The sequence below is a fragment of the Salvelinus namaycush genome, chromosome 8 (genome assembly GCF_016432855.1).
Source record: "Salvelinus namaycush isolate Seneca chromosome 8, SaNama_1.0, whole genome shotgun sequence".
Classification (NCBI taxonomy): domain Eukaryota; kingdom Metazoa; phylum Chordata; class Actinopteri; order Salmoniformes; family Salmonidae; genus Salvelinus; species Salvelinus namaycush.
This window is the reverse complement of record NC_052314.1, coordinates 66,008,677-66,080,765: the sequence shown is the minus strand read 5'-3', so window position 1 is coordinate 66,080,765 and position 72,089 is coordinate 66,008,677. Positions and strand designations below refer to the sequence as shown.

The 72,089-nt window shown below is 42.1% G+C and overlaps 1 protein-coding gene across 5 annotated transcripts; it reads left to right on the top strand.

The window, feature by feature from the left end:
* Positions 1–15,035: 15,035 nt before the first annotated feature.
* LOC120052006 (prostaglandin reductase 1-like) lies at positions 15,036–30,082 on the top strand. Of its 5 annotated transcripts, none has more exons than XR_005477346.1 (10): positions 15,036–15,148; positions 17,118–17,271; positions 18,009–18,112; positions 19,664–19,831; positions 19,956–20,073; positions 20,246–20,401; positions 20,530–20,635; positions 20,919–21,037; positions 28,449–28,637; positions 28,700–30,082. XR_005477346.1 is itself a non-coding variant. In XM_038998885.1 (9 exons), the coding sequence occupies exons 2-9, from the start codon at positions 17,164–17,166 to the stop codon at positions 28,557–28,559; spliced, it is 990 nt and encodes a 329-aa protein (XP_038854813.1). In that variant the 5' UTR covers positions 15,036–15,148; positions 17,118–17,163; the 3' UTR covers positions 28,560–30,082. The 5 variants fall into 5 exon arrangements, 1 of the variants encoding a protein (XP_038854813.1); XR_005477348.1 differs by having other exon boundaries at positions 28,449–28,811; positions 28,923–30,082; XR_005477347.1 differs by having other exon boundaries at positions 28,449–28,811; positions 28,886–30,082.
* The last annotated feature ends 42,007 nt before the right edge of the window (positions 30,083–72,089 follow it).

Sequence of the window (72,089 nt, the reverse complement as noted above, 5' to 3'; positions counted from 1 at the left end):
TCTCTATGCTACACGTACATAGACAGATACATTGACTGCCCGTGCTCTACGCTACACGTACAAACACAGATACATAGACTGCCCGTGCTCTCTACGCTACACGTACAAACACAGATACATAGACTGCCCGTGCTCTCTACGCTACGCGTACGTACACAGATGCATAGACGGTACCTCTGAACGGGACCAGTTGTTCGTCCACCGTCACTTCGGGCCCCGGGTTGTAGAGGGCCTGCAGCCGCTCCTCCCACAGGTCCCACACCTCTCTCACGGCCGCCAGTCTGTCGGTGGCGAGTCTCGCGGGTCTCGACTGGCGGTCGTCGAATCGCAGCAGCCTCGAGTACTTGTGAAACGCCTTGAGCGGCATGGTGGCGCGGAACACGGTCCTGCCGCTCTCGGCGTCCCACAGGCTGGCCGCGGCCTCGCCTCGGGACCTGTAGACGCCGGCTAGGATCAGCAGCCCTACGTAGGCGCGCAGGTCGGTGGAGTCCATGGGTCGCCAGCCGTCGCCGTATTTTCTCACCCCCTGCAGATTCGTCATGTCCACGATGATCCTTTCTATCGCCGGTGTGACAAACAGACGGAAGGCGGACGCGATGTCGAGCGCTCGCGACGCGGCGTAGGCCGTGGGGCCCGGCGTCACGGCGGGGCAGGGCCGGCGGATGGCGCGGGGCCGGTCCGGGCCGCGATAGGCCACGGAGGACCATTTGATTTTGCCGTTTTTTGACAGCAACGTCTCCCTTTCTGGCTCTGGCTCTCTGGCTCTGTCTCGCTCTCGCTCTCTGTCTCTGGCTCGCTCTCTGTCTGGCTCTCTGTCTCGCTCTCGGCCAGCGGCCGCGTCTCCCTCTCGCTCTCCCTCCGGCTCTTCCTCCGAAGAGGAGCACGACCGCGAGGCCGAGTCGTCTTCGTAGTCGTCTGCGTCGCGCTCGGGGTTGTATTCCTCACCGTCTTCATCTTCCGAAACGTCCTCCTCTTCGGAATCGCAGTAGTCTTCTTCGTCTTCTTGGTCGACGCTGGAGGATATCTGTTCCAGGACCTGAGCCGCGCTGAAACCGGGACTGCGAGGCGTCGTAGGCGGAGGCAACACGCTCGGCGGGGTCGTATTCCTCGTCGTCGTCCTCGTCGTCGTCCTCATCATCGTCCTCATCTTCTTCTTCTTCTTCTTCTTGTTCTTCTTGTTCTTCTTGTTCTTGTTCTTCTTCTTCTTCTTCTTCTTCTTGACAATATTAGTAGGCTCTCTACGCCCTGCTTACTGTCGTAGGCGGAGGGCTCACGCTCGGCGGGGTCTTATTCCTCCTCGTCGTCGTCCTCGTCCTCATCTTCTTCTTCTTCTTCTTCTTCTTCTTCTTCTTCTTCTTCTTCTTCTTCTTCTTCCTGACAATATTAGTAGCCTCTCTACGCCCTGCTTACGGTGGCCACGTGAATGGGACGAGGCACGCGAATGGACGAGGCGCGTGGTCGGCCCTGCCTGCTCCTTCGGGCCCTTCGGCCCCTTCGGTCCCATCCGGGACGCTCGGCTGGCCTCCCCGTGTTATAGCACCGAGGTCGTGCACTGAGTTGTTGGGGACAACTGGTCCCTGCCGGGGTCACTCAGACCCGGCCCAGACAGAGGGGAACAACTCCTAACACAGGCCCCGGGTCACTCCGACCCAGCTCAAGACAGGGGTAGGAGGGTTACAACATACACCTTGCTAACGCTGCCGGGGTCACTCTGACCCAAGCCCCCGGGACAGAGGGGAACAACTCATAACGCAGGGCCTACAACAGGGCCCGGGTCACTGTGACCCGGCCCAGACAGGGGTAGGAGGGTTACAACATACACCTTGCTAACGCTGCCAGAGTCTCTCTAACCCACACAGACACTGGGAATCGACTCGTAACGCTGGCCGGGGGTAACTCTGACCCGCCGAGGCAAGGGGAAGGTTGTGTAACAACAGCCATACCCGAAAGGCACAATTTCCACAACCAAGGGAAAGTAGTTTGTAGGGGGGCGTTTTTAGATTCGATATCCAAACTCACACGGGGCCCAAGGGCCCGATGGGGGGACAGAGGGCCGTATTCGACACAGGCCCTTGCCCGGAATGTTGAGCGTGTCAATTTTGGGGCAGGACCTTTTACTAGTATCCAGCAGGTGGTGGTGTTGGGTCACTGTGACCCGGCCTGCCAGGGTCTCTCTGACCCACACAGACACGGGGGAAGCGACTGGTAACGCTGCCGAGGGTCACTCTGACCCCTCTGACGTCACTATGACCCCGCCCACACAGGGGCAGGGGCAGGAGGGTTACAACATACACCTTGCTAACGCCGCCGGGGTCACTCTGACCCCTCTGACGTCACTATGACCCCGCCCACACAGGGGCAGGAGGGTTACAACATACACCTTGCTAACGCTGCCGGGGTCACTCCGACCCACACACAGACACGGGCAATCAACTCGGAACTGCCCGGGGTCGCTCTGACCCGCCGAGACAACGGGAGGGTTAAGACCAGTACATAGTGATAGCGCTGACGTCGTCCACTTATTTCTTATGGATAAGTTCCGATGGCGAATGAATCCGGAAGTATTTTAATTTGAAGCGTGCCATATTGCTGAATGGGGCTGAATGTCACCCAGAAAATCGCTAAGGATCATGTTGTAAGCAGCCGTCACTAGCAAAGCATCATGGTCGATGTAGTCGTTTTCATCCTACCTGATGTAGTCGTTTTCATCCTGCCTGAGAGCACGTGCATGAGGGCGTGAGCCTCCGCTAAGCCTGCCGGTTCGTGATTGGTCTGTGTCAGCACGTGGTCCTGTGTGACGACAATATAGTGATCAGATTTTATCACTATTTAATTAAATATCCCGATTTGAGGAGAATTTTAAAATAATTCACATAGGGGATCAAACTTGATCGTAGTAAACAAATTGTTGAGCCCAAAACAGTATCTTAAAAAAATGGGGCCGTTCTAGCGATCGTAATGGATTTAGGCTTTCTAACGCAGACCAGGTTTTTTTGGGGCACCGCTAGTTTGCTATGCAGTGGGCGACCAACAGAGCACTTGACTTCATGCTCCAAACCGGACACTGGGGGCCTGGCTTGATCCAAATAGTAGCCTAATTGTTTTCTAAAAAATATATATTTTAGGTGCACTTGATTTACTGTATTTATACAGATCAGGGTTGGACGGATTACAATACAAGTCATTTAATGTAATCAATTGGATTACCTCGAAATGAGTGTTATTTCATTTTTAACGTATGCTGTGCCCATCCAACACAATGGATTTTTAACCTAAACGGACATGTAACGGATACAAGATAAATCTGATAATTTCATTAGTTAGATGATCAATTGTGCAATACTCTGCATGTAGACAAGAGTTTCTTAAACTATGGGTCGGGACCGAAAGTGGGCCCTGAGCATGTGGGAGGTGGGTTGCAAGTTATGAGTACATCTACACACTGTTTCTTCATAATTTGGGCAATTGGAGGACAATATAGGTCACGGGAGTAAGGTCAAATTCTAATTTGGATCTTGAGCTGAAAAAGTTTAAGAACCCTTGATGTAGATTATTCAAAGAGTTGGCAAAAACAAGTAGATCTGTCAGCAAAGACAGATTTGTGTGTACTTAGATGGCTCTGGTCACTTATCAGTTGATACCAGGCTTCTGAGAAGGCAGCTGGCTGTGGATGCTTATCAGTTGATACCAGGCTGCTGAGTAGGCATCTGGTTTGTCATGTGTGTCTTCCCAGTGTTTGGAAATTAAACAGGATGGAGCTGTGTTGATTAATTAAAAATGACCTTTTGATGTGATGGTTCATTTCTCAGTAAGTATGGGTCAGACTTTTTTTGTAAAAAAAAAAGTTTCTGTGGAAAGCAACCAAGGAAAGCAACCAATGAAAGCATATTTTTGGAGTTTGGGAAATTGCAAATAGACTAGAGCAGATCAGTTCATGTTCAGTAAGGGGTATATTTAATCAGATCCGGGTTAGCCGACATCCACATAGCAGCTGTTTTGATGGTGTCAGAGGTGGAACTGCGTTAGAGCTGTCAAATCCACAAGCAGCTCCTGGCATTGTACACTGAGTGTACAAAATATTAGGAACACCTTCCTATTATTGACTTGCATCCCTTTTGCCCCCAGAACAGGTCTCAATTCCTCAGGGCATGGACTCTACAAGGTGTCAAAACACATGCTGACTACAATGCACAGTTGTGTCAAATTGGCTGGATGTCCTTTGGGTGGTGGACCATTCTTGATACACACAGGAAACTGTTGAGTGCGAAAAACCCAGCAGCTTTGCGGTTCTTGACACACACAAAACGGTGCGCCTGGCACCTACTACCATACCCTGTTCAAAGGCACTTAAATCTTTTGTCTTGCCCATACACCCTCTGAATGGCACACATACACAATCCATGTCTCAAGGCTTAAAAATATTTAACCTGTCTCCTCCCCTTCATCCACACTGATTGAAGTGGATTTAACAGGTGACATCAATAAGAGATCATAGCTTTCACCTGGATTCACCTGGTCAGTCTATGTCATGGAAAGAGCAAGTGTTCCTAATGTTTTGTACACTCAGTGTACCTAATGCAGACATTGCCATTGGCTGCACAGATTTGCATTAAGAGATCCCATGCAGCCTTGTTTACACGTCCGAACGCTGGAATGATTTGGATGATAGAATCCGCATTATTTATTTGAATGATTTTTCCATTTGAGCATCATTATTTCTATATAGCCTACACTTTCTCGTTCTGAACTTCTAACACAAGTGAGGTGGGTGTGGCTTCGTGACATTGATGGCAAGAGCAGCCACTCACGGATCTAACACAGTTCCACCTCCAACACCACCAAAACATCCCCTATGCAGCTGTCTGCTGTCGCCTTAACACTTGATCTGATTGAATCTAGGTCAAAACATTTTGGGGAACTGAAAGGACTTCCATTCCCACTGAAAGTCACCAAGGACGCTGTTGTTTCTAAACCACCATGCCATTTGGGTCCTGGTGGAAAGTAGTGCACTACGTAGGGAATAAGGTGCTATTTTGTCCCTGATGTGTACAAATGTGATCGCTATCATGGGTTTGTCATGAAATAACCTCTACGCTCCGGTCCCCAAGGATGGAGGAAGTTTAAGTCCAGTTGGTACTACCTCTCTACTGAGAAGAAATCCTGGACAGAGAGCAGGCAGGACTGTCTGGGACGAGGAGCACACCTGGTGATCATTAACAGCAAAGAGGAACAGGTGAGAGGGAGTTAGTCAATTATATTTTGGATCATTTCAACATTTTGTTTCTATTTCAACTCCTGTTTGTTTTTCACTTTATCATGTCACTCTCTTTAACCAATGTTTGCAAGCCCCCCCTCCAAAATAAAACGTGAATAATCCTGACACAAAAGCATGTTTGTATGTGATTCAAGATCTTTTCTTTGTGACTGGATATTTTCTTTGTGACAAAACAATAGGAATTTATCTATGAATGGAGTGGATGCCTGGACACCTATCTTGGTTTCCATGACACTAACACAGAGGGGGTTTGGGAGTGGATTAACGATGGCGCAATAGACCAATCATCAGCTCCTGTCACTACGTGAGTGGACCTGTTCTGGATGATATTTTACAGTCTAATTTGCAACAAATTCCTTTTTACCGTCTGATTATCTGTGTTGGTATTGGATGACTTTCTACTGTCTGTTTCTATGTGCTTCCTTCTATAGTTAGGACTCCTGAATTGAAGTGGGAGTGGCTTCACCTCTTTTCTGAGTGTACAGAACCAGTTTCTGAGGCTCCATCTCAGTGTGATTCATTTTATAGTTAGAGGACTCATGATGTCTCCAGGAGTGATAAATATAATTTGTCCTAATCTGTTGTTGTCTAGTACGGTCTTTTTGCTAGCTAGGGCCATCTACTTTAAGTGCTGCCTGTCTTCCCAGTTGCCTACTTGGTGTGTGAACGGCTGACTGCTATTAACTCCCAGAGGATTGTTGACACATCAACCAGCATTAAGGGGCAGGGCAATTTGGGACTGTTGTTGTTTTGGTAATCAGTGGCTGTATTGGAGGGGGAGTGGTTCCTCCTCTCCTAGGCAATCAGAAATGAGTACCGGGAGGTGAGGTCAAAAGAGGCAAGGAGGGAAAATTAATCGGAAATTAAGGAAAGAAATTAATCAAAGGCAGACGTCGGGAGGTGTAAGTCACCAAATACGAAGAGCGGTGACCCAATGTCAGTAAATTAGCTTTAAGGTGGCAAGCTCATTGAGTAACTCTCTAAGGGCACCTGGTGGGCGATAGATAACAACAATGTTAAGCTCGAGTGGACAATTGACAGTGACAACATGGAATTCAAATGAAGAGATGGACAGGTGAGAGAGGGAGAAAAGAGAACATCTCCACTTAAGAGAACTGAGTAGTCCTGTGCCATCACCACGACGACCAGATGCTCTCGAACTATGAGAGAACACGTAGTCAGATGATGAGAGAGCAGTTGGAGTAGCAGTGTTCTCTGGGGTGATCCATGTCTCCATCAGGGCCAACAAGTCAAGGGACTGAAAGCAGCATAGGCTGAGATGAACTCTGCGTACTTGACCACAGATCGGAAAACCGGGAATTCCACATGGGTTGTGCGTGCAGGGTACACTAAATTAGAAGGGTTGTAGTCAAAGGGTGGGGAGCGTCTGTAAAGCCCACAGGGAGAGGAGCAAACGGGTATAGAATACACAAATAGTTGCCAAATCTACAAAAGAGCAAAATGAGATCAAACTAAGATGGTCGTCGAAACAAAGGCGGTTCTGCCGAGTTGTTCTGCAGAGTTGTTCAAGGAAGGCTCCACACCACTCTCTCACACCTTTCCCCAGTCCCCTCCCACTCACAAGGCAGGCAATACACTAGACCTCATCTTTACTAGAGGCTGTTCGCCTCCTAATCTCACTGCAACCCCCTCCAGGTCTCTGATCACTACTTTGTTTCCTTTTCTGTCTCCCTTTCCTCCATCCTTAACCACTCAGCACCTATATAGATGGCCAGGCGCCGTCGCAATCTTCTCTCTCTCTCCCCCTACTCTCTCCTCTTCTATCCTATCATCTTTCCCTTCTGCTAAATCCTTCTCCCTCCTGTCTCCCGATTCTGCCTTTTTGACCCAACTCTCCTCCCTTTCCACATCCTATGACCCGCACTGTCCCCTTTCTTCCAGGCCGGCTCGGCCCTCCCCTCCTGCCCCTTGGCTGTGACTCATTGCGAGCTTACAGAACAGTGCTGTGGGCAGCTGAGTGAAAAAGGAGGAAAATGTAACTTCCACCCGACAACCTGCCCACCATCCCCTCCTCCTACAGACCATCTCTGGAGACCTTCTCTCCTCCCTCATCAACTCATCCCTGACCACTGGCTGCGTCCCCTCTGACTTCAAAATGTCCCGATCCGATCCCCTCCTCAAGAAACCAACACTCCTCAAGAAACCAACCAACTCCTCTGACATCAAAAACTACAACTACAAAGTAGCTAATAGCTACTTTACTGAGGAAAAATGTACTTACTATGACTGTGATATGTGGTTGTCCCACCTTGTCATCTTAAAACCTGTCTGGGAAAGGGGTTCCGCTAGCGAGTTAAATTACAGGGCGCCAAATTCAAACAACAGAAATCTCATAAATCAAATTTCTCAAACATACAAGTATTAGGCACCATTTTAAAGATAACATTCTCGTTAATCCAGCCACAGTGTCGGATTTCAAAAAGGCTTTACAGCGAAAGATCCACAAATGATTGTTAGGTCACCACCAAGTCACAGAAAAACACAGCAATTTTTCCAGCCAAACAGAGGAGTCACAAAAAGCACAAATAGAGATAAAATTAATCACTAACCTTTGATGATCTTCAGCAGATGACACTCATAGGACTTCATGTTACACAATACATGTATGTTTTGTTCGATAAAGTGCATATTTATATCCAAAAATTGAATTTTACATTGGCGTGTTATGTTCAGTAGTTCCAAAACATGGGGTGATTTTGCAGAGAGCCACATCAATTCACAGAAATACTCATTGATAATACTCATTGATAATAATAAACATTGATAATAGATACAACTATTATACATGGAACTTTAGATACACTTCTACTTAATGCAACCGCTGTGTCAGATTTCAAAAAAACTTTACGGAAAAAGCATAATCTGAGTACGGCGCTCAGAGGCCAAAACAGCCAAAGAAATATCCGCCATATTGTGTAGTCAACAGAAGTCAGAAATAGCATTATAAATATTCACTTAACTTTGATGATCTTCATCAGAATGCACTCCCAGGAATCCCAGTTCCACAATAAATGTTTGTTTTGTTCGATAATGTCCATCATTTATGTCCAAATAGCTTCTTTTGTTAGCGCGTTTGGTAAACAAATCGAAATTCACGAAGAGCGTTCAGTAGGAGCAGACGAAATGTCAAAAAGTTCCGTTACAGTCCGTAGAAACATGTCAAATGATGTATAGAATCAATCTTTAGGATGTGTTTAACTTCTACTTGGTACTCATCCCGGATCCGGGAGCACCCTCATCAGTAAAAAAGCTGACTAGCATAGCCTAGCATAGCGCCACAAGTAAATACTAGCATCTAAATATCATGAAATCACAAGTCCAAGACACCAGATGAAAGATACACATCTTGTGAATCCAGCCATCATTTCCGATTTTTAAAATGTTTTACAGGGAAAACACAATATGTATTTCTATTAGCTAACCACGATAGCAAAAGACCCAACCGCATATTTTCACCATTTTTTTACTGCATAGGTAGCTATCACAAATTCGACCAAATAAAGATATAAATAGTCACTAACCAAGAAACAACTTCATCAGATGACAGTCTGATAACATATTTATTGTATAGCATATGTTTTGTTTGAAAAATGTGCATATTTCAGGTATAAATCATAGTTTTACATTGCAGCCACCATCACAAGTCTCACCAAAGCAGCTAGAATAACTACAGAAACCAACGTGAAATACCTAAATACTCATCATAAAACATTTATGAAAAATACACGGTGTACAGCAAATGAAAGACAAACATCTTGTGAATCCAGCCAATATTTCAGATTTTTTAAGTGTTTTACAGCGAAAACACAATATAGCATTATATTAGCTTACTACAATAGCCTACCACACAACCGCATTCATTCAAGGCACGTTAGCGATAGCGAATAAACCAGCAAAAGATATACATTTTTTCACTAACCTTCTCAAACTTCATCAGATGACAGTCCTATAACATCATATTACACAATACATATATGGTTTGTTCGAAAATGTGCATATTTAGCGGTACAATTCGTGGTTGAACAATGTGAATACTAGCCAAACTGCACAAAATAATCCAGATATATTTCTGACACACATCATCTAATCAAATAACTAATCATAAACTTTACTAAAAAATACAGGTTGGACAGCAAATGAAAGATACACTAGTTCTTAATGCAACCGCTGTGTTAGATTTTTAAAAATAACCTTAGTACGACATAAGGCTTACGTTATAGCGAGACAGCGCCCGAAATCTGGGCGGAATATAGTCTAAACATTTTCGACAGAAATACGAAATAATATCATAAATGGTTCCTACTATTTGATGAGCTTCCATCAGAATCTTGTACAAGGTGTCCTTTTTCCAGAATGATCGTTGTTCGGTTGTAGAATGTCGTCTTCATCTGTCGATTTAGCTAACAAAGCTGGCCATGCGGCATGGAAGTGCCCAACTCACCAGAACGCATAACAAACAAAATACAGAAAATCGCAATCAACTGATATAAACTGATATAACTCGGTTTAATATAACTAGTTTATGATGTTTTTAACACATATATCAAATAAAATCAGAGCCGGAGATATCTAACGTCGATAACGACAGCTTTTCAGAACGCAATCCAGGTGACTCTTTCGCGCCATGGTGAAGAAAGGAAAGAGTGGTCGCGTCATTCCAACAGGTCTTATTTGGCCTCAGATAGAGCTATACACCCCATTCCAATTCTCACTGCCTACTGACATCTAGGGGAAGGCGTATGCAGTGCATGTAGACCCATAGATTCCATGCAAATTAATAAACTGACCCTGGAACAGAGCCCTCGATTTCAGATTTCTCACTTCCTGACAGGAAGTTTGCTGCAAAATGAGTTCTGTTTTACTCACAGATATAATTCAAACGGTTTTAGAAACTAGAGAGTGTTTTCTATCCAATAGTAATAATAATATGCATATTGTACGAGCAAGAATTGAGTACGAGGCAGTTTAATTTGTGAACGATTTTTTACAAAGTGGAAATAGTGCCCCCCCTATTGAGAAAATTAACATAAATCTTCAATAATGTTCCAACCGTAGAATTCCTTTGTCTGTAGAAAAGCAATGGAACAGAGCTCGCTCTCACATAACCGCGCGTCACGAGCCCAAGGCACTCTGCCAGACACCTGACTCATTCCCCTCTCATTCAGCCCCCCTTCATAGTAGAAGAATCAAACAACGTTCTAAAGACTGTTGACATCTAGTGGAAGCCTTAGGAAGTGCAACATGACCAATATCCCACTGAATCTTCAATAGGGGCTGAGTTGAAAAACCACAAACCTCAGATTTCCCACTTCCTGGTTGGATTTTTTTCTCAGGTTTTTGCCTGCCATATGAGTTCTGTTATACTCACAGACATCATTCAAATAGTTTTAGAAACAGAGTGTTTTCTATCCAATACTACTAATAATATGCATATATTAGCATCTGGGACTGAGTAGCAGGCAGTTTACTCTGGGCACGCTTTTCATCCAAAAGTGAAAATGCTGCCCCCTAGCCCAAACAGGTTATTAAGATTAATGCACCAACTGTAAGTCTCTCTGGGTAAGAGTGCCTGCTAAATGACTAACATGTAAATGTCATATGTATGCGTTTGATGTCTTTTTACCTTCTGTTTCACTGTGGTGTTCCATGTGACTTTTTACCTACTATCTGTGCTGTAGCCTGTTTGATTGCTTTTTTGACAACTTTTTGTTGTCTGTGTTGTTGTCTTGTTTATAGGTATTGGAGGGATGGGGAACCAAACGATGCAAATCAGGGTGAAGACTGCGCTCATCTCTCAAAGATGGTATCAGACCCACTAAAGAGTTGGAACGACGTACCATGCACAACGAATATCCACTGGATGTGCGAGAAGACAACGTCCACATTGTAACTATGTGTTTAGAGTTTTGAAACATGAGACATTTTGATGATCTGTTTTAGATTTTTGTGTTAAGCTCATTCTTGTGAAAATTTGGCAAAGTGATTGGGGGAAAAAAACATAGGTAATTTGACCCTTATCTTAGCATGGTGGGCTAACACAGTCTGTTCTTGCACATATGACCCGGGTTCAAAACCCAGCCGGCGACATAAACAGCCTAAAGTTCTCATTTGGATATCCAATGTGACTAAATTATGTTTTATTTTGTAATGAAATCCCAACATTATATTATCAGAAACTGTTATGGAGTTAAGTGGACTGGCGAAGCAGCTTAAGTAATAGAAATCCTGATGTATTAGCAAAGAAACGTAACCGCTTATTATTTAACAGTACAAAGCCAGTATAGACCATGTATGCTGTACTGGTAATATAATAGGTCAGTATAGACCATGTATGTTGTACTGGTAATATAATAGGTCACTATAGACCATGTATGCTGTAGTGGTAATATAATAGGTCCCTATAGACCATGTATGCTGTACTGGTAATATAATAGGTCAGTATAGACCATGTATGCTGTAGTGGTAATATAATAGGTCAGTATAGACCATGTATGTTGTACTGGTAATATAATAGGTCACTATAGACCATGTATGCTGTAGTGGTAATATAATAGGTCAGTATAGACCATGTATGCTGTAGTGGTAATATAATAGGTCCCTATAGACCATGTATGCTGTACTGGTAATATAATAGGTCAGTATAGACCATGTATGCTGTAGTGGTAATATAATAGGTCAGTATAGACCATGTATGCTGTACTGGTAATATAATAGGTCAGTATAGACCATGTATGCTGTAGTGGTAATATAATAGGTCAGTATAGACCATGTATGCTGTACTGGTAATATAATAGGTCACTATAGACCATGTATGCTGTACTGGTAATATAATAGGTCAGTATAGACCATGTATGCTGTACTGGTAATATAATAGGTCACTATAGACCATGTATGCTGTACTGGTAATATAATAGGTCAGTATAGACCATGTATGCTGTACTGGTAATATAATAGGTCAGTAGACCATGTATGCTGTACTGGTAATATAATAGGTCAGTAGACCATGTATGCTGTACTGGTAATATAATAGGTCACTATAGACCATGTATGCTGTAGTGGTAATATAATAGGTCAGTTTAGATCATGTATGCTGTACTGGTAATATAATAGGTCACTATAGACCATGTATGCTGTAGTGGTAATATAATAGGTCAGTTTAGATCATGTATGCTGTATTGGTAATAATAGTGCAAAAGCCTTGTTGTATGGGTGTGTAGAAAATCCTTGATACTTTGTCTGGACTATTGTCGCCACCTGGCGAAATAGATTGGAGCTTGCACTTCAGTTCCTCCTTCCATAGCTATGGCCCAGAGCGTTAGTGCGCTTTCTCTTATATCTTACGCGTTGAACACACTGACAGTGATATAGCGTTTTGGGACACCAGAAGTACATTAATTTCCAATGGAACGCTGCGTTGCCCTGCACAATTGCGTTGCAGAGGCTGTTGCAGTACGTTTTGTGTGGTTTATACGTTGGATTTATCGAACGTATACGTCAAACTGTATGCGTAAACGGGTTGACAGAAATGGTAACATAAGGTGAATGTTGAACTTTTGTTGCACACATATCTAGATGACGCAGCATACTATTTTGCGCAAAGTACAGTCGGTGTGTTCAAAGCGTTATCTTTGAAGTGAAACGCGCACTAACGCCCTGGACCAGAGCTAGGCCTGTGACTATCAGCTACTAAGAAAAAAAAGTGATTAATCGATTCATGTTGGAAGAATAAAATGAAACATTTCCTACAATATGCTGCCAATATCCCTATAAATAGTATGCCTTAATGTGTGATATTAATAATAAACATTTAAATAAAAAATACAATATCCAAATGTAAATCAATATCATGAATTTGGCATACTATTTCTAGGGCACACTAATGTTGTTTAATGTTATGCTGCCTTCATAACCAAGTGGGAAGGTGATATTGACCACATACGACTGGGAAAAATCCACTTTAATTACCCTTCAACTCGTAATTACTAGTGGGAAATCCCTGAGCTCCAACTTCTCCCACATGTTGACCTCTGCACCTACTAAGGAAATGATCTCGATAAGAGCATTTTAGGCAGTTAAATTTAACAACAAAACATTATTTATAAAAAACAATCTATTAATATGTTTTATGAACACTATTGGTATACTCTTGGACTTCCAAGTTGGCGCAGTGGTCTAAGGCACAGTGCTAGAGGCCTCACTACAGACACCCTGGTTCGAATCCAGGCTGTATCACAACCGGCTGTGATTGGGTGTCCCATAGGGCGGCGCACAATTAGCCTAGCGTCGTCTGAGTTTGGCCGGTGTAGGCAGTCATTGTAAATAAGAATTTGTTCTAAACTGACTTCCCTAGTTAAATATTACCTAGCAGCTTGTTGGCCATTAACCTATCGTATCTTTCTCAATGAGGTCAAAGCATGTGAATGCATTCAAATGGTATTTACAACTTCACAACTGGTAATTACTAGGGGTGTGCCGACATGGTCATACTCGTATTCGTAATCATATCTGTACATTGACAGTTGATAGTTGGATCGGATGATACTCGTGCTTGTTAAAAACTTAAATGTTTTAACATGTAGATGTTGGCAAATACCTATCTCCCTGCACGTTTATAGACCAAACAACCTGCAGAGTAGGAGCCGCGGAGGGGTGTGTGTGTTCGACCTGTGTCTGTGTCCTCAACTTGCAGTGGGCAGACAATTTTGCTATCAGTCAGAATGCGAGTTGGCGTTTTATCTTTTTTTCCCTACCCTCACTCGTTTGTTAGCTCTGAAGCACATTGATGCTTGATAGCAAACGTCCTTGCCATGTGATTTATCATAGCAGCAGGCTAACGTGAAACAGAAGTGAAAGTGATCGGGTGAAATTATGAAGCGAGTGGACAGAGACACACAGCTTTACTCTGTCCAATCAGTGCAGCAGGATCAATATACAGCCCAGCCTTCTCTTTACAGACAGGCAAACTAGCCAGTTGAGCTATTTAGATGATGTAGCAGCACCTCACTTGACTGACTGACATGAGAAAGATGCGTTTCCGATCACGGATAATAAAAAGAATACTCGGATCATAATCGTATCAAGAGAATTGCTCATTTCCTTCACTATACTTGTTTGTCCGACTACCCGGCACACCTCTAGTAATAACCACATTCCCACTTGTTTATGAATGCAGCATAAATTGACGGAGTAATGCTGCATTCCAAAAAAGTGGCAAGGTGGTAAGTACCAGTTGTGAAGTCATAATACCAGTTACATGCTTCACACTCTTTGAGAAACTGCAACTGGCTAAAAGCCAATAAGCTGCATCAACCATGGACATCATGCTTGTAAACAAATTATAATGTTACAAAACCATATTAATAGATTACTTTTTATAAATAAGGTTTTGTTGCACTTAACTGCAGAAAATGCTGTTCTGGAAGTAATTTTCTTAGTAGATGACGACAAAGGTCAGCATGTGAGAGAAGTCTGAGCTCCGGGATGATAGACGTGTTTTCCTCTAGTAATTACCAGTTGGAGGGGACGTTCAAGAGGCTTTCCCCCCCAGTCGTACATGGCAAATACTACCTTTCCACTTGGTTATGAACGTAGCATTAGGCTAGAACTTCTGTCACTGCAGAGCGTGCCACTGTTCAATGATTCCGCATTTTCGGTCGGTGAGGAAATATTAGGGTGAAAGGTTAGGCAACGTTATAACTCCAATGCCAGTAACTAAGCCCACAGTTCCCTTCCGGAGACTGCGACAGATCGGTTACTATTCCCAATCCTGGGATCCACCGACAAGCCAACTTTCTCCAGCAGACGTGGGCGAGCCTGAACTGAAATAGCAGACGCGCACGCACGGACCAAACGGTAAAGTAAACAGACATATCCACACTTTCTACCTTAATATTCAGTGTTTGTCTAGTACAAATGTTTATCGAATTTACAAGTTCCGCGTTTAGGAGACGTTGGCCTGCACTCATTCAGTCGATTTCGCGTTGGCGTAAATACGCGTTTACTAACGGATATCGTACGAGTGAGGATTCGCTTTAGCTAAAAGTAGGACTAGTCCCATTCCGTTATCTGGCTGCTTGGATGAGATGCTTACCAGCACGCATGTAGCCCACGGGCGGGTTCCTCCGCTCCTCGCCTTTTTGTTGTTGTTGCCGAAGTAGGTCTATTCCGCATGTTGACGCCTGAGAAACGTTGAATTAACAACACATATTGATCAGTTTAACATTAAGCATAACGGCTAGCATAGAATAGCTTGGTCGTCTGTTTCAAACCAAGAATTAAACTTCAACCACAGACAACGACTATAGGAATAGGAGTTGGTTGCATGTTGGCTACAGTTGGCATACAAACAGATCTGGGACCAACCTTGGGTTGAGTTGTCTTGTCTGAACACGTGCATATATTGCATTCCATAAAAGCTCATTCATCACAACTACATTTAATTCTGAACGGCTGCTTTATTTTTTTATTTATAATTTGATTTATTTCACCTTTATTTAACCAGGTAGGCTAGTTGAGAACAAGTTCTCATTTGCAACTGCGACCTGGCCAAGATAAAGCAAAGCTGGGGTGTTCATTGCTGGGGTGTCATTTCTCTGTATGAAGTGGACATTCGAGATCAAAGTCGTTACAGCCACCTATAAAGTAACCCATAGCAACACTGTTGCAAAGTAGCAGAAATGAAGCTTTCTGAAATCCACAGTGCTCAGATGTCTATTCCATTCAATTAGCAAATACTTGAATGGAAAACGTAGATATATTTAATCATCTTTACACAGTGACATATAGCTAGGTAAGAAATGTACTCGATGTACATGGGCTACCGAGTGGTGCAGCAGTCTGAGGCACTGCATCTCAGTGCAAGAGGTGTCACTACAGTCTCTGGTTCGAATCCAGGCTGTATCACATCAGGCTGTGATTGGGAGCCCCATAGGGCGCCGCACAATTGGCCCAGCGTTGTCCGGGGTAGGCTGTCATTGTAAATAAGAATTTGTTCTTAACGGACTTGTCTAGTTAAATAAAGGTTCAATCAGAAAATAAAATGTAGAGTGTGAAGACTAGGATAGCTGGACATACTTCAGTTTTATCAGGGGTGCAACTTTCACCGGGGACGTGGGACGGACGGGGGGGCATGCAGAAATGTCTATTTTGTCCACCCCAGTTTTATCATTGGAATGTGATACAAAACGAGGCAAATGTGTGCTTTAGGACCATGTGCACGTCTCCGAGCGGTCGGGTAGGCTGTTAATAATATATTTATTGTTATCCCCCCACTTCTAAAACCAAAAGTTGCGCCCCTGAGTTTGATGCTGCAGTAATCAGTATATTCAGATAAAGAAGTAGAATCATTTGAATTACAAGAATAATCTTTTATTGTCCCTTATCTTGCAGTAGAGAATGAAAATGCATTTTTGCTCCCAACCCAAAGTAGCTTAATCTGTTTTTATGTCATAACAATAGTTTGCATGACCTGCCCTGAGTAAACATGGCTAAACAATAGTTTCCATGACTTGCCCTGAGAAAACATTGGGACAAAGTCGTTTTCATGACCTGCCCTGAGTAAACATAGCTGTGACAGGATTTATTAGCATATGCACAAAGGAATGCAAATATTTACACTGTGATTTCAACCCAAGACACACAACACATGTTCTATATCTCCCTCTGTCTCTCTCATACACTCATACCTCTGTCTCTCTCATACCTCTGTCTCTCTCATACCTCTGTCTCTCTCATACACTCATAACTCTGTCTCTCTCATACACTCATACCTCTGTCTCTCTCATACACTCATACCGCTGTCTCCTCCTCCTCTTCCCTCCAGCCCGTCTCTACAGATCTACTGTTTTAGACCAGAGGAGCAGAGCACCATGGTTGTGTCCAAGGCCTGGACGTTACACCAGCACTTCCAGGGTTTCCCCAAGGCTAGTGACTTCCATCTGAGGGAGGAGACGCTGCCACAGCCCAAGAATGGACAGGTGAGGATAGGATAGACTTTGAAGGGCAATTCCACCCTTTTCCAACCGTATCTTCATCATATGCAGCACAATACCAGTGTCCACATATGTGGAAATGTTGCATTTCTATGTTTTGTAGAAAAAATATATAACTTTAAAAAGGTTCTACTTGTTGACATCATCAAAAGTTTTTTTTTTTTTTTAAAACAGTGTTTATCCAACACTGAGATTTTGCGGTGACGTGGGGAGCAAGAAGTCACTGTTTTAATTCTACCCTGTGACGTCACAGAGAATACTTTTTAAAGACCTTCTTCTCTTTTTAACCAAGGATCACAGAAACACACTGTTTTCACATGTAGACACTGGATTGGGGCTGGAGATAAAGAATATGAAGTTGAAAAGTGGCGGAATTGCCCTTTAATGTCCCAGAGGGGAAAATTGTCTTGGACACGTACTGAAGCCCTACCAGGAACTTCACACAAAATGAACACGTTCCTTTTGCAATTCTAACATGTTCCATGGCATGTGAAATGACTTGATAACCTGTGGTTAATACATTTGTACTAGAAACAGGTTATCTGGGCCGAAACGGGGTGGGACTAATCAGAAATTTTCCAACAAAAAACACGTGTTTTCTTTGCAAAACGGTGTCCACTAATGAATATACCCCTTAACAAATTATACATTTTTGTAGCAAAATATTTTCAGTTGCAAAATGTTTTGCTACGGTGTGTACTAATGAATAGACCACTGTTCAGGTGCTGTTGGAGGCTGTGTTCCTCAGTGTGGATCCTTACATGAGACCCTACAGCCAGACGATGATGAAGGAGGGAGACGTGATGATTGGATCCCAAGTTGCCAAGTAAGGGTACATTATGGGGGAGGGAGGCGGGCATGTGGATGCAAACACATTATAGACTGACTGACACTCGTGTTGACACACTATAGACTGACTGAGACTCATGTTGACACATTATAGACTGACTGACACTCGTGTTGACACACTATAGACTGACTGAGACTCATGTTGACACACTATAGACTGACTGAGACTCATGTTGACACACTATAGACTGACTGAGACTCATGTTGACACACTATAGACTGACTGAGACTCATGTTGACACACTATAGACTGACTGACACTCATGTTGACACACTATAGACTGACTGAGACTCGTGTTGACACACTATAGACTGACTGACACTCATGTTGACACACTATAGACTGACTGAGACGCATGTTGACACACTATAGACTGACTGAGACGCATGTTGACACACTATAGACTGACTGAGACGCATGTTGACACACTATAGACTGACAGACTCATGTTGACACACTATAGACTGACAGACTCATGTTGACACACTATAGACTGACTGAGACGCATGTTGACACACTATAGACTGACTGACACTCATGTTGACACACTATAGACTGACTGACACTCATGTTGACACACTATAGACTGACTGAGACTCATGTTGACACACTATAGACTGACTGAGACTTGTGTTGACACACTATAGACTGACTGACAGTCATGTTGACACACTATAGAGTGACTGACACTCGTGTTGACTGACACACTATAGACTGACTGACACTTGTGTTGACACACTATAGACTGACTGAGACTCATGTTGACACACTAGACTGACTGAGACTCATGTTGACACACTATAGACTGACTGAGACCCATGTTGACACACTATAGACTGACTGAGACTCATGTTGACACACTATAGACTGACTGAGACGCATGTTGACACACTATAGACTGACTGAGACGCATGTTGACACACTATAGACTGACTGAGACTTGTGTTGACACACTATAGACTGACTGACAGTCATGTTGACACACTATAGACTGACTGACACTCGTGTTGACTGACACACTATAGACTGACTGACACTTGTGATGACACACTATAGACTGACTGAGACTCGTGTTGACACACTATAGACTGACTGACACTTGTGTTGACACACTATAGACTGACTGAGACTCATGTTGACACACTATAGACTGACTGAGACTCATGTTGACACACTATAGACTGACTGAGACGCATGTTGACACTAGACTGACTGAGACTCATGTTGACACACTATAGACTGACTGAGACGCATGTTGACACACTATAGACTGACTGAGACGCATGTTGACACACTATAGACTGACTGAGACTCATGTTGACACACTATAGACTGACTGAGACTCATGTTGACACACTATAGACTGACTGACATTCATGTTGACACACTATAGACTGACTGACATTCATGTTGACACACTATAGACTGACTGACACTCGTGTTGACACACACTCACCTTTCTCTCTCTCTCTCTCTCTCCTCTCTCTCTCTCTCTCTCTCTCTCTCTCTCTCCCCCCCTCTCTCCAGGGTGATCCAGAGCTATAACCCCAGCTTCCCGGTTGGCTGCCATGTGGTCAGTGATTGTGGATGGAGGAGTCACTGGGTGTGTGATGGGGCAGAGCTGACCCCTGTGCTGCCCGACTGGCCCCAGGACATCCCCCTCTCCCTGGCCCTGGGGGCCATCGGCATGCCTGGGTAGGATGGATGGATGGATCTCTCTTGATAGATAGATAGATAGATAGATATGCAGACTGCCCTGTGTGGTTGAGGTGTGTGATATACAGTAGTGGTTATAATAGTGATAATGATATCTCTCTAGTCTGACAGCTCTGTATGGACTAGAGGAGGTGTGTGAGATAAAGAAGGGGGAGACTCTTCTGGTGAACGCTGCAGCAGGAGCCGTGGGCTCAGTGGTGGGACAGATCGCCAAGATCAAGGTACAACATTCCCTCAACTTTTCCAGAGCGTTCCCACAACGTCTCCACAGTGTTAGTTACTTCCTGAAGATGAGGACAAGTTGTGTTCTATATTCCATGTGTCTCTGTGTGTTACCAGTGACTTTCATAATGTATAGTGAGTCAGTGTGTGTGTCCGTCCGTCCGTCCTCAGGGCTGCAGAGTGGTGGGCTGTGCTGGGACAGATACCAAGGTGTCCTATCTAAAGGAGCTGGGTTTTGACCAGGTCTTCAACTACAAGACTGCCACCTCTCTGGAGGAATCACTCAGGGAGGCTGCGCCACACGGATACGACTGCTACTTTGAGAACGTGAGGTCACTGCACCACTCGCACACACGCACTCTTTGTGTGTGTGGACAGGCGTGTGTATGGACATTTGTGTGTGAGCGTGTGTGTGTCAAAGCTCAATCTCTCTCTCTCTCTCTCTCTCTGTCCAGGTTGGTGGGAAGTTCTCCAGTGTAGTGATGCCTCAGATGAGAGAGTATGGCAGAATAGCTGTGTGTGGAAGCATCTCCATGTACAACGACACCACACCACAGACAGGTATACTGTCCACACCACAGACAGGTATACTGTCCACACCACAGACAGGTATACTGTCCACACCACAGACAGGTATACTGTCCACACCACAGACAGGTATACTGTCCACACCACAGACAGGTATACTGTCCGCACCACAGACAGGTATATTGTCCACACCACAGACAGGTATACTGTCCACACCATAGACAGGTATACTGTGCGCACCACAGACAGTTATACTGTCCACACCATAGACAGGTATACTGTCCACACCACAGACAGGTATTTATTTATATTTCAGGGCCGTATGTACACACCCATATGATCTTCAAACAGCTGAGGATGGAGGGCTTCCTGTGTGCTCGCTGGAAACACAAACACCAGCAGTCACTGAGGAGGCTGATGGCCTGGATGACTGAGGTACAGAGAGAGGGTTCTACTAGCAGGGTTCTATTACTATTGTTCTACTACCAGGTTTCTATTACCAGTGTTCTACTACCAGTGTTCTACTAACAGTGTTTTATTACCAGTGTTTTATTACCAGTGTTTTATTACCAGTGTTTTATTACCAGTGTTTTATTACCAGTGTTTTATTACCAGTGTTTTATTACCAGTGTTTTATTACCAGTGTTTTATTACCAGTGTTCTATTACCAGTGTTTTATTACCAGTGTTTTATTACCAGTGTTCTATTACCAGTGTTTTATTACCAGTGTTCTATTACCAGTGTTCTATTACCAGTGTTCTACTAACAGTGTTTTATTACCAGTGTTCTATTACCAGTGTTCTACTAACAGTGTTTTATTACCAGTGTTCTATTACCAGTGTTCTATTACCAGTGTTCTATTACCAGTGTTCTATTACCAGTGTTCTACTAACAGTGTTTTATTACCAGTGTTTTATTACCAGTGTTCTATTACCAGTGTTCTACTAACAGTGTTTTATTACCAGTGTTTTATTACCAGTGTTCTATTACCAGTGTTCTACTAACAGTGTTTTATTACCAGTGTTCTATTACCAGTGTTCTACTAACAGTGTTTTATTACCAGTGTTGTATTACCAGTGTTGTATTACCAGTGTTGTATTACCAGTGTTGTATTACCAGTGTTCTATTACCAGTGTTGTATTACCAGTGTTGTATTACCAGTGTTGTATTACCAGTGTTCTATTACCAGTGTTGTATTACCAGTGTTTTATTACCAGTGTTTTATTACCAGTGTTCTATTACCAGTGTTTTATTACCAGTGTTTTATTACCAGTGTTTTATTACCAGTGTTCTATTACCAGTGTTTTATTACCAGTGTTTTATTACCAGTGTTTTATTACCAGTGTTTTATTACCAGTGTTCTATTACCAGTGTTTTATTACCAGTGTTCTATTACCAGTGTTCTATTACCAGTGTTTTATTACCAGTGTTTTATTACCAGTGTTTTATTACCAGTGTTTTATTACCAGTGTTCTATTACCAGTGTTTTATTACCAGTGTTCTATTACCAGTGTTTTATTACCAGTGTTCTATTACCAGTGTTCTATTTCCAGTGTTCTATTACCAGTGTTTTATTACCAGTGTTCTATTACCAGTGTTTTATTACCAGTGTTCTATTACCAGTGTTCTACTACCAGTGTTCTACTACCAGTGTTTTATTACCAGTGTTTTATTACCAGTGTTCTATTACCAGTGTTCTACTACCAGTGTTTTATTACCAGTGTTCTATTACCAGTGTTTTATTACCAGTGTTCTATTACCAGTGTTTTATTACCAGTGTTCTATTACCAGTGTTCTATTACCAGTGTTTTATTACCAGTGTTCTACTACCAGTGTTCTATTACCAGTGTTTTATTACCAGTGTTCTACTACCAGTGTTCTATTACCAGTGTTTTATTACCAGTGTTCTATTACCAGTGTTTTATTACCAGTGTTCTACTACCAGTGTTCTATTACCAGTGTTTTATTACCAGTGTTCTACTACCAGTGTTCTATTACCAGTGTTTTATTACCAGTGTTCTACTACCAGTGTTCTATTACCAGTGTTCTATTACCAGTGTTCTATTACCAGTGTTTTATTACCAGTATTCTACTACCAGTGTTCTATTACCAGTGTTTTATTACCAGTGTTCTATTACCAGTGTTTTATTACCAGTGTTCTACTACCAGTGTTCTATTACCAGTGTTTTATTACCAGTGTTCTATTACCAGTGTTTTATTACCAGTGTTCTATTACCAGTGTTTTATTACCAGTGTTCTATTACCAGTGTTTTATTACCAGTGTTCTATTACCAGTGTTCTATTACCAGTGTTCTATTACCAGTGTTCTATTACCAGTGTTCTATTACCAGTGTTCTACTACCAGTGTTCTACTACCAGTGTTCTACTACCAGTGTTCTACTACCAGTGTTCTACTACCAGTGTTTTATTACCAGTGTTTTATTACCAGTGTTCTATTACCAGTGTTTTATTACCAGTGTTGTATTAGCAGTGTTCTGCTACTAGTGTTCTACTACCAGTGTTCTACTACCAGTGTTCTACTACCAGTGCTCTACTACCAGTGTTCTATTACCAGTGTTCTATTACCAGTGTTTTATTACCAGTGTTTTATTACCAGTGTTCTATTACCAGTGTTCTATTACCAGTGTTCTATTACCAGTGTTTTATTACCAGTGTTCTATTACCAGTGTTGTATTAGCAGTGTTCTGCTACTAGTGTTCTACTACCAGTGTTCTACTACCAGTGCTCTACTACCAGTGTTCTATTACCAGTGTTCTATTACCAGTGTTCTATTACCAGTGTTCTATTACCAGTGTTTTATTACCAGTGTTGTATTAGCAGTGTTCTGCTACTAGTGTTCTACTACCAGTGTTCTATTACCAGTGTTCTACTGCCAGTGTTTTATTACCAGTGTTTTATTACCAGTGTTTTATTACCAGTGTTCTATTACCAGTGTTCTATTACCAGTGTTCTATTACCAGTGTTCTATTACCAGTGTTCTATTACCAGTGTTCTATTACCAGTGTTTTATTACCAGTGTTTTATTACCAGTGTTCTATTACCAGTGTTCTATTACCAGTGTTCTATTACCAGTGTTCTATTACCAGTGTTCTATTACCAGTGTTCTATTACCAGTGTTTTATTACCAGTGTTCTATTACCAGTGTTGTATTAGCAGTGTTCTGCTACCAGTGTTCTGCTACCAGTGTTCTATTACCAGTGTTCTATTACCAGTGTTTTATTACCAGTGTTCTGCTACCAGTGTTCTATTACCAGTGTTCTATTACCAGTGTTCTATTACCAGTGTTTTATTACCAGTGTTTTACTACCAGTGTTGTATTAGCAGTGTTCTGCTACTAGTGTTCTACTACCAGTGTTCTACTACCAGTGTTCTATTACCAGTGTACTATTACCAGTGTTTTACTACCAGTGTTCTATTACCAGTGTTTTATTACCAGTGTTTTATTACCAGTGTTGTATTAGCAGTGTTCTATTACCAGTGTTTTATTACCAGTGTTCTGCTACCAGTGTACTATTACCAGTGTTCTATTACCAGTGTTCTATTACCAGTGTTTTATTACCAGTGTTTTATTACCAGTGTTGTATTAGCAGTGTTCTGCTACTAGTGTTCTACTACCAGTGTTCTACTACCAGTGTTCTATTACCAGTGTACTATTACCAGTGTTTTACTACCAGTGTTTTATTACCAGTGTTGTATTAGCAGTGTTCTGCTACTAGTGTTCTATTACCAGTGTTGTTTTAGCAGTGTTCTTCTACCAGTGTTCTGCTACTAGTGTTGTATTAGCAGTGTTCTATTACTAGTGTTGTATTAGCAGTGTTCTGCTACTAGTGTTGTGTTAGCAGTGTTCTGCTACTAGTGTTGTGTTAGCAGTGTTCTGCTACTAGTGTTGTGTTAGCAGTGTTCTGCTACTAGTGTTGTATTAGCAGTGTTCTGCTACTAGTGTTGTATTAGCAGTGTTCTATTACTAGTGTTGTATTAGCAGTGTTCTGCTACTAGTGTTGTATTAGCAGTGTTCTGCTACTAGTGTTGTGTTAGCAGTGTTCTATTACTAGTGTTGTATTAGCAGTGTTCTATTACTAGTGTTGTATTAGCAGTGTTCTGCTACTAGTGTTGTGTTAGCAGTGTTCTATTACTAGTGTTGTATTAGCAGTGTTCTACTACTAGTGTTGTATTAGCAGTGTTCTGCTACTAGTGTTGTATTAGTGGTGTTCTACTACTAGTGTTGTATTACCAGTGTTCTATTACTAGTGTTGTGTTAGCAGTGTTCTATTACTAGTGTTGTTTTAGCAGTGTTCTGCTACTAGTGTTGTTTTAGCAGTGTTCTGCTACTAGTGTTGTGTTAGCAGTGTTCTGCTACTAGTGTTGTGTTAGCAGTGTTCTGCTACTAGTGTTGTATTAGCAGTGTTCTGCTACTAGTGTTGTATTAGCAGTGTTCTATTACTAGTGTTGTATTAGCAGTGTTCTGCTACTAGTGTTGTATTAGCAGTGTTCTGCTACTAGTGTTGTGTTAGCAGTGTTCTATTACTAGTGTTGTATTAGCAGTGTTCTATTACTAGTGTTGTATTAGCAGTGTTCTGCTACTAGTGTTGTGTTAGCAGTGTTCTATTACTAGTGTTGTATTAGCAGTGTTCTACTACTAGTGTTGTATTAGCAGTGTTCTGCTACTAGTGTTGTATTAGTGGTGTTCTACTACTAGTGTTGTATTACCAGTGTTCTATTACTAGTGTTGTGTTAGCAGTGTTCTATTACTAGTGTTGTTTTAGCAGTGTTCTGCTACTAGTGTTGTTTTAGCAGTGTTCTGCTACTAGTGTTGTATTAGCAGTGTTCTATTACTAGTGTTGTATTAGCAGTGTTCTATTACTAGTGTTGTATTAGCAGTGTTCTGCTACTAGTGTTGTATTAGCAGTGTTCTGCTACTAGTGTTGTATTAGCAGTGTTCTGCTACTAGTGTTGTATTAGCAGTGTTCTGCTACTAGTGTTGTATTAGCAGTGTTCTATTACTAGTGTTGTATTAGCAGTGTTCTATTACTAGTGTTGTATTAGCAGTGTTCTGCTACTAGTGTTGTATTAGCAGTGTTCTGCTACTAGTGTTGTGTTAGCAGTGTTCTATTACTAATGTTGTATTAGCAGTGTTCTGCTACTAGTGTTGTATTAGCAGTGTTCTGCTACTAGTGTTGTGTTAGCAGTGTTCTATTTCTAGTGTTGTATTACCAGTGTTCTGCTACTAGTGTTGTATTAGCAGTGTTCTATTACTAGTGTTGTATTAGCAGTGTTCTGCTACTAGTGTTGTGTTAGCAGTGTTCTGCTACTAGTGTTGTATTAGCAGTGTTCTGCTACTAGTGTTGTATTAGCAGTGTTCTATTACTAGTGTTGTATTAGCAGTGTTCTATTACTAGTGTTGTATTAGCAGTGTTCTGCTACTAGTGTTGTATTAGCAGTGTTCTGCTACTAGTGTTGTGTTAGCAGTGTTCTATTACTAATGTTGTATTAGCAGTGTTCTGCTACTAGTGTTGTATTAGCAGTGTTCTGCTACTAGTGTTGTGTTAGCAGTGTTCTATTTCTAGTGTTGTATTACCAGTGTTCTGCTACTAGTGTTGTATTAGCAGTGTTCTATTACTAGTGTTGTATTAGCAGTGTTCTGCTACTAGTGTTGTGTTAGCAGTGTTCTGCTACTAGTGTTGTATTAGCAGTGTTCTGCTACTAGTGTTGTATTAGCAGTGTTCTATTACTAGTGTTGTATTAGCAGTGTTCTGCTACTAGTGTTGTATTAGCAGTGTTCTGCTACTAGTGTTGTATTACCAGTGTTCTATTACTAGTGTTGTATTACCAGTGTTCTATTACTAGTGTTGTATTAGCAGTGTTCTGCTACTAGTGTTGTATTAGCAGTGTTCTATTACTAGTGTTGTATTAGCAGTGTTCTGCTACTAGTGTTGTATTAGCAGTGTTCTGCTACTAGTGTTGTATTAGCAGTGTTCTGCTACTAGTGTTGTATTAGCAGTGTTCTGCTACTAGTGTTGTATTAGCAGTGTTCTGCTACTAGTGTTGTATTAGCAGTGTTCTATTACTAGTGTTGTATTAGCAGTGTTCTGCTACTGGTGTTGTATTAGCAGTGTTCTGCTACTGGTGTTGTGTTAGCAGTGTTCTATTACTAGTGTTGTATTAGCAGTGTTCTATTACTAGTGTTGTATTAGCAGTGTTCTGCTACTAGTGTTGTATTACCGGTGTTCTATTACTAGTGTTGTATAAGCAGTGTTCTATTACTAGTGTTGTATTAGCAGTGTTCTGCTACTAGTGTTGTATTAGCAGTGTTCTATTACTAGTGTTGTATTAGCAGTGTTCTGCTACTAGTGTTGTATTAGCAGTGTTCTATTACTAGTGTTGTATTAGCAGTGTTCTTTTACCAGTGTTGTATTAGCAGTGTTCTGCTACTAGTGTTCTATTACCAGTGTTCTATTACCAGTGTTCTGCTACTAGTGTTGTATTAGCAGTGTTCTGCTACTAGTGTTGTATTAGCAGTGTTGTATTAGCAGTGTTCTGCTACTAGTGTTGTATTAGCAGTGTTCTATTACCAGTGTTGTATTAGCAGTGTTCTGCTACTAGTGTTCTATTACCAGTGTTCTATTACCAGTGTTCTGCTACTAGTGTTGTATTAGCAGTGTTCTGCTACTAGTGTTGTATTAGCAGTGTTCTGCTACTAGTGTTGTATTAGCAGTGTTCTGCTACTAGTGTTGTGTTAGCAGTGTTCTATTACTAGTGTTGTATAAGCAGTGTTCTATTACTAGTGTTGTATTAGCAGTGTTCTATTACTAGTGTTGTATTAGCAGTGTTCTATTACCAGTGTTGTATTACCAGTGTTCTGCTACTAGTGTTGTGTTAGCAGTGTTCTGCTACTAGTGTTGTATTAGCAGTGTTCTGCTACTAGGGACAATATTGGCCTGGATGACTGATGTACAGGGGCAGGGTTCCATTACCTGTGTTCCATTACCTGTTTTCCATTACCAGTGTTCTGTTACGAGTGTTCCATTACCAGTGTTCCGTTACCAGTGTTCCGTTACCAGTGTTCTATTACCAGTGTTCTACTACCAGTGTTCTATTACCAGTGTTCTACTACCAGTGTTCTATTACCAGTGTTCTACTACCGGTGTTCTACTACCAGTGTTCTACTACCAGTGTTCTTCTACCAGTGTTCTACTACCGGTGTTCCATTACCAGTGTTCCATTACCAGTGTTCCATTACCAGTGTTCCATTACCAGTGTTCTATTACCAGTGTTCTGTAGGCAGGGGTGGCAATTAGCCTAGTGGTTAGAGCGTTGGACTAGTAACCGGAAAGGTTGCAGGTTCAAATCCCTGAGCTGACAAGGTAAACATTTGTCGTTCTGCCCCTGAACAAGGTAGTTAACCCACTGTTCCTAGTCCGTCATTGTAAATAAGAATTTGTTCTTAACTGACTTGCCTAGTTAAATAAAGGTTTTTAAAAAAGTGTTATATTACCAGGATTATATTACCAGGTTTTCTATTACCAGTGTTCTACTACCAGTGTTTTACTACCAGTGTTTTACTACCAGTGTTACATTACCAGTGTTACATTACCAGTGTTCAGGACATTCAGGATACTATAGAAACCCATCCAGTAAAGATAGCTTCTGAAGGTAGTTTTATAGAGTCATGTGAATCCATGAAAACAGTTGTCAAACACTGTGTAAGCATGATGATGATGATGATGATGATGAATATGACGGTGGTGATGATGACGACGAGGATGATGGTGATGACAGTAGTGATGATGCTGGCGGGGAGAATGAAATGTTTGTGTTGATCTTTCAGGGCAAGCTGAGATGCAGTGAACACATCACCAGTGGTTTCAACAACATGCCTGCTGCCTTCATGGGCATGCTACAGGGAGACAACACTGGCAAGGCTGTGGTCAAGGTGTGATGACGTCACAATCAACATTACACTCCTCCAGAACATCTGGCTAAAGCATTCCAGAACACTCAACTTCATACACTCCAGGTTCTAGAACCAGAATCTGTTTGTACTCAACATTCCAGAACACTCAACTTCATACACTCCAGGTTCTAGAACCAGAATCTGTTTCTACTTAACATTCCAGAATCCTTCCTGTATGTCACACTAGTGTTCTGGTCCATGTTTATTCATAGACACGTTCAACACACAGCTAGACAGGTTTAGGTCCAGTGTAATTCAACATACAGCTAGACAGGTTTTGGTCCAGTGTAATTCAACATACAGCTAGACAGGTTTAGGTCCAGTGTAATTCAACATACAGCTAGACAGGTTTAGGTCCAGTGTAATTCAACATACAGCTAGACAGGTTTAGGTCCAGTGTAATTCAACAGACAGCTAGACAGGTTTTGGTGCAGTGTAATTCAACAGACAGCTAGACAGGTTTAGGTCCAGGGTAATTCAACAGACAGCTAGACAGGTTTTGGTCCAGTGTAATTCAACATACAGCTAGACAGGTTTTGGTGCAGTGTAATTCAACATACAGCTAGACAGGTTTTGGTACAGTGTAATTCAACAGACAGCTAGACAGGTTTAGGTTCAGGGTAATTCAACAGACAGCTAGACAGGTTTTGGTCCAGTGTAATTCAACAGACAGCTAGACAGGTTTTGGTCCAGTGTAATTCAACAGACAGCTAGACAGGTTTAGGTTCAGGGTAATTCAACAGACAGCTAGACAGGTTTAGGTCCAGTGTAATTCAACACACAGCTACACAGGTTTAGGTCCAGTGTAATTCAACACACAGCTACACAGGTTTTGGTGCAGTGTAATTCAACAGACAGCTAGACAGGTTTTGGTGCAGTGTAATTCAACAGACAGCTAGACAGGTTTTGGTGCAGTGTAATTCAACAGACAGCTAGACAGGTTTTGGTCCAGTGTAATTCAACAGACAGCTAGACAGGTTTTGGTCCAGTGTAATTCAACACACAGCTACACAGGTTTTGGTCCAGTGTAATGCTATTAACTAAATAAACATGTCTTCACAATATAATGTTTATAATACATCCTGCCTACTGATAATTTACTTTTTCTACACCAATAATGTCATATTTGACTAATTACCAGACAGTCCCCACAACCGTGTTTGTACTGACCTTATCCCAACACCTAGCAACCTCATAACCTGGTCTATACTGAGTTTATACTGTAGTGACCTTAACCCAACACCTAGCAACCTCATAACCTGGTCTATACTGAGTTTATACTGTAGTGACCTTAACCCAACACCTAGCAACCTCATAACCTGGTCTATACTGAGTTTATACTGTAGTGACCTTATTCCAACACCTAGCAACCTCATAACCTGGTCTATACTGAGTTTATACTGTAGTGACCTTAACCCAACACCTAGCAACCTCATAACCTGGTCTATACTGAGTTTATACTGTAGTGACCTTAACCCAACACCTAGCAATCTCGTCAAGGGTTTCATATCTCTTGGTGTAACGACTAAGGTGTTGGGTTGACAGTCACTGGATGAGGGGCTAGCCCCTAATTTCACTACAATACATTACACAATGGTATACATGTATTCTTCACTACTAATATAACACCTGCTAACTTCTATTGTATATTTAGTGCACTGGATTACATAATAATTTATGATATAATGTTATCAGTTTAATTACAAATAAAAACTAAAACTGTTTAAAACCTCACATGTATATCCAACACAACTCCATCAGATAGACGTAATAAAGGGTCAATCTGCGATTCAAACAGCAAAGCAACCAGCCACCCTGTCACTTGGAAAATCCCAGACTTCCCTTTCTTTAACCATGGACCCAACTAGTGTTCAACATGGACGAGTGTCTGGTTCTCACAGACCCAGTTGATTGTGTGTCTGGTTCTCACAGAACCAGTTTATTGTGCGTCTGGTTCTCACAGACCCAGTTGATTGTGCACCTGGTTCCCACAGACCCAGTTGATTGTGTGTCTGGTTCACACAGACCCAGTTGATTGTGCGTCTGGTTCTCACAGACCCAGTTGATTGTGCGTCTGGTTCTCACAGACCCAGTTGATTGTGTGTCTGGTTCACACAGACCCAGTTGATTGTGTGTCTGGTTCACACAGACCCAGTTGATTGTGCGTCTGGTTCTCACAGACCCAGTTGATTGTGCGTCTGGTTCTCACAGACCCAGTTGATATTCATAATACACCCTACACTGTTCCAGCTCGTCAATGGATCTGATGACCTTTGGGTGACAATAGCACAGTCCTCCAAGCCAAAGAAGATATTTGGTTTGTTGTTCTTCCTACACCCATTGTTAAAACAGAATCATCTGTAAAAATCATTCAGTATTAAAAATAATTGTTAGTATTTTATGATTACCCATGTATAAGCATTAATATTAATCAACGGTGAAGATGCTATTAATACATCATTATTTTCTTATTTGTTAACATTAACGAAGCACTTTTAAACAAAACATCCTAAGCATTTCTAACTAATTAATTTATAAACCATTTATAATGGCCTCTTCATCAGAGTTGTTGTAAAGTGTAAGCAAATCATGTGGTTCAACAACACAGAGAACCAGGTGTTCCACTCTCTGGGTAGTAAGGGGCTCATGCACGCCAGAATCTCCAACAGACCTGCATACAATCACCTCCACAACCAACACACACAATAAAACCAGTCATTCCAACCTCCAGCCCAGCTGAAGAGTAGGCTTGCTATGTGAATGTGCATACAGTTGTAACCGTTCGAGAGGAGTGCCAATTGTGCAGGGATGGGTGGATTCTGATTGGCCAATGTCTAGCCCTGGTTGATGGACCTCGGATTCCCCCACCCCACACACACACGCTGGTCCCTCGAGGAGACCCCTCTTCCCCAGTCAGACTCACGTTATGGCGCCAGAACAACACCATTATGCCCCCTCTCTGATATATTCGTAGTCAATAACCAAACGCTCATAGCAGAGCAGAGAATGCTGTGTGAAGACAGATTTAGACATTGCATATCATTTAACAGTATCATTTCACCTCACCTAATTTATTATCATTTACTAGTTTCTCGCAATTATTTATCCCGGGAATAGGGAGTGTCACGCCTGCTCCCGCTCTCCCTCTCTGACGCTCGAGGGTGCCAGACTGCCTTCACTATGCACACCTGTCACCATCGTTAGGCGCTTCATCACACCTGCGCTTCATCACCGGTCACATCACGTGCAGCAGCGCGTCATTGGACTCTCCTGGACTCCTTTAATTTGTTGAATGGCCCTCCTATATCTGTCTGTTTCTTTGGTTAGATCCCTTTGTCAGCATTGTCATTGTGTGTTCCTGTCCAGATGCTGACCCGTCCCATGTCTGTTGTCAATTAAACGTCCACTCCCTGTACCTGCTTCTCATCTCCAGCATCATCCTTACAGTGGGTTGGGCGGAAAACCCCGGTAAAACTCGGTAACCCGGCTCCTGCCATTAACCCCATCAGCACCACAGGCACAATGCTGATAGGTGCAGTATCTGTTTCGACTGTGAATTACAGTACAAGATGAAAGACAAGTGTAATATTAGCACATTGTTACAGTGCCTTCAGAAAGTATTCACACCCCTTGACTTTACCCACATTTTGTTGTGTTAGAACCTGAATTTAAATTGGATTACATTGAGATGTTTTTGTCACTGTCCTACACACAATACCCCATAATGTCAAAGTGGACTGTTATTTTACAAATTCATTTAAAATGAAACGCTGAAATGCCTTCAGTCAATAAGAATTCAACCCTTTTTAATGGCAAGCCTAAATAGGTTCAGGAGTAAAAAGGTGCTTAAAACAAGTCACATACTGTAATAAGTTGCATGGACTCACTGTGTGTAATAATAGTGGTTACCATAACATACACATGATCTGTAAGGGCCCTCAGTCAAGCAGTGAATTTCAAACCCAGATTCAAAGATCAGGGAGGTTTTCCAATGCTGTGTAAAGAGGGCACGTATTGGTAGATGGGTCAAAAGAAAAAAAGCAGACATTGAATATCCCTTTGAGCATGGTAAAGTTGTTAATTACACTTTGGATGGTGTATCAATACAGCCAGTCACTACAAATATACAGGTGTCCTTCCTAATTCAGTTGCCGGAGAGGAAGGAAATCGCTCAGGGATTTCACCATGAGGCCAATGGGGACTTTAAAACAGTTACAGAGTTCAATGGCTGTGATAGGAGAACACTGAGGATGGATCAACAACATTATATAGTTACCAAACAATACTAATCTAATAGAGAGGAAAGGAAGCCTGTACAGAATAAAACATATTTCAAAACATGCAGCCTTTTTGCAACAAGGCAATAAAGTAATACTGCAAAAATGTGACAATGTAATTAACTTTTTGTCCTGAATACAAATCCATGACAACACATTACTGAGTACCACTCTCCATATTTTCAAGCGTAGTGGTGGCTCCATAATGTTATGGGTATGCTTGTAATTGTTAAGGACTGGTAGTTTTTCAGGATAAAAAAGAAACAGAATTGAGCTAAGCACAGGCAAAATCCTGGAGGAAATCCTGGTTTAGTCTGCTTTCCACCAGACTCCAGACTCATCTTTTAGCAGAACAATAATATAAAACACAATGCCAAAGCTACACTGGAGTTGCTTTCCAAGAAGACAGTGAATGTTCCTGAGTGGCCGAGGTACAGTTATTACTTACATTTACTTGAAAATCTATGGCAAGAACTGAAAATGGTTGTCTAGCAATGATCAACAACCAATTTGACAGAGCTTGAGGAATTTTGAAAATAATAATGGGTAAATGTTGCACAATCCAGGTGCGGAAAGCTCTTAGAGACTTAACCAGAAAGACTTGTTGAGTAAAAACTGATTTGACAGAAATATCAGCCAGCTAGGATAGCCAGCTGCAGCTAACACCAAGCTATGCTAGCTAGCTGCTGTCAGCTTGGCTAAACACAAGGTCAGCGCAGGCTTAAGCCTGGTTTTCAAAATCTGTAGGCAGCATTCTGCCTTCTCCCTACAGTTCTCAGCCGTTAGCATAGCCAACGACTGCCTCATGTGAACTACAATACTGACTCAGTGTTTTAATATTTAGAAATAACAATAATCATTGCTTACGTCACAGCTTTCGAAACATATGGCCCTTATTTTTCATCAGCGAGAAAGAATTCTTCAAATAAAAAACATACACTTACTGTATCAGTTTAGTAGAGATTGATTCAGCTATGTGCGCCTCCATCTGACGAAACTACACTTCACGAGTTATGCTTACACACAGGTGTTCAGAGCATGCTACATAGCACAGGTGGTCGCTTCTTTTCTTCTGTCTGTTTTCCCTAAACAAGACCTGTAACATGGAGATGTGGCCGTGTGGGAACACTAACCCCAACCTTATCAAGGTGTGTATCAATGTTTTTTTCCCCTCTCTGATATGAAAGATAAGGTCCATATGCTTCCAAAACCGTACCACAGACAAAACCACAGACAATGCATGTTACTGTTCAGACCGAGTGTCAGGTATCTTAACAAAACTCCCCCCTACAGAAGACGCCTTCATCCAATGTCTCTTGTGTAATATAATGGAACTGAGAGTCATGATCAAGGACTAGCTTTTTCCTACACATTGAACTGAGAGTCATGATCAAGGACTAGCTTTTTCCTACACATTGAACTGAGAGTCATGATCAAGGACTAGCTTTAGCCTACACATGGAACTGAGAGTCATGATCAAGGACTAGCTTTAGCCTACACATAGAACTGAGAGTCATGATCAAGGACTAGCTTTAGCCTACACATAGAACTGAGAGTCATGATCAAGGACTAGCTTTTGCCTACACATTGAACTGAGAGTCATGATCAAGGACTAGCTTTAGCCTACACATAGAACTGAGAGTCATGATCAAGGACTAGCTTTTGCCTACACATTGAACTGAGAGTCATGATCAAGGACTAGCTTTTGCCTACACATGGAACTGAGAGTCATGATCAAGGACTAGCTTTTGCCTACACATTGAACTGAGAGTCATGATCAAGGACTAGCTTTAGCCTACACATGGAACTGAGAGTCATGATCAAGGACTAGCTTTTGCCTACACATGGAACTGAGAGTCATGATCAAGGACTAGCTTTTGCCTACACATTGAACTGAGAGTCATGATCAAGGACTAGCTTTAGCCTACACATTGAACTGAGAGTCATGATCAAGGACTAGCTTTTGCCTACACATTGAACTGAGAGTCATGATCAAGGACTAGCTTTTGCCTACACATTGAACTGAGAGTCATGATCAAGGACTAGCTTTTGCCTACACATTGAACTGAGAGTCATGATCAAGGACTAGCTTTAGCCTACACATGGAACTGAGAGTCATGATCAAGGACTAGCTTTAGCCTACACATAGAACTGAGAGTCATGATCAAGGACTAGCTTTAGCCTACACAGAACTGAGAGTCATGATCAAGGACTAGCTTTAGCCTACACATAGAACTGAACTTTGTTCTCTCCATAGCAAAGCTATCTTAACTTACCTCGCTGTACTCACTACCGCACTTGTTTGTTGTGATTGAATAGCAGACACACCCAAGAAACACCCACGTCTAACCACACCCCCGACACAACTCTCATTTACCTTCAGTCATGGCTGCTAGTAGTTCTTATTGAGCATTGATGGGAAAAAAAGCCAAAACAGGAAGTGCAATTGCCCTTTAAAAAAGGTCAGATTGAATAGATAGAAACTAGTCGTTCTCAGAAAAGTTATAGCAGTACAATAATTGACCACCAGATGGTGATCTTGGTATGCCATCTGTGTACATGTGACTAGAGCAAGGGGGCGTTCAGCAAGATGCAATGTTAAGGAACATTCAGATAGAAATGTGCTATGTAGAACAAACATGCCTCTCTGACATGTAGAAAATAAGGAATCATGTCCACTTTATTCATAGCATTTCTATCTGCAACAGAAGCTCTTTCTCAATTGTCTAAAAATCCGTCTTCTCCTTGACTCCTCGCCTGCATCTGCACTAGTTGGAAAAATGTTCACAGGTGAAAACAGTATGGCGGAAGAAAGCTCATCATTAGGCTGGCTTAACTTTCACCTGGTCAGTTCTTTCAGATCAGTGAAGGAGAGGACACGTTTTCGACGACTGAGAAAGAGCCCAAGTGTATGAAGTTAGTATTGAATTAAGAAGGTAGTCCTTTATTCTATAGTTTAAAGTGCATCTTAATCTATCCTACCTCCCCACCACCACCAATTGTTTTTCAGTCCGCTCATACTTTTCTTTTATTCTGTATATATTCACTTCCTTGTTTTTTCTCTCCAAGGTCTATTGCCACATTCAAGTCCTATCAGAGTTTAGAGTTATCAGAGGAACGACTTGTCAACTTGGAGTAAGAACTTGGGAATGTTAGCAAACAATTTATAGTGTTCAAAAACATATAGTAATGTTTATTTTGATAACTAAAGTTTTGTTGTTGCATTTAACTGCAGAAAATGCTGCCATCAAAGTCATTTCCGTGGTAGCTGATGTCAGATTTCAGCATGTGGGGAAAGTCAGGGTCCAAAGATGATAACTGAGTTTCCAACTTATGTTATTAAGGACTTGTTGTTATGAACATTTTTTCTGAGTCGGGATCTGATATTTCAAATATTATTTGTTTTTGTCACATGCACCGAATACAAATGAAATGCTTACTTACAAATCATTAACCAACAATGCAGTTCAAGAAATAGAGTTCAGAAAATATTTACTATATAAACGTAAGTAAAAAATAACATAAAAAGTCACAGTAAAATACCAATAACAAGGCTACAGTGCCTTGCAAAAGTATTCATCCCCCTTGGTGTTTTTCCTATTTTGTTGCATTACAACCTGTCATTTAAATAGATTTTTATTTGGATTTCATGTAATGGACATACACAAAATAGTCCAAATTGGTGTAGTGAAACTAAAAAGAAAAAACTCCGGAAAAGTGGTGTTTGCATATGTATTCACCCCTTTGCTATGAAGCCCCTAAATAAGATCTGGTGCAACCAATTACCTTCAGAAGTCACATAATTAGTTAAATAAAGTCCACCTGTGTGCAATCTAAGTGTCACATGATCTGTCACATGATCTCAGTATATATACACCTGTTTTGAAAGCCCCCAGAGTCTGCAACACCACTAATCAAGGGGCACCACCAAGCAAGTGGCACCATGAAGACCAAGGAGCTCTCCAAACAGGTCATGGACAAAGTTGTGGAGAAGTACAGATCAGGGTTTGGTTATAAAACAAATATCTGAAACTTTGAACATCCCACGGAGCACCATTAAATCCATTATTAAAAAATTGAAAGAATATGGCACCACAACAGACCTGCCAAGAGAGGGCCGCCCACCAAAACTCACAGACCAGGCACGGAGGGCATTAATCAGAGAGGCAACAAAGACACCAAAGATAACCGTGAAGGAGCTGCAGAGCTCCACAGCGGAGTTTGGAGTATCTGTCCATAGGACCACTTTAAGCTGTACACTCCACAGAGCTGGGCTTTACGGAAGAGTGGCCAGAAAAAAGCCATTGCTTAAAGAAAAAAATAGGCTTGTGGGAAATAGGCATCGCCAAAAGGCATGTGGGAGACTCCCCAAACATATGGAAGAAGGTACTCTGGTTAGATGAGGCTAAAATGTAACTTTTTGGCCATCAAGGAAATTCCTATGTCTGGCGCAAACCCAACACCTCTCATCACCCAAGAACACCATCCCCACAGTGAAGAATGGTGGTGGCAGCATCATACTATGGGAATGGTTTTCATCGGCAGGGACTGGGAAACTGGTCAGAATTGAAGGAATGATGGATGGCGTTAACTACAGGGACATTTTTGAGGGAAACCTGTTTCAGTCTTACAGAGATTTGAGACTGGGACGGAGGTTCACCTACCCAACAGGACAACTACCCTAAGCATACTGCTAAAGCAACACTCGAGTGGTGGGGAAACATTTTTGTGTCTCTGAATGCCCTAGTCAAACCCCAGACCTCAATCCAATTGAGAATATGTGGTATGACTTAAAGATTGCTGTACACCAGCGGAACCCATCCAACTTGAAGGAGCTTGAGCAGTTTTGCCTTGAAGAATGGGCAAAAATCCCAGTGGCTAGATGTGCCAAGCTTATAGAGACATACCCCAAGAACCTTGCAGCTGTAAGTGCTTGTCACGATCGTGTGGAGGAGAGACGGACCAAAACGCAGCATGTGGAAAATAAGCCATCTTCTTTTATTTTTTACTACGAAGATGAACATGAAACGAAACACTATTACAAACTATACAAAAACAACAAATGACCGTGAAGCTATAAACGTAGTGCACACACACAGGCTACAAACGTTCAACATAGACATACCTAGACACATACACTCAACACAAACCCATACACTACAACCAACACCCCCTATACCATATAATCACCCAAAACACACACATACCCCATGTCACACCCTGACCTAACTAAAATAATAAAGAAAACAAATAATACTAAGGCCAGGGCGTGACAGTACCCCCCCCAAAAGGTGCGGACTCCGGCCGCAAAACCTGACATATAAAGGGAGGGTCCGGGGTGGGCCCTAATATGGCGGCGACTCCAGCATTGTCAATATCCGCTTCGGTGTCTCTGGTAGATCCTGGCTGACTGGCGACTCTGGCTGCCCATGGCTGGCGGGCGACTCTGGCTGCCCATGGCTGGCGGGCGACTCTGGCCGCCCATGGCTGGCGGGCGACTCTGGCCGCCCATGGCTGGCGGGCGACTCTGGCCGCCCATGGCTGGCGGGCGACTCTGGCCGCCCATGGCTGGCGGGCGACTCTGGCCGCCCATGGCTGGCGGCTCATGGCTGGCTGACGGATCTGGCTGCTCATGGCTGGCTGACGGATCTGGCTGCTCATGGCTGGCTGACGGATCTGGCTGCTCATGGCTGGCTGACGGATCTGGCTGCTCATGGCTGGCTGACGGATCTGGCTGCTCATGGCTGGCTGACGGCTCTGGCTGCTCATGGCTGGCTGACGGATCTGGCTGCTCATGGCTGGCTGACGGCTCTGGCAGATCCTGTCTGGTTGGCGGCTCTGGCAGATCCTGTCTGGTTGGCGGCTCTGGCAGATCCTGTCTGGTTGGCGGCTCTGGCAGATCCTGTCTGGTTGGCGGCTCTGGCAGATCCTGTCTGGTTGGCGGCTCTGGCAGATCCTGTCTGGTTGGCGGCTCTGGCAGATCCTGTCTGGTTGGCGGCTCTGGCAGATCCTGTCTGGTTGGCGGCTCTGGCAGATCCTGTCTGACGAATGGCTCTAGCGGCTCCTGACTGACTAACGGCTCTGACGGCTCGGGACAGACGGGCGGCTCAGACGGCTCGGGGCAGACGGATGGCTCAGATGGCGCTGGGGAGACGGATGGCTCAGATGGCGCTGGGGAGACGGACGGCTCAGATGGCGCTGAGGAGACGGATGGCTCAGATGGCGCTGGGGAGACGGATGGCTCAGATGGCACTGGGCAGACGGATGACTCAGATGGCACTGGGCAGACGGATGACTCTGGCCGGATGAGGCGCACTGTAGGCCTGGTGCGTGGTGCCGGAACTGGAGGCACCGGGCTAAGGACACGCACCTTCAGGCTAGTGCGGGGAGAAGGAACAGGGCATACAGGACCCTGGAGACGCACATTAGGCCTAGTGCGTGGTGCCGGAACTGGTGGTACCGGGCTGGGGACACGCATCTCAGGGCTAGTGCGGGGAGAAGGAACAGGGCATACTGGACCCTGGGGACGCACATTAGGCCTAGTGCGTGGTGCCGGAACTGGTGGTACCGGGCTGGGGACACGCATCTCAGGGCTAGTGCGGGGAGCAGCAACAGGATGCACAGGACTCTGGGAACACACAGGAAGCTTGGTGCGTGGTACCGGACTGGAGACACGCACCATAGGGCTAGTACGTGGAGGAGGAACAGGGCACACTGGACTCTCGAGGCGCACTATAGGCCTGGTGCGTGGTACCGGTACTGGTGGTACCAGGCTGAGGGCACGCACCTCAGGAAGAGTGCGGGAAGAAGGAACAGTGCGTACAGGGCTCAGGAGACGCACAGGAGGCTTCCCAACCTTACCTGGTTGTATGCTCCCCCATATCAACATCTCTCTCTCTTCGCTCTCCTCCAATAACACCAACAACTCCTCAAATGTCTCATAATCTCCCATCCTTTCACTTTCCTCCAATCTGTCCAATAACTCCTCCACATTCTCCGACTCATACCTTCGTTTAGCCAACTGCTCCTGATGGTAAGCACGGGGAACTGGCTCAATTCTCCCACTTGACCCAGCCACACTCCCCGTGTGCCCTCCCCCAAGAAATGTTTGGGGTAGCCTCTCGGGCTTCCAGCCACTCTGCCTTGATTTACGCTGCTTGGTCCCATGTTGGTGGGGAATTCTGTCACGCTCGTGTGGAGAGACGGACCAAAACGCAGCATGTGGAAAATAAGCCATCTTCTTTTATTTTTTACTACGAAGATGAACATGAAACGAAACACTATTACAAACTATACAAAAACAACAAACGACCGTGAAGCTATAAACGTAGTGCACACACACAGGCTACAAACGTTCAACATAGACATACCTAGACACATACACTCAACACAAACCCATACACTACAACCAACACCCCCTATACCATATAATCACCCAAAACACACACATACCCCATGTCACACCCTGACCTAACTAAAATAATAAAGAAAACAAATAATACTAAGGCCAGGGCGTGACAGTGCTGCAAAAGGTGGCTCTACAAAGTATTAACTTCGGGGATCTCCTTCCAGAGAGACATCAGGGACTGTAACATACTGTTTCACAGAACCATGACTCTCTCCGGATATACTGTCCCCATCCATACAGCCAGCTGGGTTCTCAGTACATCGCGCAGACAGGAATAAAGGGAAGAAAAAAGGCAGTGGTGTATGTTTCATGATTAACTACTTATGGTATGATTGTGATAACTTACAGGAACTTAAGTCCTCTTGTTCACCCGACATAGAATACCTTACATTCAAATGCAGTCCATATTACCTCCCAAGATTATTATCTTCGGTTATAGTCACAGCTGTGTATATTCCCAATACCACAACGGCCCTCAAGGAACTACACTGACATTTATTGTAGCTGGGGATTTTAACAAAGCAAATTTGAGGAAAACGCTACGGAGGTTCTATCAACACATTGCCTGTAGTACTCGCACATCAAAAACTCTCGACCATTGTTACTTCCCCTTCCAGGATGGCTACAATGCCTTCCCCTGCTCTACCTTCTGCAAATCAGATCACGACTCCATCTTGCTCCTCCCTTCCTATAGGCATAAACTCAAACAGGAAGTACCTGTGCTAAGGTGTATTCAACGCTGGTCTGACAAATCGGAATCCATGCTTCAAAAATGTTTTGATCACGTGGACTAGGATAGGTTCTGGGTTTTCTCTGAAAATAACTTTGACGTATACACGGGCACAGTGACTGAGTTCATCAGGAAGTGTATAGGTGATTCTTGTTCCCACTGTGACTATTAAAAGCTACCCAAACCAAAAACTGTGGATAGATGGCAGCAATCGCGCAAAACTGAAAGTGTGAACACGGCAAGGTGACTGGGAATATGGTTGAATACAAACAGTGTAGTTATTCCCTCCGTGAGGCAATCACACAGGCAAAACGTCAGTACAGGGACAGAGTGGAGTCGCAATTCAATGGCTCAGACTCAAGACGTATGTGGCAGGAACTCCAGGCAATCACGGATTATAAAAGGATAACCAGCCACGTCGCTGACACCGACGTCTTGTTCCCGGACAAGCTAAACACATTTTTCGCCCGCTTTGAGGATAACAAAGTGCAACTGACATGACCCACTCCCAAGGACCGCGGGCTCTCGGTCTCCTTGGCCGATGTGAGTGCGACATTTCAGCGTGTTAATCCTCGCAAGGCTGCCGGCCCAGATGGCATCCCTAGCCGCGTCCTCAAAACAGCTGGCTGCAGTGTTTACGGACATATTAAATCTCTCCCCATCCCAGTCTGCTGTCCCCACTTGCTTCAAGATGTCCACCATTGTTCCTGTACCCAAGAAAGCAAAGGTAACTGAACTAAATAACTTTAGCCCCGTAGCACTCCCTTCTGTCATAATGATATGCTTTGAGAGGCTAGTTAAGGATCATATCACCTCCACCTTAGCTGACACCCTAGACCCAATTCAATTTGCATACCACCCCAATATATCCACAGACGATGCAATCGCCATCGTACTGCACACTGCGCTGTCCCATCTGGACAAGAGGAATCCCTTTATAGACTATAGCCTTCAACACCATAGTACCCTCCAAGCTCATCATGAAATTCGGGGGCCTGAGCCTGAACCTGCGCAACTGGGTCCTGGACTTCCTGGCGAGCCGCCCCCAGGTGGTGAAGGTAGGAAACAACACCTCCACTACACTGATCCTCAACACAGGGGCCCCACATGGGTGCGTGCTCAGCCCCCTCCTGTACTCCCTGTTCAACTATGACTGCGTGGCCACGCACACCTCCAACTCAATCTTCAACTTTGCAGACGACGCAACAGTAGTAGGCCTGATTACCAACAATGACGAGACAGCCTACAGGGAGGAGGTGAGGGCTCTGGCGGAGTGGTGCCAGGAAAATAACCTCTCCCTCAACGTCAACAAAATGAAAGGAAGGATTTGGACTTCAGGAGACAGCAGAGGTATCACGCCCCTATCCACATCAACGGCATCGCAGTGGAGTAGATGAAAAGCTTCAAGTTCCTCGGAGTACACATCACTGACAATCTGAAATGGTCCAACAGGAAGGCGCAACAGCACTTCTTCAACTTCAGGATGCAGAAGAAATTTGTCTTGACCCCTAAGATGCTCACAAACTTTTACAGATGTACAATTGAAAGCATCCTGTCGGGTTGTACCACCACCTGGTACGGCAACTGCACCACTCGCAACCGCAGGGCTCTCCAGAGGGTGGTGCGGTCTGCCCAACACATCACCGGGGGCACACAGTCTGCCCTCCAGGGCACCTACAGCACCCGATGTCACAGGAAGGCCAAAAAGATCATCAAGGACATCAACCACCCGAGCCACGGCCTGCTCACCCACTATCATCCAGAAGGCGAGGTCAGTACAGGAGCATCAAAGCTGGGACTGGGACCAAGAGACTGAAAAACAGCTTCTATCTCAAGGCCATCAGACTGTTAAATAGCCATCACTAGCCGACTTCCAACCGCTTACTCAACCCTGCAAGTTAGAGGCTGCTCTATGTACATAGACATGGAATCAATGGTCACTTTAATAATGGAACACTAGTCACTATAATAATGTTTACATACTGCTTTACTCATTTCATATGTATATACTGTATTCTAAGGTATTTTAGTAAACTTAATATTTATGTTTCTTAATTCCCTTCTTTTACTTTTAGATTTGTGTGTATTGTTGAGAATTGTTAGATACTACTGCACTGTTGGAGCTAGGAACACAAGCATTTGGTACACTCACAATAACATATAATAAATATTTCTATGTGACCAATACAATTTGATTTGATTATTATATATTATTGTTTTTATGATAGTAAAAGTTCTTATAAGGTATGAACTTTGTCTTTCTCTGTTTGCATCTGTTCTCTCCCTGCAGTCAGGTTGGTGTAACTGCTCTTGACCTGACTCTCTTTCTCCTAAATGTCACCCATCACTCCTTTCAGAAATAGCACAACACGCAAACCGTATGTAACAACTGTACTGCGTAAACATGTCATTGAATCATACACATCCAATATGTTAAGTCACTGAGTTTTCTTTAATTGTTTTTCTATGTTAGTTTAAGTTTCAAATGACTTTTACCAAACAACGCATTCAATCAGTAACTAAAGTATCAGACCCCCCTCCCCCCAAGGTCTGCGCAAGTCCACTTCTAGTCAGTCAGGGGACTGTCACTGTCTAATCGTGACATATGGCATATATTATATTTTATATATATTATTAGACATTATACCGTATGAGACAGTAGAAGCTCTCATAAGATGTGATCTTTGTCTCTCTCTTTGCATCTGATCTCTCTCTGCAGTCAGGTTGCTGTAACTGCTCTTGATCTGTTAGTTTTAGTTTCAGTTTGAGTCACCTGAAATCCCCAGACAGACTAAACGGGGGGAGGGTTCTGAGAAAGTCTGTTTCTAGTCAGTGAGGGGATTTCTTGTAAATCATGCACCATGCTGCAGTTAAAAAATGATACTTTACTGATTACATTTAATGTATTTCTTTATTTTAAATCTTTTAGGGGGTAGATCAGCTTTAATATTGCATATTTATTTTTGCTTCCATCAATGTAATTGTCTGCATTATTACCAATCCCCCATATATTCTCTCTATTTTTTTTATACAAATATTTTCCTTTATTATTTTCCCCTAACTCTACCCCTAATTGGAGTAAATATAATAATATGACATGTTTTGAGACCAGGTTGGGGTTCCATAGTGCTTGGGGCAACTTCCTCTTCTCGTCTGGGTTTCATAGCACTTGGGGCCACTTCCTCTTCTCGTCCTACTGTTGCCCCAGATAACATATTGAGGGTCTCCGGTCACAGGAAGTACAAAGACACTTCTTCAAACCGACACACTAATATTCAGCAAAACCCCTTTTTCTACTTCCACTATGACTTTATCAGGCAAAACATCCCAGAGTCTTAATGCTTCATTCTACTTCTCCTTAATCACACAAAAGCCATTATTCACACAAACAGCAATTATTTACGATCTATCAATACATGATATATTATTGTCTTCATGACAGTAGAAGCTCTCATACGATATGAACTTTGTCTTTCTCTCTTTGCATCTGTTCTCTCCCTGCAGTCATTTTGGTGTAACTGGTCTTGACCTGACTCTCTTTCTCCCTCAAGTCACCCATCACTTCTTTATCTGAAGATCAGAAGTAGCACAGTTATGTAAACACATGTACTACCTAAACATGTATTGAATTATACACATCCAATCTCTGTTATTGAATTTAATGAATCTATTTCCTATGTTAGTTTTTATTTTCAGTTTGAGTCACCTGAAATCCCCTGACTGACTAAAAGGGGAGGGGTCTGAGTAAGTCTGTTTCTAGTCAGTCAGGGGATTTCTTGTAAATCATGCTTTTCGCTACAGTTACATAACAATACTTTACTGATTAAAAGGGTTGTTTAGACAAGGTATTTTGTGTCCTGTGTAATGGTCATACTGTTTAATCAGCCTCTTCATATGCCACAACTGTCAGGTGGATGGATTATCTTGGCAAAGGAGAAATGCCTACTAACAGGGATGTAAACAAATTATATATTTTGTTCATTGTAGTTTCAAATGACCTTGGCCAAACAACCCATTCAATCAGTAACTGGTCTTGAGCTGTATAAATCAATTAACTCATGAATGCAACTGTTTATGTCAAATAGTTTTGTGTTCTACTTGTATCCCTGGTTGTCCTGAATGGTAAAATTCTTCATTGTGAGGCTAAATATGAGGGCTATACGTGCAGATAAATGAAAGTCAGATAATTGAAAAGATGATTTTTGCTGAGATCTCGGGACTGATAGGGTTAATCATGTTCTGATGCTGTTGCTCTTGGTCTGAGCTTACGCCCACATCTCTATAAAACATCAGCTGCATCTCCACTTGTTGACATATGACTGTAGGTCCCCAACTCAGCAGGCAGGCAAAGGTAAAGACATCTATAACTGTACTATTTAAACAAACACATTGTTGTGTCTGCAAATACAAAATGGCTATTTTTGGTATTTCCAAATTGACATAAAAAAGTTAAATGTGGAACTTGTACGTTTCTTAGTACTTTGTATGCACTTTATTTTATAAAATGCCTTTTGTAATAAGTTGTATGAGTAATGAGATGTTTTTATGTTCATTGTAACAAGAGTAACTACTACAAACGTCATTTTTTTATTATAAAAAATAGGCAACACATGTAATTCTGTAAATACTGGCGTGAGTTCCACAGTGTTCCATTCTTAGGTATTTCTCAAATTGCAGGAAGCGTTTTATGTTGTCCAATATTCCCTCTTTCAGCTCAAATTGGTCGTATGGTGGCAATCAGTAGTTGAAACAATAACAAAGCATGTTACCTGCCCCTGATTCTGTAAAAATCTGAGGAGAATTGTAATCACTCTCAAATTCATGGACAGAGCTATGGATGAAAGGACAGACCATCCATGACATCAATCGTTTTAACCATGTTTTGAGGCTATGTAGTGTTAGTTTATATTTACTTTGTTTAAAAACATTGGAGTAAAACAAACTTATATTTGGGGTTTTGATGGGCTACGACAGTTGAACTAAGCTCATGAGGCATTAATAAGTTATATTCTTCAAGAATCAATCATATTATTTTTTTATACTGCTGATTGCCCATTTAAATGCAGAGAAAACAAAACTAATGGTATTCTCAAGAACAAGAAATTAACCTCCTATACTGCCTCAGATTGTCACTTTGCAAAATAATCCCATTTCTTGTTCTTGAGAATACCATTAGTTTTTCTTACCTGCTCACACTAGACACACATTACCATGCTTCTTTAAGATTTGTAACCAACACAAGATATCTTACCACTCTGCCTTATATCAGTTAGCAGGAAGGCCATCCTTAACTGTAAGACGAACATGTTTGTCTATAAGACCATTTTAGGACAGCCGCCAATATATTTAAGCACTTTATTGACGCTACAGAGTCATGGGGAGATTCTCAATTTCATTCTCCTCGCATCCTCTCTCCTATCATTGCCTCCTTCTCAAACCCCATTGTAAGAGAAAGCCACAGGTCCAGTTTTTCTGACCTTCTCCACAAATGGGTTTTGAGGCGAGGAGAGAGGATGCAAGGAGAATGCACTTGATATTCTCCCATGGACATTACCGTTAGAGATCACAGAACTGTATTTTATATCGTGTTTACAACACAAGAATTGAGTTAAGAATGACTTTAGCTTTGCTGCCCCCATCATCAAGAAACACTTTGGGAAACGACTTAAAACTAGATCATTTAATTCTGAGTGATGAATTTAAATCCCAGATTGGAGGGTTGTTGGCCACAGACTGCACATCAAATCAAATATTATTTGTCACATGCGGCGAATACAACAGGTATTACCTTACCATGAAATGGGTACTTGCAAGCCCTTAACCAACAATGCAGAGTAATTTTTTTTTCTTCTGAATAAACTAAAGGAAAAATAGTAACAATAAAATAACAATAATGGGTGAGTTACCATAGAGATGCGCCTGTTCTATTTAATTATGGGTGCGTTCGTAAATTCACTCTGGCTTCAATCTACTGTGATTTCAGAGCACTCTCGTCTGAGTGTGCCAGAGCGCAGAATAACTGACGATGTTACGAACGTTCAACACCCATTGAATATGAACGGTGTCAGTAAAAGTTTGCAAAAAAGCGTATTTAAATTGTTTCCAGCAGCACAGTTGCAGTCACCAACGCTCTGGTTAACATGAAAACAGCCTAACCAGCTCTGCTAGGGGGAGTAAAATGGTCAGTGAGCTGTTCTCTCATTTGTGTCTGGAAGTAGCTAGCAAGCTAGCCAACGTTAGCCAGTTAGCTTGGATCAACCCCACTCCTCGGCCAGAGCGTCAAGTGTGCGCTCTCAACGCTCTAAGAGCAAAACACTCTGACTTTACAAAAGAACAAACTGACAACACTCTGAATTTACAAACGCCCAGAGTTTGCGACATCCGACGAGCGTCAGAGCCGGTGTAGCTAGGATTCAATCTTAGTCCTGAGCACACTCTGACACTCCAGATTGAATTTATGAACACACCCTATGTGTGTTATGTTCATGCTCACCACTAGAGAGCAGCCTTGATACACATAGAGCCCCAGACCTGGGTTTAAATATTCAAATAAAATCTAATCTAATTTGTCATATGCGCTGAATACAACAGGTGTAGGTAGACCTTACCGTGAAATGCTTACTTATGAGCCCTTAACCAACAATTCCGAGTTTTAAAAAGTAAGAAAAAAATGGCCAAATAAACTAAAGGAAAAATAGTAACACAATAAAATAACAATAACAAGGGGGACCGGTGCCGAGTCAATGTGCAGGGGTAAAGGTTAGTCCAGATAATTGAGGTAATATGTACATGTAGGTAGGGGTAAAGTGACTATGCATATATAAACAGTGAGTAGCAGCAGCATGTGTGTGTGTGTGAGGGAATGTGTGTGTGTGTGTGTGTGTGTGTGTGTGTGTGTGTGTGTGTGTGTGTGTGTGTGTGTGTGTGTGTGTGTGTGTGTGTGTGTGTGTGTGTGTGTGTGTGTGTGTGTGTCTGTCTGTCTTGGTGTGTTTGGACCATGATAGTTTCTTAGTGATGTGGACAGCTCTCGACCTGCTCCACTACAGCCCTGTCGACGTGGATGGGGGCGTGCTCGGCCTTCCTTTTCCTGTTGTCCACGATCAGCTTCTTTGTCTTGCTGATGTTGAGGGAGATGTTGTTGTCCTGGCAGATATGTTATTGCCTACCCCCACCACCTACCCCCACCACATGCTTGGTTCAGTGTTTCTTGCCTCGAAGCGAGCATAGAAGAAATTTATCTCGTCTGGTAGACTTGTGTCACTGGGCAGCTCACGGCTGGGTTTCCCTTTGTAATCCGTCATAGTTTGCAACTCCTGCGACATCCGACGAGCGTCAGAGCCGGTGTAGCTAGGATTCAATCTTAGTCCTGTACTGAAGCTTTATCGGTTTGATCTTTCGTCTGAGGGTATAGCGGGATTTTTTGTAAGCGGCCGGATTAGTGTCCCGCTCCTTGAAAGTGGCAGCTCTAGCCTATTGCTCAGTGTGGATGTTGCCTGTAATCCATGGCTTCTGGTTGGAATATGTACGCACGGTCAACTGTAGGGACGACGACGTCGATGCACTTATTAATGAAGCCGGTGACTGATGTGGTACTTCCTGTTTGAGTTTTTTCTTGTAGGCATGAATCAGAAGGATAGAAGTATGGTCAGATTTGCCAAGTGGAGGGCGAGGGAGAGCTTTGTACTCGTCTCTGTGTGTGGAATAAAGGTGGTCTATAGTTATTTTTTTCCTCTATTTGCACATGACATGCTGGTAGAAATTAGGTAAAACAGATTTATGTTTTCCTGCATTAAAGTCCCCGGTCACTAGGAGCGCAGTCTCTGGATGAGCATTTTCTTATTTGCTTATGGCCTTATACATCTCATTGATTGCGGTCAGCATCATTTTGTGTTGGTAAATAGACAGCTACGAAGAATATAGATGAAAACTCTGTTGGTAAATATTATGGTCTACAGTTTATCATGAGGTATTCTAACTCGTGCGAGCAAAATGTGAACACTTCCTTAATATTAAGGATTGCGCTCTAGCTGTAGTTGACAAAGAGACACAAACCACCACCTCTGATCTTACTGGAGGTTGCTGTTTTTTAACCTGCTCTTTTAAGCTCTCTTATGCACTTGTCACTGTTAACTTCTATTCTTTGTTATGTTTTGTGTTGTGTCTCGTGTGTAACTATGTATGCTAGTTTCTTGGCCTGGGCTCACTTGAAAAAGAGATGTAAATTTCAATGTGACTTGTCTGGCTAAATAAATAATAAAAAAAACACAAAAATGAATTCCATATTAGCAGACATGCTTAAAGATGCATTTACCACAAATGCCTAGTTTGCTAAGTTTTCCATATCTACCTTGCTCTCCGTTCCTCTGTTTTGTATCTGCATTAGCAAAGTATGGATGATCCATATCCTTGCTCCCAGAAGGCTGCGATTTAAAAAAAAAATGAAAAAGTAGATTGAGCTGATTTATTGGCACATTGAAACATGTCGTGCGCCGTTGTTCAAAAACTGCTTGTCGTGTTAAAACAATGACATCATATCTGTATTCTGCCGTCTTCATGCATGTCAGCCATTTTGAAGCCTGCACTATTAACACTTTATTGCCCTTTTAACTGTGTATTGGATATATCAAAGGAATCTTTGGAAGTATGTTTTGTAATGTAATTAAAATGTTGCTAAATATTCAGGGGCAATGCTATGTAGGTGATCTAAAGAATTTATAAAACAATACCACTGACAGCCAGCGTAAGAAGAACAACATGTGACTAATTTGAGATCTGTTCTTAGTGTTGGTTGATCATCCACTCATTGTATTTTTTGTGACAGTAAACCACTAACAATGTTTTTTTGACCTTACTTTGAGAAACTCTAAAAACTATATTATGTTTCCCTGTCAGACTTTAGAAGACTGCTGCAGCCCGTTCATCTTTAGGTGGTGGGATTTCCCACAAGTTGGAGTTATAGTGATGGAGAGGCCTGATGAGGGGTCACTTGGTGGGGTTATAGAGGTGGAGAGACCTGATGATGAGGAGTCACCTGGTGGGATTATAGAGGTGGAGAGGCCTGATGATGAGGGGTCACCTGGTGGGGGTATAGAGGTGGAGAGGCCTGATGATGAGGGGTCACCTAGTGGGGTTATAGAGGTGGAGAGGCCTGATGATGAGGGGTCACCTGGTGGGATTATAGAGGTGGAGAGGCCTGATGATGAGGGGTCACCTGGTGGAGTTATAGAGGTGGAGAGGCCAGATGATGAGTCACTAGGTGGGGTTATAGAGGTGGAGAGCCCTGATGATGAGGGGTCACCTGGTGGGGTTATAGAGGTGGAGAGACCTGATGATGAGGAGTCACTAGGTGGGGTTATAGAGGTGGAGAGGCCTGATGATGAGGAGTCACCTGGTGGAGTTATAGAGGTGGAGAGGCCTGATGATGAGGAGTCACCTGGTGGAGTTATAGAGGTGGAGAGGCCAGATGATGAGGAGTCACTAGGTGGGGTTATAGAGGTGGAGAGGCCTGATGATGAGGAGTCACCTGGTGGAGTTATAGAGGTGGAGAGGCCTGATGATGAGGAGTCACCTGGTGGAGTTATAGAGGTGGAGAGGCCTGATGATGAGGAGTCACTAGGTGGGGTTATAGAGGTGGAGAGGCCTGATGAGGGGTCACCAGGTGGGGTTATGGAGGTGGAGAGGCCTGATGATGAGGAGTCACCTGGTGGGGTTATAGAGGTGGAGATGCCTGATGATGAGGCGTCACCTGGTGGGATTATAGAGGTGGAGAGGCCTGATGATGAGGAGTCACCTGGTGGAGTTGTAGAGGTGGAGAGACCTGATGATGAGGCGTCACCTGGTGGGGTTATAGAGGTGGAGAGGCCTGATGATGAGGAGTCACCAGATGGAGTTGTAGAGGTGGAGAGACCTGGTGATGAGGGGTCACCTGGTGGGGTTATAGTGACGGAGAGGCCTGATGATGAGGAGTCACCAGGTGGGGTTATAGAGGTGGAGAGGCCTGATGATGAGGGGTCACCTGGTGGGGTTATAGTGATGGAGAGGCCTGATGATGAGGGGTCACCAGGTGGAGTTATAGAGGTGGAGAGGCCTGATGATGAGGGGTCACCTGGTGGGGTTATAGAGGTGGAGAGGCCTGATGATGAGGGGTCACCTGGTGGGGTTATAGAGGTGGAGAGGCCTGATGATGAGGGGTCACCAGGTGGAGTTATAGAGGTGGAGAGGCCTGATGATGAGGGGTCACCTAGTGGGGGTATAGAGGTGGAGAGGCCTGATGATGAGGGGTCACCTGGTGGGGTTATAGAGATGGAGAGGCCTGATGATGAGGGGTCACCTAGTGGGGGTATAGAGGTGGAGAGGCCTGATGATGAGGGGTCACCTGGTGGAGTTATAGAGGTGGAGAGGCCTGATGATGAGGGGTCACCTGGTGGGGTTATAGAGGTGGAGAGGCCTGATGATGAGGGGTCACCTGGTGGGGTTATAGAGATGGAGAGGCCTGATGATGAGGGGTCACCTAGTGGGGGTATAGAGGTGGAGAGGCCTGATGAGGGGTCACCAGGTGGGGTTATAGAGGTGGAGAGGCCTGGTGATGAGGCATCACCTGGTGCGACAGGTGGTGAATGGGGTGGCAGAGACACCACACCTGTTCAGAACATTCACACTCCTGATGACATGGCAGCACTGGGAGCACCAGGAGCCAATCTACAGAGTGTCATGTTCAATCAACCACAGCAACAGCAACAGCAGTCAATGCAACAAGCAGCGCAGCAACAGATACAGCAGCAGTTCGGCCATCTACAGGAGGTGCAGAAAGGAAAGACAAAGCAACTGTGTGTTGTGACCCCTCTGCCAGCAGCAAACCCAGACACTTTGACAAGACCAGCTCCTCAGTCACCAGGTAAGTTGTTCAACATGCAGCTCTTTGAGGATAAAGACACAATACACAACAATGAAACACTTCATGTTCATTCTTCAAAATAACCACTTCCTGTATGTATGTTGATGTACAATACTCTATCTCACCCTCCATTCTAGACCCAGCAGAGGAGGTGTTAGGTGAACACCTTGACAAGAAGGAGGAAGCAGAGGTTTTAATAGGGGAAAACGTTGACAAGAAGGAGGAGGCAGAAGAGGAGGCATTAGCTGAACACATTGACAAGAAGGAGGAGGCAGAGAGGGTAAGACACTCTTACATCATTTACATCTTCAGTGGTCATGCTGATCATTTTCCTGTAATGAGTTATGATTTAATAATTAACATCTTCAGTGGTCATGCTGATCATGTTCCTGTAATGAGTTATGATTTAAGGGGAATTCCACCACTCTTTAACCTCATATTATCTCTAGCACCATTCCAGTGTCTTCATATGTGGGAACATCGTGTTTCTAGTTCTGTGTTTAAAAGATAAGAAAGTGCCACATGAGTTTCAAGCACTATACCAACTTCCCCTTGTTCTGTCACCAACTTGCACGCATTGCCCTCGTCCAGAACTGTTTGTTAACACAGAAAGGAGTATATTGAACAGTATAAAACAATCAAAATGGAGAAAGACCCATTGAAATCAAGTTTCAAGTGTTAATGTCACATGCACAAGTACCGTAAAATCTCCATCACTCTAGGGATACTGGAGTGATGGAGGTAGATATGTATAGGGGTAAGGGGACAGGGATACTGGAGTGATGGAGGTAGATATGTATAGGGGTAAGGGGACAGGGATACTGGAGTGATGGAGGTAGATATGTATAGGGGTAAGGGGACAGGGATACTGGAGTGATGGAGGTAGATATGTATAGGGGTAAGGTGACAGGGATACTGGAGTGATGGAGGTAGATATGTATAGGGGTAAGGGGACAGGGATACTGGAGTGATGGAGGTAGATATGTATAGGGGTAAGGGGACAGGGATACTGGAGTGATGGAGGTAGATATGTATAGGGGTAAGGTGACAGGGATACTGGAGTGATGGAGGTAGATATGTATAGGGGTAAGGTGACAGGGATACTGGAGTGATGGAGGTAGATATGTATAGGGGTAAGGTGACAGGGATACTAGAGTGATGGAGGTAGATATGTATAGGGGTAAGGTGACAGGGATACTGGCGTGATGGAGGTAGCTATGTATAGGGGTAAGGTGACAGGGATACTAGAGTGATGGAGGTAGATATGTATAGGGGTAAGGTGACAGGGATACTAGAGTGATGGAGGTAGATATGTATAGGGGTAAGGTGACAGGGATACTAGAGTGATGGAGGTAGATATGTATAGGGGTAAGGTGACAGGGATAGTGGAGTGATGGAGGTAGATATGTATAGGTGTAAGGTGACAGGGATACTAGAGTGATGGAGGTAGATATGTATAGGGGTAAGGTGACAGGGATACTAGAGTGATGGAGGTAGATATGTATAGGGGTAAGGTGACAGGGATACTAGAGTGATGGAGGTAGATATGTATAGGGGTAAGGTGACAGGGATTGTGGAGTGATGGAGGTAGATATGTATAGGGGTAAGGTGACAGGGATACTGGAGTGATGGAGGTAGATATGTATCGGGGTAAGGTGACAGGGATACTGGAGTGATGGAGGTAGATATGTATAGGGGTAAGGTGACAGGGATACTGGAGTGATGGAGGTAGATATGTATAGGGGTAAGGTGACAGGGATACTGGAGTGATGGAGGTAGATATGTATAGGGGTAAGGTGACAGGGATACTAGAGTGATGGAGGTAGATATGTATAGGGGTAAGGTGACAGGGATACTAGAGTGATGGAGGTAGATATGTATAGGGGTAAGGTGACAGGGATACTAGAGTGATGGAGGTAGATATGTATAGGGGTAAGGTGACAGGGATACTAGAGTGATGGAGGTAGATATGTATAGGGGTAAGGTGACAGGGATACTAGAGTGATGGAGGTAGATATGTATAGAGGTAAGGTGACAGGGATACTGGAGTGATGGAGGTAGATATGTATAGGGGTAAGGTGACAGGGATACTGGAGTGATGGAGGTAGATATGTATAGGGATAAGTTGACAGGGATACTGGAGTGATGGAGGTATATATGTATAGGGGTAAGGTGACAGGGATACTAGAGTGATGGAGGTAGATATGTATAGGGGTAAGGTGACAGGGATACTAGAGTGATGGAGGTAGATATGTATAGGGGTAAGGTGACAGGGATACTGGAGTGATGGAGGTAGATACGTATAGGGATAAGGTGACAGGGATACTGGAGTGATGGAGGTAGATATGTATAGGGGTAAGTTGACAGGGATACTGGAGTGATGGAGGTAGATATGTATAGGGGTAAGGTGACAGGGATACTAGAGTGATGGAGGTAGATATGTATAGGGGTAAGGTGACAGGGATACTAGAGTGATGGAGGTAGATATGTATAGGGGTAAGGTGACAGGGATACTGGAGTGATGGAGGTAGATATGTATAGGGGTAAGGTGACAGGGATACTGGAGTGATGGAGGTAGATATGTATAGGGGTAAGGTGACAGGGATACTGGAGTGATGGAGGTATATACGTATAGGGGTAAGGTGACAGGGATACTGGAGTGATGGAGGTAGATATGTATAGGGGTAAGGAGACAGGGATACTGGAGTGATGGAGGTAGATATGTGTAGGGGTAAGGGGACAGGGATACTGGAGTGATGGAGGTAGATATGTATAGGGGTAAGGTAACTAGGCAACAGGATATAAGACAAACAGAGTAGCAGCAGCTTGCATGTGAGTGTGTGTGCGGTGTGTATAGTCAGTATAAATGTATACATTTTGGACACACCTACTCATTGCAGGGTTTTTCTTTATTATTTACTATTTTTTACATTGTATAATAATAGGGAAGACATTACAACTATGAAATAACACATATGGAATCATGTAGTAACCAAAACGGTTGTCGTAGTTCTTCAAAGTGCAACTACTGAAATTAAGGTCAATAAAGATACAAGGTAAACTAGGTCTGGGTAGGTACTTATTAAAATGTATTTATCAGTGGTATTGCTTGGGGATAGAAGCTGTTCAAGAGCCTGTTGGTGTCAGACTTGATGCACCGAAATCTCTTGTCGTTCGGCAGCAGACAAAATAGTCTATGGCTTGGGTGGTTGGGGTCTTTGATGATGTTCAGGGCCTTCTTTCCACACCGCCTGATATAGATGTCCTGGTTGTCAGGCAGCTCGGCCACAGTGATGTACTGGGCTGTCTGCACAAACTTCTGTAACGCTATGCGATCGAGGGCGGTGCTATTGCCATACCAAGCAGTGATGCAGCCAGTCAATATGCTCTCAATGGTACAGCTGTAGAACCTTTTCAGGATTTGAGGGACCATGCCAAACATTTACAACCTCCTGAGCAGGAAGAGGTACTGTCTTTAGTTATTTGGACACAGAGGAACTTGAAGCTGTCTACCTTCTCTGCTGCTGCCCTGTCAATGTGGATGTGCTCGAGATTGCATCATCTATGGATCTGTTGGGGCAGTATGCAAATTGGAGTGGATCTAGAGTGTCTGGGATGATGGAGTTAATGCGTCCCATACATTTGCCGATGACACAACAGTGGTAGGCCTGATCACCGACAACGACGAGAAAGCCTATAGGGAGGAGGTCAGAGACCTGGCCGTGTGGTGCAAGGACAACAACATGTCCCTCAACGTGATCAAGACAAAGTAGATGATTGTGGACTACAGGAAAAAGAGAACCGAGCACGCCCCCATTCTCATCGACGAGGCTGCAGTGGAGCAGGTTTAGAACTTCAAGGTCCTTGGTGTCCACATCACCAACAAACTAACATGGTCCAAGCACACCAAGGCAGTCGTGAAGAGGGCACAACAAAACCTATTCCCCCTCAAGAGACTGAAAAGATTTGGCATCGGTCCTCAGATCCTCAAAAGGTTCCACAGCTGCACCATCGAGAGCATCCTGACTGGCTGCATCACTGCCTAGTATGGCACCTGCTCAGCCTTCGACCGCAAGGCACTACAGAGGGTAGTGCGAACGGCCCAGTACATCACTGGGGCCAAGCTTCCTGCCATCCAGGACCTCTATACCAGGCGGTGTCAGAGGAAGGCCCTAAAAATGTAGCGGTACCGTCCAAGAGGCTTCTTAACAGCTTCTACCCCAAGCCATAAGACTCCTGAACATCTAATCGAATGGCTAACCAGACCATTTGCATTGCCCCTCCCCCTCTTTACGCTGCTGCTACTCTCTGTTGCTATCATCTATGCATATTCACTTTAATAACTCTACCTACATGTACATACAACCTCAACTAACCGGTGCCCCCGCACATTGACTCTGTATCTGTACCCCCCTGTATATAGTCTCGCTATTGCAATTTTACTGCTGCTCTATAATTACTTGTTACTTTTATCTCTTATTCTTATCCATATTCTTTTGAAACGGCATTGTTGGTTAGGGGCTCGTAAGTAAGCATTTCACTGTAAGGTCTACACCTGTTGTATTCGGCGCATGTGACTAATACAATTTGATTTGATTTTAACCAGCCTCTCAAAGCACTTCATGATTATAGAAGTGAGTGCTACATGGCGGTAATCATTGTGGTAGGAAGCCTTAGAGTTCTTAGGAACAGGGATAATTGTGGTCATCTTAAAACATGTGTGGATTACAGACTGGGACAAATAGAGGTTGAAAATTACAGTGAATATACCTGCCAGTTGTTCTGCGTATGGTCAGAGAACCCTCCCTGGAATCAAATCAAATCAAATCAAGTTTATTTTATATAGCCCTTCGTACATCAGCTAATATCTCGAAGTGCTGTACAGAAACCCAGCCTAAAACCCCAAACAGCAAGCAATGCAGGTGTAGAAGCACGGTGGCTAGGAAAAACTCCCTAGAAAGGCCAAAACCCAGGAAGAAACCTAGAGAGGAACCAGGCTATGAGGGGTGGCCAGTCCTCTTCTGGCTGTGCCGGGTGGAGATTATAACAGAACATGGCCAAGATGTTCAAAATGTTCATAAATGACCAGCATGGTCAAATAATAATCAGGAATAAATGTCAGTTGGCTTTTCCTTAAGAGTTGAAAACAGGTCTGGGACAGGTAGCACGTCCGGTGGAATACCGTCGGGGCCCACGGCCTTGCAGGTGTTGACCTGATTAAAGACCCTTCTCACATCGGCCTCAGAGAGCGAGATCACCTAGTCCTCTGGGTTGGTGACGACCCTCACACCCGGCTTGATGTTGTTGTTGTCAAGGTGTGCATAAAATGCATTGAGTTTGTCTGGTAGAGAGGCATCGTTGGGCAGATCACGGTTGTGTTTTCCTTTGTAATCCGTAATAGACTGTAGCCCCTGCCACATCTGGCGGGCGGTGGAGCCTGTGTAGTATGATTGTACCTTATTCCTGTATTGTCATTTTGCTAATTTGATGACTCTGCGGAGATCATTGCGGGCCTTCTTGTACTTATTCCTGTCCTTGGTCGTAGCATCAGGGTTGTCTGCGATAGCTCTGTGTGCTGTAGCCCTGCTCTTTAGTTTAGCGCCAACCTCTGTGTTAATCCAGCAGCGAACCCTCACCGTAGGTACAACGTCACTGATGCATTTTCTAATGAAGCCGGTGACAGAGGTGGTTAGCTCGTCGATGTAATCGGTGGAGTCTCGGAACATATTGCAATCAACGCTAGCAAAGCAGTCCTGTAGCATACCCTCTGATTCTGGTGACCATTTCTCAACGGAGCAAATCGCAGGTACTTCTTGTTTCAACTTCTACTTGTAAGCAGGAAGCAAGAGTACAGAGTCATGATCTGATTTTCCGGATGGCGGACGAGGGAAGACCTTGTACGCTTGCTTGTGGGTAGAATAGAAGTGGTCTAGGACTTTATTGCCCCTAGTGGCATTGGAGACGTGTTGATGGAAGTTGGGCATCGTGTGTTTTAGTGATGCAGAATTACAATCACCTGCAACCAGAAAGGCAGCCTCTGGGTGTAGGGTTTCCTGTCTGTTTATAGCCTTGTACAGTATTGTATTGTCCTGAGGTGGAAGTTATACAGCAGTCACGATAACAGCTGAAAACTCCATCGGGAGGTTGAATGGTCGTCATTTGACCATAAGGTATTCCAAGACGGGTGAACAGTGGGTCAACATTTCCACCACGCTGGAATTAGCACACCAGTTGAAGTTGATGAAGAGGCAAACCCCTCCCCCCCTTGATTTCCCTGACTCCACTGTCCTGTCCGCTCGGTGAATGGAGTATCCAGCAAGTTGGATAGACGTGGGGGGTATCTTGTCTGAGAGCCATGTTTCTGAAAAGCAAAGAATATTGCAATTCCGAGAGTCCTGTTGGTAGCGAATCCGAGATCAGAGGTCATCCATCTTATTATCAAGTGACTGACTGTACATTAGCCAGTAGAATGGAGGGAAGAGGTGGCCGGTTCTCCCTTCACCTTAATCTCACCGAGATCCCCCTCTCTTACCTCTGTATCGCTGGCATTTCCTCTTGGGTAGCCCGACAATTGGGTTGGAATTACAGAGCGAGTCCAGGGCAGATGAGTCTAAGTAGAAGCCGGAATTGGGGTAAGTAACTTCCGATCTGATGTTCTTGTTGGTTGTAAGAAATAATAGCAGAAACATTACGTGAAAATAGACAAAACATGTTTTACAACATAACCACAAAATAGCAGAGTTGGGTCGGAGCTTGCAAAACGGCGGCCATTCATGAATTTCCAGCCAGGGGAATTTTTGTGAAAATGTTTGTGAAATTTATAGTAATTGAAAGAACATAGGGTAATACTTTGTATTAACAGTCAGTAATAAACCATGTATAAACAGAAAGAACATAGTGTAATACTTTGTATTAACAGTCAGTAATAAACCATGTATAAACAGAGAGAACAGGGTAATACTTTGTATTAGACACCAGTAATAAACCATTTATAAACAGAGAGAACATAGGGTAATACTTTGTATTAGACACCAGTAATAAACCATGTATAAACAGAGAGAACATAGGGTAATACTTTGTATTAGACACCAGTAATAAACCATGTATAAACAGAGAGAACATAGGGTAATACTTTGTATTAACAGTCAGTAATAAACCATTTATAAACAGAAATAACATAGGGTAATACTATGTATTAACAGTCAGTAATAAACCATGTATAAACAGAATGAACATAGGGTAATACTTTGTTTTAACAGTCAGTAATAAACCATGTATAAACAGAAAGAACATAGTGTAATACTTTGTATTAACCTTCAGTAATAAACCATGTATAAACAGAAAGAACACAGGGTAATACTTTGTATTAACCTTCAGTAATAAACCATGTTTAAACATAAAGAACACAGGGTAATACTTTGTATTAACAGTCAGTAATAAACCATGTATAAACAGAAAGAACAGGGTAATACTTTGTATTAACCCTTAGTAATAACCATGTATAAACAGAAAGAACACAGGGTAATACTTTGTATTAACCTTCAGTAATAAACCATGTTTAAACATAAAGAACACAGGGTAATACTTTGTATTAACAGTCAGTAATAAACCATGTATAAACAGAAAGAACATAGTGTAATACTTTGTATTAACAGTCAGTAATAAACCATGTATAAACAGAAAGAACATAGGGTAATACTTTGTATTAACAGTCAGTAATAAACCATGTATAAACAGAAAGAACAGGGTAATACTTTGTATTAACAGTCAGTATTAAACCATGTATAAACAGAAAGAACAGGGTAATACTTTGTATTAACAGTCAGTAATAAACCATGTATAAACAGAAAGAACATAGGGTAATACTATGTATTAACAGTCAGTAATAAACCATGTATAAACAGAAAGAACAGGGTAATACTTTGTATTAACAGTCAGTAATAAACCATGTATAAACAGAAAGAACATAGGGTAATACTTTGTATTAACAGTCAGTAATAAACCATGTATAAACAGAAAGAACAGGGTAATACTTTGTATTAACAGTCAGTATTAAACCATGTATAAACAGAAAGAACAGGGTAATACTTTGTATTAACAGTCAGTATTAAACCATGTATAAACAGAAAGAACAGGGTAATACTTTGTATTAACAGTCAGTATTAAACCATGTTTAAACATAAAGAACATAAGGTAATACTTTATATTAACAGTCAGTAATAAACCATATATAAACAGACAGAACAGGGTAATACTTTGTATTAACAGTCAGTATTAAACCATGTATTAACAGAAAGAACAGGGTAATACTTTGTATTAACAGTCAGTAATAAACCATGTATAAACAGAAAGAACAGGGTAATACTTTATATTAACAGTCAGTATTAAACCATGTATAAACAGAAAGAACAGGGTAATACTTTGTATTAACAGTCAGTATTAAACCATGTTTAAACATAAAGAACATAAGGTAATACTTTGTATTAACAGTCAGTAATAAACCATGTATAAACAGAAAGAACAGGGTAATACTTTATATTAACAGTCAGTAATAAACCATGTATAAACAGACAGAACAGGGTAATACTTTGTATTAACAGTCAGTATTAAACCATGTTTAAACATAAAGAACATAAGGTAATACTTTATATTAACAGTCAGTAATAAACCATGTATAAACAGACAGAACAGGGTAATACTTTGTATTAACAGTCAGTAATAAACCATGTATAAACAGACAGAACAGGGTAATACTTTGTATTAACCTTCAGTAATAAACCATGTATAAACAGACAGAACAGGGTAATACTTTGTATTAACCTTCAGTAATAAACCATGTATAAACAGAAAGAACAGGGTAATACTTTGTATTAACCTTCAGTAATAAACCATGTATAGGGCATTTAGAAACAGTTTGCTCACCATGTATTTGTCACGTTCCTGACCTGTTTTCCTTTTTCTTGTATTTATTTAGTTGGTCAGGGCGTGAGTTGGGTGGGTTTGTCTATGTTTGATTTTATATGTTGGGATGTTTGTGTTCGGCCGGGTATGATTCTCAATCAGAGACAGCTGTCAATCGTTGTCCCTGATTGAGAATCATACTTAGGCAGCCTGGGTTTCACGTGTGTTTTGTGGGTGTTTGTTTCCGTGTCTGTGTTTGTTGCACCACACGGTACTGTATCGGTTTATGCACTTCGTTTATTTGTTTTGTAATTCAGTATTCAGTTTCGTTTTAATAAATCATTATGAACACTACCCACTCTGCGTATTGGTCCGATCCGTCTCGCCTCTCCTCGTCCGAGGAGGAGGAAGAATATGACGATAGCCGTTACAGTATTAATCATTACCCCAACATTTGTAAATTATTTATATAAAATGTTTGATATATTTCCTTTAACATCCTGTGTGTGCTTATTATTTTACCATTCATATGTTCTGAGTTATTTTTAGACCTTAAGTGGGCATCAGGTACGGTTGGAATGTAAACCAATGGCATAACCGTCTTTTTGTGAGAAATTGCACTGGTCACTCAAAACATTTAAAAAGTATCAATAGCAATCACTTTAGATGAGGGGCTGCAATAACACTTTACTAATGATTTGTAAATGGTTATACATGTTGGACTAATGATGACTAAATGGTGAATTCACTATTTAACAATTCCTTATAAATGGTTTATTACAGTTTTTACATGTGTAGACACTGGTATGGTGCAGATATAATGGAAATTCGTTTTAAAAAGTGGTGGAATTTCCCTTTTTATTTTCAAGTTCAGTTTAACCAATGTTATGAATTGATATAACTGTTTTGTTAGAAATCGGAAGAGGTCCAACAGCCTTTGTCCAAAGCCAATGAGACAAAACCAGAGACAGATGGCTCTTCAGGAGGAAACAGAGAAACAACCAAAGGTATTTTCTCCTGTTTTAAAGTTCTTAAAAAAGGTCCTTTCATTGCCCTTACACATTATGTATCCTAACATACTAAAATATAATGTTGTCAATGTAATAACTCATCAAACTCAAATTGGCACAGTAATGGAAAATGATGTAGCTGTAGTAGTAGTTGCAGTAGAAACTGTGGCAGCAGTAGTAGTAGTAGCATCTAATTATATAATAGTAGTAGTATAAGTAGTATCTAATTATATAGTAGTGGTATTAGAAGCAGCAGTAGTAGTAGTAGTAGTAGTGGTATCTAATGATATAGTAGTAGTGGTAGTAGTAGTAGTAGTATGTAATTATATAGTAATAGTAGTAGTAGTAGTAGTGGTATATAGTAGTAGTAGTATCTAATTATATAGTAGTAGTAGTAGTAGTATCTAATTATATAGTAGTAGTAGTAGTAGTATCTAATTATATAGTAGTAGTAGTAGTAGTAGTAGTATATAATTATATAGTAGTAGTAGTAGTATATAATTATATAGTAGTAGTAGTAGTAGTAGTATCTAATTATATAGTATTAGTAGTAGTAGTAGTATCTAATTATATAGTAGTAGTAGTAGTAGTAGTAGTATATAATTATATAGTAGTAGTTATAGTAGTAGTGTATAATGATATAATAATAGCAGTTTTCATGAGTATGTGTTTGACTGGATGTGTGGGGGATATAATGATGCAGGATTATATATTTGATACACAATTTACTTACTTAGTGGTAAGCTAGTCATAAAAATGTTTTTACTGTATCTGATCTCTCTGCATCTCTCTTCTGCACCTGAGATTCTGCCCTTGTTAAAGTACTATATCTCTCCCTTAATTCTAGGCCCACCCGAGGTGTTAGGTGAACACGTTGTCAAGAAGGAGGAGGCAGAGAGGGTAATAGACACATTTACATGATTTCTATCCTCAGTGGTCATGCTGATCATGTTACTGTAATATGATTATCACGCCTGCTGCCGTTCTCCCTCCCTGGCGCACGAAGGCGCGGGAGCAGGCGTTACAATATGTTTCATTTCAAGGTCAAAGCTAAAGGTTGTATAAGGTTGAGTTCCAGCACGTTTTGTACAGATGTAGGATCTTAATTTGTCCTATATTGTCCCAGCAACATAATCCTGCAGTAACAGGATTTAACATTTAGTCCATAATGTTGCTTGATTGGTGGTTAGGCTGTTGGCTGGCCAAAAGTAGGCTACATGAAAAGTGAAATACTATTAAAAGTGTGGGTTTTCAGTGAAATTATGTCAATCACGAAGCTCCTCTGCATTTCCTGCCGTACAGGAAAATTCTCAGCAACAAAAGATTTATCAAATTAAGATCCTACATCTGCATGTACATTTTCAACATAAGTTATGTAGAGTCAATAACAATAAAAATATATATTGTAACTGTGTGGATCTGGTGAAATCACTAATTTGTGTATATATTATTGACCGAAAGCCCGATCCAGAGATTTCAGCCCCATCCTTTTCCAATCCAGAGAAGGGTTTGAAAGAAATTACTCACCAGGGAGAACAGGGAGAACAAAAGGTGGGTAATGACTAGGGTTGTAATGAGTAGGCTACTCTGAAAAAATGTACTTCAATAAAATCCAAGATAGAATCCACTGTTGTGCTGTCGCATTGCGTGATCTTGTTCCAATGAAATCTATTGGGCACAGTGCTTGATTTTGGAAGGAGCTCACTGGAACTGAGTACCGCAACCTCTAATTTTCTACTGCTTAAATTTCTGTACTTCTTACAGAATATTAGCTCAAATGTATTGTGGAGTTCCTGCACCTAAATATAAACAGTACTGGCCCTATGAATGAGTACCGGCACCTATTTCAGTCCAAGTCAAGAACTGATTTCGAGAGATCTTGAATATTATGGAGGTACACTTAGAAAAAGTAATAGTTTGGTGATGTTTTGGCTGCCATTTTAACACGGATATACTTTCATAATTGTTTATCCGTGTTAAGATGGGAAAATAAAGGGACATGTTTTACCGGTAAAGTCACTTTCATTTTTCCAAACGTATAACCTCTCCTATGTGATGGTCACAACAGGGCAATGACAGCCGTAGTATGAATTATGCCCAAACCAGGCATGTCAGACTAGACATTAATGTGCCCTAATTCTAAATGGAATCTATTGTGCTTTATCCTCAACAGACCAGAATTGAAGATTCAATGTCATAATATATTAAACATGTTAACCTGTGAATTCAACTTTTTATAGCAATGTGAAGAGGAAGAACAACTGTCACAAGCCATAGATGAGTCAAAACCAGAAGAAGGTTCCTCAAGAGAAAACATAGAAACAACCCAAGGTACCACAACACACTCCACATTCAATTATATATAATTTAGTAATACTTTGTCATAAAACAATATGAATAAGCATTTATAAACTATTTACATGTTCCAGCATGTATAAAAATGCATAAGCATTCATAAGCATTGCAAATTATAATCATTGTAAGCATTTACAATGAATTGTAAGCATTTACACTTAGCTCCGCCCCATAATGTTGGTCAACCACTGTCGTCGGAAAAGCTCACGTTTAAATCACATGAAAGCCAGTGAGGGCTATGGGAAAAACATACTTTTCTTCAAAAAATAAATGTTTAAATGGCTAGATAATTGAACAGTGCACCAGGAGTACATGCTACTATGATTCCTGAAATGCAGAGATTTTTAGAATCCGAAATGTTACTTTTGACATTTGTTACATTGTTTGCTAGCTCAGTTGGTTAGCTAGCTCTGTCTCATTGATCAGCAAACGTTGCTTACGCTAGCTAGCAACTTTTATATATTTTTTCCCACAAAATACATGTTAGCTAGGTAAGTTAGCGATGTTATGAATACAACTCCCATCTGCGGTCGACCTCCGGTTATGATTTGAGAGCACTAGTTAGCTCAAAGCGTTAACAGCTTTATCTGCAGTGAATTTAGAGCCAATTTAGGGCTTCTCGGGAAAATGTTACAACAGTAAGCAAGGGGGTTGTGGATTAGTGAAGGATAAATGAGCTAAATGTTCCTCTCGCTAAAACATGTGCAACCTGTGCATTGACCACCCTCATTGCTGTAGCAGTCAGGTAACCATGACAACGGATGCTGCAACAGAGTCAAAGCGAACATTTGTCATGTCTCTGAGACAAGGAAAAGGACCGTCGCCTCACCTGAATTTGCATTTATACAGATCATGTAACACTTCGAACCTGTGTAGGTGGAGCAGAAAATGGGAGTGACATGAAGGTGGAGAGTATGCTTATTAGCCTTTCCACATAAAATATAATTTTATAAATGTATCAAGAGGCTATGAGGAGAATAAAACAAAGACAATAACGATCTGGAATAATTATTCCATAATATCATAGGAAAGGGAAGGGATGCTAGTCAGTTGCAATTAACTGAAATGTGTCTTCCGCATTTAACCCAACCCCCGGGGGGCTGCCTTAATCAACATCCACGTGTTCGGCGCCCGGGGAACAGTGGGTTAACTGCCTTGGTCTGGGGCAGAACGACATATTTTTTTTTACCTTGTCAGCTCAGGTATTCAATCCAGCAACATTTTGGTTACTGGCCCAACATTCTAACCACTAGGCCTATGCTTTAAACAAGGCTGGTGTTGTTGCCCACTTTTTACATTTGGCTAAAATAGCCTATTGGTTTATTTTTGTTGATTATTGTCTGTGTAATGTATCGTTAAATAGCCTATTGGTTTATTTTGGATTCTTGTCTGTGTATTGTATTGTTTAAAAGCTTATTGGCTTCTTTTTGGATTCTTGTCTGTGTAATGGATTGTTTAATTAGAGCTAGGGTTTATTTTCCTGAATTTCTGCCTGACTGACATGGCCAAAGTAAACTGCCTCTTACTCAGAAAACACTTTGAAGGTTCTAGAAATGTTAAAATAATGTCTGAGAATATAACAAAATTGATATGGCAGGTGAAATTACAAAGAAAAAGCAACCAGAATATTATTATTATTTAGGTCCCAGGCTCTTATAATGGGAAGCTATGGGTCCTATGCAATTCCAACTCCCATATTGCAATTCCTATGGCTTCCACTAGATGTCAACAGTCTTTTTTTAAGGTTTCAGGTTTGTTTCTTCAGAAACTAGCAAGAATTTTGAGTTTTTGTACAAAGACTCCTGGTACAATATCAGTCTGTTGCAACGCGCTTATTAATGTTATTTTTCTATTGAGCATATTACTTTCCGTATGAAATATTATAGTTTAGTGACATTTTAGGATACGTGAGGATTAAATAGAAACATAGTTTGACTTGTTTGAATGATGTTTAGCGGTAGCTTTTTGGACTCCTCGTTTTGTTCAGAAATCCATTGGCTCCAAAACCAATCACAAAATCCAGACGAAAAGTCAAAATTGTATCACTAAAGTTCATAGAACTTCATAGAACTAGAATCCATCTTCAAGTTTTTTTTGGCATGAATATGCAATAATATTTCAACCGGACAATAGCGTTGTCATTACAAAGGAAAAAGAACGAACGCCGCGCTTCACAGACACGCGCCTCAAAGAAGGAAGGGACACCTGGCCATCCACCCTTAGAAAGAGGGTGGATTGGTCAATCTTTAGAAACAATTTCTGAAGACTGTTGACATCTAGTGGAAGCCATGGGAAGTACAAGCTCAGTCCTAAGTCAATGGATACTCTATTAGACATGCATTAGAAAACTACAAACTTCAGATATCCCACTTCCTGAATGGATTTTTCTCAGGTTTTCGCCTGCCAAAAGAGTTCTGTTATACTCACAGACATTATTTTAACTTCTTAGCGCTAGGGGTCAGAATTTTTTGTGCCCAACGTAAACTGACATTTTCTCTGGCCCAGATCGTAGAATATGCATATAATTTACAGATTACGATAGAAAACACTCCAAAGTTTCCAAAACTGTCAAAATATTGTCTGTGAGTATAACAATACTTATTCTGCAAGCGAAAACCTGAGAAAACGTAACCCGGAAGTGATATTTAAAAAAAAAACTCTGTGTTCCCTGGCCCGTCTAATCTCCATTTAAAGGGGTATCAACCAGATTCCTTTTCCAATGGCTTCCTCAGGCTGTGACCAGGCTTTAGACATAGTTTCAGGCTTTTATTTTGAAAAATGAGCGACATTTTTCAGATGTCCTCTGAATATTTCCTGCGCGCGAGAGAGGGGCTCCCCATTTTCCTTTTCTCTCTTAAAGAATAGGTTATGGTCCGTTTGAAATATTATCGATTATGTTTGTTAAAAACAACCTGAGGATTGATTATAAAAAATGTTATTTTCTCAACATAATGCGCAACCCAAATGGCGTTTTTTTGTGATAAAAGTAATATTTATCGAACAAAAAGAACATTTGTTGTGTAACTGGGAGTCTCGTGAGTGGAAATATCTGAAGATTATCTAAAGTAAGCGATTAATTTTATTGCTTTTCTGACTTTCGTGACCGAGCTAACCAAGCTAATATAAGGCTAGCTGTTGTAGCATTGAAAGCTACACTCACAAAAGCTTGGATTTCTTTCGCTGTAAAATATATTTTCAAAATCTGACACGATAGGTGGATTAACAACGAGCTAAGCTGTGTTTTTGTATATTTCACTTGTGATTGCATGATTATAAATATTTTTTGTAATATTTATGCATTTGGCGCCCTGCAATTCTCGCGGTTGTTTAGGAAAGTGATCCCGTAAAAGTGATCCGTAGCGCAGAGAAGTTAACAGTTTTGGAAGCAAGTTTCTACTTAGCTTCTGGGCCTGAGTAAGTTTTCTTGCATTCATCATTAACAACTTAACTACGAAAGGATAATTTTTCTTTAAAAACCTCTTGGCGCACCGATCCCTTTAGCGGGATGATTTTCGTCAACATCCGGTGAATTGCAGAGCGCCAAATTCAAATTAAATTACTAAAATATTTAATTTTCATGAAATCACAAGTGCAATATACCAAAACACAGCTTAGCTTGTTGTTAATCCACCTGGCGTGTCAGATTTCAAAAAGGCTTTACGGTGAAAGCAAACCATGCGATTATGTGAGGACAGCTCTCAGCAGACAAAACATTACACACAGCTAGCAGCAAAGTAGATTGGTCACGAAAGTCAGAAAAGCAATAAAATTAATCGCTTACCTTTGATGATCTTCGTATGTTTGCACTCACGAGACGCCAAGTTACACAATAAATGTTTGTTTTGTTCGATAAAGATTATTTTTATATCCAAAAACCTCCATTTGGTTGGCGCGTTTTGTTTAGTAATCCACATGCTCGTGCGGTCACGACGGGCAGACAAAAATTCCAAATAGTATGTATAAAGTTCGTAGAAACATGTCAATTTTTTTTTATAATCAATCCTCAGGTTGTTTTTACAATAAATAATCGATAATATTTCAACCGGACGGTAGCCTTTTCAATAAAAGAGAGAAGGAAAAGGTCCCGCTCCTGGGGCGCGCATGCACAAATCTAAGGACATCTGGCTATCCACTGACCCAATGTGATCATTCTCGGTCATTTTTCAGAATAAAAGCCTGAAACTATGTCTAAAGACTGTTCACACCTTGTGGAAGCCATAGGGAAAGGAATCTGGTTGATATCCCTTTAAATGGAGGATAGGCTTGCAATGGAAAAGAGAGGTTTCAGAAAAACAGCACTTCCTGGTTGGCTTTTCTCAGGTTTTCGCCTGCAATATCAGTTCTGTTATACTCACAGACAATATTTTGACAGTTTTGGAACCTTTAGAGTGTTTTCTATCCTAATCTGCCAATTACAGTGGGGAGAACAAGTATTTGATACACTGCCGATTTTGAAGGTTTTCCTACTTACAAAGCATGTAGAGGTCTGTAATTTTTATCATAGGTACAATTCAACCGTGAGAGACGGAATCTAAAACAAAAATCCAGAAAATCACATTGTATGATTTTTAAGTAATTAATTTTCATTTTATTGCATGACATAAGTATTTGATACATCAGAAAAGCAGAACTTAATATTTGCTACAGAAACCTTTGTTTGCAATTACAGAGATCATACGTTTCCTGTAGTTCTTGACCAGGTTTGCACACACTGCAGCAGGGATTTTGGCCCACTCCTCCATGCAGACCTTCTCCAGATCCTTCAGGTTTCGGGGCTGTCGCTGGGCAATACAGACTTTCAGCTCCCTCCAAAGATTCTCTATTGGGTTCAGGTCTGGAGAATGGCTAGGCCACTCCAGGACCTTGAGATGCTTCTTACGGAGCCACTCCTTAGTTGCCCTGGCTGTGTGTTTCGGGTCGTTGTCATGCTGGAAGACCCAGCCACGACCCATCTTCAATGCTCTTATTGAGGGAAGGAGGTTGTTGGCCAAGATCTCGCGATACATGGCCCTATCCATCCTCCCCTCAATACGGTGCAGTCGTCCTGTCCCCTTTGCAGAAAAGCATCCCCAAAGAATGATGTTTCCACCTCCATGCTTCACGGTTGGGATGGTGTTCTTGGGGTTGTACTCATCCTTCTTCTTCCTCCAAACACGGCGAGTGGAGTTTAGACCAAAAAGCTCTATTTTTGTCTCATCAGACCACATGACCTTCTCCCATTCCTCCTCTGGATCATCCAGATGGTCATTGGCAAACTTCAGACGGGCCTGGACATGTGCTGGCTTGAGCAAGGAGACCTTGCGTGGGCTGCAGGATTTTAATCCATGATGGCGTAGTGTGTTACTAAGGGTTTTCTTTGAGACTGTGGTCCCAGCTCTCTTCAGGTTATTGACCAGGTCCTGCCGTGTAGTTCTGGGCTGATCCCTCACCTTCCTCATGATCATTGATGCCCCACGAGGTGAGATCTTTAATGGAGCCCCAGACCGAGGGTGATTGACCGTCATCTTGAACTTCTTCCATTTTCTAATAATTGCGCCAACAGTTGTTGCCTTCTCACCAAGCTGCTTGCCTATTGTCCTGCAGCCCATCCCAGCCTTGTGCAGGTCTACAATTTTATCCCTGATGTCCTTACACAGCTCTCTGGTCTTGGCCATTGTGGAGAGGTTGGAGTCTGTTTGATTGAGTGTGTGGAGAGGTGTCTTTTATACAGGTAACGAGTTCAAACAGGTGCAGTTAATACAGGTAATGAGTGGAGAACAGGAGGGCGTCTTAAAGAAAAACTAACAGGTCTGTGAGAGCTGGAATTCTTACTGGTTGGTAGGTGATCAAATACTTATGTCATGCAATAAAATGCAAATGAATTACTTAAAAATCATACAATGTGATTTTCTGGAATTTTGTTTTAGATTCCGTCTCTCACAGTGTAAGTGTACCAATGATAAAAATTACAGACCTCTACATGCTTTGGAAGTAGGAAAACCTGCTAAATCGGCAGTGTATCAAATACTTGTTCTCCCCACTGTATATGCATAGTCTAGCTTCTGGGACTGAGAAATAGGCAGTTTACTTTGGGCACGTTTTTCATCCAAACATCAAAATACTGCCCCCTAGTCTCAAGAGGTTTTTCTTAAGAAAAACTTTATTGGCACCCCTGTCTTCAATACTTTGTGCACCCTCCCCTTGCAAGGATAACAGCACTGAGCTTTTTCGATAATGTTTAAATTAGATTGGAGAACATCTTAGACCATTCCTCCATACGGAATATTTCCAGAACTTGATATCCTTCGGCCTGCCCTGTTCTGTTAAAGCCTGCTTGGGCAGGATTGAAAGCCAACCTAAGGAAAAATTTGAAGATCTCGATTCCTTAAATCTCACAAATCTCAGTTTTGGAAGATACTGCCAGTGTCCAAAAACTCATACTAGTGTACTTAATAGTATGCAAAAAATATATAGATTTTATAGTGTGTGAAATTACCAAAATAATACTCTGAATGAGTAATCTAATGCGCAACTGCATTGACTCCTGCCATTCGTTCATTTTGGTACAGTGCGTCAATTTATCTGATTATCAGCTGTTGTCAAACACATCGGAAAAGTCGGAAAAGACGAGTGAATTGTACTAAATCAAACTGCAAAATAAGTATGTTACGTTTGAACCTCATCTGCATTTCCTGTGATGCAGTAAAATGAACAGTAACAAAAAATCCTACATCTGTAGGCTGTTTCCAACCAGAGAAGTGTTTTTTTATTGGTTCAGCTCTCCTTTTAAATGTGCAGGCTGACACAATTTACAGGTAACTGCCAAAATAAAGGAAACACCAGCATAAAGCGCCTTAAAAGGGAGTTGGGCCAGAACAGCTTCAATACACCTTGGCATAGATTCTACACGTGTCTGGAACTCTATTGGTGTGATGTCTCGGGCGCCGCTCCAGAATATCCCATAAGTGTTCAACTGGTTTGAGATCTGGTAATTTGAGACGGCCATGGCATATGATTTACACCATTTTCATGCTCATAAAACCATTCGGTGACCACTCGTGCCCTGTGGATGGGGGCATTGTCATCCTATGGGGGCATAGCCATGGTAGCCAAAGTAATGGACTAAATTATGGCTGCCCAGCATTTTTTTTTATGACCCTAAGCATGTTGGGATATTAATTGCTTAATTAACTCAAGAACCACACCTGCGTGGAAGCACCTGCTTTCTATATACTGTGTATCCCTCATCTGCTCAAGTGTTTCCATTATTTTTGCAGTTACCTGTAGATTGCTTGAGAAATATTTTTGATAGTATTTATACTTTTTGTGTTACAACCATATTTGCATAAAACTCAATACATGTCAATGACCATAGCCTTTAAATGTTAAAATATCTGAGATTCTCTTGAACTGTTTATGCATTGAACTTTAACTAAACCATTGTTGAAATGTGCAGACTGACTCAAATTAGATTGCATGCATACAGCTTGTAGATACTATTTATACTTTGAAATATAACTTAGAATGTTAACTTAAATTAACATGTGTTTGAATGAGAAAAGCGGTAGCTTTTCAAAATGGTCATGCTCCTTGGCCAATTAAGCTAAAATACCAACTTTAGGACGTTTAGGCAATCCAAATTTCAAGTTTTCTAAAACCATTATAAACTTTAAACAGTTGTAATTTGCATAAATTAGCATAACAGTTAATGGATTCAATGCCAACTATAAGAACACAGTAGTATATATTTCACATGCTACTGCTCTTTAACCATTTCAGCTACAAACATTAAAACAATTAATATTTTAAAAAACTTGATAAATTATAACTATTTAAATGTGCATGAATTAGCATTTAAGAGCCCACCAACATTAATCGTAACTCTTGAACCGTTCAAACGAGATTAACCAAACCAACTATCAAATGTTCAGGCTATCTATCCTATCAATCATTAAGAATTC

Bases quoted from the DNA above. Each gene is read 5' to 3' on its own strand.
- LOC120052006 (XM_038998885.1), top strand. From the start codon at position 17,164: ATGGTTGTGTCCAAGGCCTGGACGTTACACCAGCACTTCCAGGGTTTC. The intron at 19,832-19,955 runs GTAGGATGGATG...ATATCTCTCTAG, and splicing joins GGGGCCATCGGCATGCCTGG to TCTGACAGCTCTGTATGGAC. The intron at 20,402-20,529 runs GTGAGGTCACTG...CTCTCTGTCCAG, and splicing joins ACGACTGCTACTTTGAGAAC to GTTGGTGGGAAGTTCTCCAG.